The sequence below is a fragment of the Eubalaena glacialis genome, chromosome 3 (assembly GCF_028564815.1).
Source record: "Eubalaena glacialis isolate mEubGla1 chromosome 3, mEubGla1.1.hap2.+ XY, whole genome shotgun sequence".
NCBI classification, from domain to species: domain Eukaryota; kingdom Metazoa; phylum Chordata; class Mammalia; order Artiodactyla; family Balaenidae; genus Eubalaena; species Eubalaena glacialis.
The window spans coordinates 187,997,431-188,055,904 of record NC_083718.1 but is presented as its reverse complement, the minus strand read 5'-3'; the positions used below and the strand labels follow the sequence as shown (position 1 = coordinate 188,055,904).

The 58,474-nt window shown below is 52.2% G+C and overlaps 1 long non-coding RNA gene across 1 annotated transcript; it reads right to left on the bottom strand.

The window, feature by feature from the left end:
• Positions 1 to 24,199: 24,199 nt before the first annotated feature.
• Positions 24,200 to 32,452, bottom strand: LOC133088969 (uncharacterized). The gene is made up of 4 exons (XR_009700563.1): positions 32,314 to 32,452; positions 26,155 to 26,373; positions 25,331 to 25,631; positions 24,200 to 24,997 (listed from the first exon to the last, which is right to left on the bottom strand). It is a non-coding gene; the product is annotated as an uncharacterized LOC133088969 (long non-coding RNA).
• Positions 32,453 to 58,474: the final 26,022 nt, after the last annotated feature.

Sequence of the window (58,474 nt, the reverse complement as noted above, 5' to 3'; positions counted from 1 at the left end):
AGCATCCCCATGTCCAAAACAAATGAGGACCATTGACCTAGCTGGGTTACCTTGGTCTTCCTGGCCCAGTGCTGTTTCCAGCTTATTTTTATGAGCTGTTTAATCTGCACACTGTCTTCTGTTCTCAATAAACGGGGTTGTGCATTCCAGGATGGCCTCGAATGATAACACCAGCTGTCTAGACGGAGGCCAGCCCACTGACACTGTCATAAATAAAAATAGCTTTGTCTTCCAGCCTCTTGCCAGAGCCTGGGGAGGGGTGAGCAGACTCCCTGCGGGCTGGCTGGGATACAGCTCCCCATCGCCCTGCCTGCCTCTGTCCCTGCCTCCAAACCGCAGCCCCGCACCTGGGGGCCTGAGGAGTCCACACTGCCTGTAGGGGGGAGGAAGGAGGCCAGGCACCCCTGGAGGGGCCCACTGGGACCCCGGTACTCCCTTCTCCACGTGGCCTGTGGCAGCTGCTGGAGCAGTGGACACCCAGGTGGCCATTGGAGGCTTTAACTTCGGGCTCCAAGGCCAGTGCTCCACCCACTGGTCCCTGGGCCCAGGTCTGGGCTGGGAGAGGCTACAGACCCAAGCCCAGAAGCACCTGGGGTTAAACCAAAAGAAAGGGCGCTCCCTCCACCCAGCCCACACCCCCGAAGCCGAGCAGGGTCCAGAGCTCTGCTCAGTCCAGGAAGTCAAGGCACAAGGTCAGGATTTTCAGCCGCTTGCCCGCTCCTTTTGTCATCATTTGCCCCAACTGTCACTTGCCCCATCCTTCATTCATTCGTTCGCTTATTTGGTCTCTGCTTGTCCCTCAGACTCTGACTCAGGTCTGCTCTCGGGGAGCCCTGGGAGCAGCAGGCAGGTGGAGGAAACTCGGGGCATCCCCCAAGCTCAGCGGGGGATGGCACAGCTGTGTGTGTGTGTGTCAGGAGTGTGCAGGCACCTCTCTGAGGGTGTCCAGGCCATTGTGGGGCTCCCCACAAGCACAGGCCTGGATTCTCACACTTGCCCACATGGTCTCATATAGGTCAGTTTATATCTACACTGACAACTGTCCTCACAGGCCAGGTACCCTTGTGCAGTACACAACCTGAACATCTGTACAAGGCAGCCCTGTGAAAGCATCTCTGAAAACATCCCCATGTCCAAAACAAATGAGAACCATTGACCTAGCTGGGTTACCTTAGTCTTCCTGGCCCAGTGCTGTTCCCAGCTTATTTTTATGAGCTGTTATCTTATTTTTATGAGCTTCCTCTCTCTTGCCCCAGGCCCAGCCAGATTGAGTCTCTGTAACAGAAAATCTAGCTCCTCCATGGTCAGTGTGGCCTCTGGTGTGGCCTAGGGGAGTCCCGAGGGTCATTGGATGAGCAGAAGAAAGATTTACACAGAACCAAAAGGCAGATGCTTTGACACGGACCCTGGCCTCAGGGAGTTGTGACCTGTTCACAGCCAGGCCCATAGAGGCTGGGCTGCTGGTCCTCTGCTGTCCCTGCCACCCCAGCGTCTTCGATGAGTGCTTGTTGGGAGGCTCCATCCACACCGGGCAGGGCCTCTGGGATCCAAGTCAGAGGAAAATGGGGGCCGCAGGTAGAACGGGAGGGGTCAGTGCCATGAGACTCGTGCACCTGGGCCGTTCCCCAGCTCCCCAGAGAAATAGCCGGGCGGGTGCAGGGGTGTCTTCTGCGGGGGCTTTCTGGCCTATCGGAACTAAATGGCATCTTTAGGCCAGAATGTTCAGTGGGCAATTCCCCAAACCATGCCAAGCAGCTCCGCCATGAGTAGGGACCATCCCACTCGCCCCTCTGGCTGCAGACAGGTCTCTGCCAGGACCGCCTCAGACAAAGGGGCAGTCCTGGCAGAGGCCTTTTTCTCTTCGGGAAAGAGACCGCACACTCCTAAGAATTTTTTCTCTCCTCCCCTTCTCTCTCCCTTCACACCGATAGACAGCGTGCACAAAACAAGGGGATTTCTGGCCCGAGCATTCGGTAGTAACACCATGTTATAAGGGGAGAGTGAGTGAGACGCTTCCTGTTGCCCCAGATTACACCCGCCCCCAGTCATACAGACAGACTCCGACCACCAGGGCCAGAGTGCCCTCACCTTACTGGGGGACCAGCCCCCCCACCCCCCAGGCATCTTCCTTCCCTGGCTGCAAGGAAGGAGGTCCGGGGAAATTCTGGGGAGGGAAACAAAGAAGGGGAGACCGGCCACTCGTCCCCCCATTGGATGATTCTCACACCTCCAACCTGTTGATGCCGGGTAAGCAGAAGGGGGAGAGCAAACGAGGAGACCGAAGAACGAGCACGCAGAGGCCTCCGCTTTGTAAAACTGAAAGTGATTGAAAATCTGTGAGTCAAGGGCCAGGAAGGAGCGGTTTGACAGTGCACAGCTGGGAGGCAAGTGACGGGAGCAAAGTCCAGGCCAACCGCGCCAGGCTGTTTGATGAGCCAGCCGCGAAGCCTGCGGCTCAGAGATCCGGCCCCTGCAAGGCACTGGAACATTCTGCCTCACTTACAAGCTGCCGCACTTCCAGGAGCTTGGCTGCCTGTCCTTGTTTTACAGAGGAGGAAACTGAGGCCCAGGGGGGAAAGGCTGGCCCAAAGCGAGACTCGCAGCAGGGAGGAGGTGGGGGGGGGGCCTGGGTTCAGACAGAGGCGGCTCTGATTCCAGGCTGCCCGGCCCCTGCGCCTCCCCGTGTCCCCAGCCGCCTGGCACCGGGTCGGAATAAGACATGTTGCTTCAACGTCCGACCCGGAGAAAACAGAGCCGTCCCCGCCCCGCTCCCACACATCAGCCTCCCGACAAGCACTCATCGAAGACGCCGGGGTGGCAGGGACAGCAGAGGACCAGCAGCCCAACCTCTATGGGCCTGGCTGGGCACACGGTGAAGAGAAGGACATGGAGGGGACCAGAAACGCAGACCTCAGCTGCAGAGCACCAGCCCGTCACAGGCCTGGAGGTGGAACTCAGAGGTCGGGATCTCAGGCTCAGACAGCGACAGGGTGCTTGTGAATGTCCGCTGAGGCCCCCGGCAACCTTTTCTCATCCAAAGTGTCGTACTTAGTTGTCCCGACAAAGGCAGCAGGCCTCCTTTTTACAGCAAAGGAAACGGAGGCCCAGAGGGCAGAGGGGCCAACCCCAGGTCACACAGCGAGGATGTGGCAGACAGGGGTCCGACCTGCTCTCTCACTGCATCAGAGCCTTTGTGCGGCGCAGCTGGGGAGCTCTAGGGGCCCGCGGTGTCTGGAGCTGCAAGGGCAGACTGTGAAGAGGCAGCCCTGTCCCTCGGGAGGGTTTATGGTGTTGAAGTCCTGTCCACCTGCACGCAGCACCCGGGAGCTTGCACCTACCCCCGCCCCCAACAGACTGCCCACCTCCTGCTTCCCGGATCTCTGGCCAGGCAGGACCCCGGCACGAAGGAGGAAGAAGCCCCAGGCCCACGTCTGCCCGCCCCGCCCCCACTGCTGCAGGTGACTGATAAAACCTCCGCCCACCTACCTCACCAAGCTGGAGGACGCTGCACCTGACCTTTCCAGAAGTCTCCATGGTACCCTGACTTCCCCTCGGCAGGGGGAGGTGCCTGCCCGGCATGGGATCCAATCCACCACTGTCTTCCCTGGGACTCCTGCAGGCTCTGGTGGGAAAGCAACTCTCTGCTGAGAGGCTGAAGCTGGGAGGATGAGAGCCACCTTGGCCCTCCCCGGGCAGAGCTGCTGGAGGATGGAGCCAGCACAGGGGGACACAGAGCTGAGAGAGGGGAGGGAAACACACCTATTCCAGGCCATCATTTGCACACCTGAATCCAGAGGTGCCTCAGGCCAGGCCACCCCCGGGGCTTTTAAGGCACATGAGCCAGTAAATTCTCTTCTTGCCGAAGAGAGCTGGGCTTCTATCACCTGCAGCGACAAGAGTCTGGAGCAGTCCAGGTGGTCAGACCCCACTCTCCCTGCATCTCCACACCCCGAAGGACCCCTCTTGGAGGCAGAACTGGCTTTTTCTGGGACCCTGAGAGAAGGAGGGTACTGCCCGTGACTGTGAAGCCCAGAGAAGTCCTACAGCCCCGTACCTCAGCCACACGGCTTTGGGCAACTAATTTAGCCTCGTGGAGCCTGTTTCTTCTTTCAAGTGGGGATGATCCTAATTGTGGGGATGGGAGGAGACGGAGTAGGGGCTCAGTGCCCGTCATCGGCATCCCAGCAAGAAGCAGGTGGCTCCTTTGGGTCCTTCAGGGAGCGCTTATCACAAGCTGGGGAACCTCAAGGGAGAAAAGGAGAAGGTGGGAACCAGGGTTGGCACCAGGAGAGCCGTTACCACCTGAGGTCCAAGCAGACAATGATGAGAGAGAGGCGTGCAGGGCAGGGCACCTTAACGGGCAGTGACCTTCGGGCAGGGGACACAACCAGTCAAAGAGGGCTTATCCTCCAAAACTCATGTCCCACCGAACCTCAGAATGTGACCTGATTTGGAAGTAGGATCTTTGTGGCTGTAATCTGTTAAGGATCCCGAGATGAGATCACCCTGGATCTCGGGTGATCCTAAATCTCTACCTGGCGTCCTAATGAGAAGAGGAGAGGACACACAGAGGAGAGGCCATGTGGAGATGGAGGCAGAGATTGGATGATGCTGCCACAGCCAAGGAAGAGCTGGAGCCACCAGAAGCTGGGAGGGGCCAGGTTGGATTGTCCCCTAGAGCCCTGAGAGACCGTGGCCCGGAGGACACCTTGATTTCAAACATAATGACCTCCTGAACTGCGAGAGAATAAATGTCTGATGTTTTCAGCCACCCAGCCTGTGGTGCCCATAGTGACCATTCCAGGAAACTAACACAGGCCTTGAAGGGAGGGGCCCGGGAGAATGAACACCTTGTCTCCGCCTCCTCCCTCCCTCTAGCCTGCGGTGGGGCTCCCCAACCAGAAGGTGGAGGGCACAGACCCGCTGTGGTTCATACAGGCAGCCTCTGAGGCAGGAATGCTGAGGCCAGGATCTGGAGGGGCAAGTGGAAGATACTAGATAACAGTTATTATTACAGGACATCCCACCCCAATCCCAAAGGGAGAGCTGTGGTTCTTCTATCCCCAAGGAGGTGGAAACCAAAGCCCCAGGGACCTTGGTGGACCCTGGTCTGCCCGAGGGCGTGGGGAGTCCTGCCACCCGTGTCTGTGCTGATGACGATAATGTTGGTATCTGTGCACATCACTCTCTGCCTATTATCACCTGGGCATCCACGAGATTTGCCAGCGAGACACCATGTGCTTTCTTTCCCGTGCCCCAAGCCCAAGCCCTCGGTTCCAGATCATCATGGATTAAAACATCAGCAAAGAGGGCCTCCCTCGCCAGGAGGGGGTCCGGGAGGACTGAGGTGGGGGCCACCTGGGGAGGGGTAATTCTCTGTTTCCTTCCAGGCAATGCAGTGATGGGTGGGGACATCCAAGCAGGGAGCACTCAGGTTATCGCAGAAGCTCCCGAGTCAAACGGTCCAAGGAATAGGGCAATACTGCCTGATTACCCACGACAAGCACTGAAGTGGCCGCTGTTGGGATGAGGCAGGATGAGGTTGAGGAGGACTTCCTGCGCTGCGGCTGTGACTCCATCCCTTTCTCTCCCACCTGAGAAAACGGACCTCAATACAAATGGCAGGGGGTGACATCGTTATTGCAAGTGACAGAATCCCACCTCAAACTGGGTTAAGCCAGTGGGGGGCTCTAGTGGTTCACGTGTCAGCAAGTTCAGGATCGGGTTGCTCGGGGCTTGACCAGGAGGTCAGGAGGCACCTGGACCCCCTCTCAGTTCTGGGTCCCTGATTTCTTGCGTGGGCTCCATCTCGAGGAGACCCCTCCCCCTGCAATGGCCAATGGCCGCCAGCCCTCCCAGCTCCCGTTCATCCTCAGTGATTCTCCTCCACGGTTTCTGCAAAAGTCCCAGGACAGAGCCTTTTTGATTCAGGTCACCTGCCCTGGGGCCAGGGAGATGTGATGTTGTGATGTTTTCATTTTCTGGTCACCTGCTCCACTCAGGGGCTGGGGGCTGGGGTCAGTTCCACCCAACACAGGGAGGGAGTGACAGCAGGGGCGGGAGGTTCCCAGAAGAAGGTCCAGGAGCTGCCACCAGGGAATGGGGAAGGACGGCCAGACAGGGCAGGGCAGACCTCGATGGCCCCTGTGTTAATTTTCCGTGCTGTTACGACAAACTGCCACAAAATGACCTAAAGCAACACAAATGTATTATCTTACAGTCTGGAGGCCAGAAGTCCTAAAATCAAGGTGTCAGCAGGTCTGACTTCTGGGGCTCTAGGGAAGAACCCGTTTATTTGCCTTTTCCAATTTCTAGAGGCACCTGCATTCCTTGGTTCATGGCCTCTTCCTCCATCTCCTCTCTCCCTCTCTCCTTCTCTTTCTCTGTCTCTCTCTCTCTGCTCAGGCTGCCATATAAAATAGCACTGACTGAATAACTTAAATAATAGAATTTTATGTCTCACAGTTCTGAAGGCTTTGAAGTCCAAGACCAAGGTGCTGGCCAATTTAATTCCTAGTGAGAACTTTCCTCCTGGCTTGTAGACAGTCACCTTCTCACTTTGTCCTCACGTGGGCTTTCCTTAGTGTATGCACACGACGACGGTGGGGGGAGGGAAGAGAGAAGAAGAAGAAGAGGCTTCTCTGGTGGCACAGTGGTTAAGAATCCGCCTGCCAATGCAGGTGACACGGGTTGGAACCCTTGTCCAGGAAGATCCCACATGCCGCAGAACAACTAAGCCCATGCACCACAACTACTGAGCCTGCGCTCTAGAACCCATGAGCCACAACTACTGAGCTCTCATGCCACAGCTACTGAAGCCTTCGCACCTAAAGCCCGTGCTCTGCAACAAGAGAAGCCACTGCAATGAGAAGCCCGCGCAATGCAATGAAGAGTAGCCCCCGCTCGCTGCAACTAGAGAAAGCCCGCATGCAGCAACGAAGACCCAACACAGCCAAAAATAAATTAATCAAATAAATAAAATTTTAGAAAAAGCTTATAGAAAAAAGACTTAAAAAAAAAAGAAGAAGGAGAAGGGGAGAGGGGGAGGGAGAAGGGGAGGGGAAGCATGGGGGAGGGGGAGGGAGGGGAGAGAGTGCAACCTTTCCCATGTCTCATGAAGACACTAATCCTACCTGATCAGGGCCCCACCATTATGACCTCATTTAATCTCAGTTAGTTCCTTAGGTGCCCCATCTCCAAATATAGCCACACTGGAGTTGTTGGGGGTTGTTAGGCCTTCAACATGTGGATTTTGGGGAGACACAAACATTCAGTCCATAACTGTCTCTCTCTCTTTCTGACCCTCCTGCCTCTCCCCTGTAAGGACCCTTGTGATCACAGGGGGCCCACCTGGATAATCCAGGTTAATCTCCCATCTCTAGATCTTTAACTTAATCACAGCTGTAAATCTCTTTTGCCAGGAAGATGTCATAGTCAGTTCTGGGGATTCGGAAGCAGACATCTCTGGGCAGCTCTTATTCTACCACATCTCCTGCAAGGATTAGCCTCATATCCATCTTAATGTTCAAGCCCTAACTCTTACTAGTGACAAATTATTCAGTCTTGCCTCAGAGAACCATCCTGCCTGTTAGATCCTGCCCCGACTTTTGACCTATGCAAACGGGGCCCAGCACTCAGTCCAGTGGCAGACAGAGAACCTTCTCAAAAAACACCCCAGGGGTGGAGGAACAGAGACCCAATGCTGCTGAAAGCCAAGAGGACACGGTGCCTGGTGCATCACCGTCCCCCGCTCCCCAGGAAGTCACAGGAAGGTAAAGCCAGGGGAAGGACCCGCTGGAAGGAAGGAGGGAACCCAGCCGCTCCCTACACTTTCTCAGACCCACCTACGTGGACTCAGGTCAGAATTCCAGACTCAATAAAGAGATTTTTAAAAAGAAGAAAAAGTGAGTGATTTACAAGAGGAGAAGGGGGTGGATTCCGAAATGGTCACCCTTCCCTGAGCTGGCACGTCCAGGACAGACTTGCACACTCAGCAGGATCCTGGCGGCCTCTGCTCAGCCATTGGGCCCCAGCAGTGGTGTTTGTGGACAAGGGGCTGGGCCCTGCTGAAAGGTCCTGGTCTCAGCTAACCCCAGGAAGGGGAAGGAAGGGAAAGGGCTCCCAAGAGAGCATCCCGGCCATGGCTGCTGCCCTGCTGCCTTCTGCCACCCTCGGGGCCACTCTGTAAAAGCCCAGCACCACCCACCCCGGGTCCTGTCAAGCTGGACTCCAGGGGACTGAGGCCTCCACAGCTTAAGTCCCCAGGCTTGGGCTGGGCCCTGAGGTTTCTTTCCTGGGAAGGAATAGGTCCTGCGAGGCTGGGGGCTGGAGCTCTCCCAGACCCAGCAGGCTTATCCCCTGGGATGGACTCCAGAGCCCAGAATCCCCTGTTCAGCCCTCAGTGACCAGCAGCTGGAGAGATTTAAAAGGACTCTTCAATGAAATCAGTGAGGCCAAGCAGCGCCCTTGTTTAGGGTGGACAAGCCCGGGCACTGCAGCGGCTGCTCAGCTGGCACAGGGCCTCTGGCCAAGGCCAGCCGGCCACACCCTTGGACAAGCCAGGTTTTTCCTGAGTGGAAGCAGGGTTCGTATCCCATGTGCTCTGCAGGACCCAAGAGCCAGGCAGGCCATCCGGGTCCCATAGGAAAGGTGGGGAATTCTGGCCGGCAGCCGGGGAGGGGATGGGAGAGGATGCTGAGATGCTCCCAGGCTGCTTCTCCACCCTCTTGAGTCACACGGGACCATTTGAGACCAGGAGGCAGGTGGCTGGGGGCAGGGGGGAGGGGGTCAGCAGCCAGCGAGTGAAGCTGGAAAAAAGCTGGGAGGAGGGTCCAGCTGTAGCTTCAGCCTATTCACCCCTCCCTCCTTTCCAGGGACGTGGCCCACCAAAGACCTCATTCTCTGGATACACTGGCGGGCCCCACCCACAAGGACAGGGGACAAGCCTCCCCATCCCCAGTGGATCCCAGGGCGTCCTACAGCCTGGACTCACATCCCGCCGCTCTCTGCCACCCCCGTGGGCTGGTCCTCCTTCATTCTACCCCCAGCATCCAACACCAGGCCAGACAGGCAGTTGGGGGGCAATAAATGCCAGTGTCCTCTCCTCCTTAATATCATGACACAGAGTCTTTCCTGTGTCCACTTTGCCCCAGTAGGGTCACTCACAAATTAGAAAGGAAATAATCAGCCAGAGCTGGCTTGCGTGCCCTTGGAGGAGGTGACTGAGGAGCAGCCTGGGCGCCCCCCGCCCCGGCCCTGCCCCAGGGAGACGCTGGTGGAGCCCCTGCCTGGGCCTGTAACCGGAGTCGCCCTCAAGCCCCACTCCCTGGGAGGAGCCCGCTGTCACTCCGATCCGCAGGCTGCCTCTGGGCACCGTCCTTGTTTGCAATTTGGCGCTTCGAGCAAGCAGAGCCCTGTTTTGCCAGCTGCCGGACCGGCAGCTCAGCCCATCCTGCAGCTGGGGGCCCAAGCCGGGAGCCCGGACGAGCCCTTTGAAGTCCCTGTCTCGGCTGACAGCCCTTCCCTCTGGCCTCCCACTAGGGGATCCCACTGCCTCTGGTGTGGACAAACACCCCCAGAGCTCGGAAAAGAGCAGCCATCTTTCCAGAAAACATGCAGCCAGGCTGGGCCTGCTGGAAACCGCCGCATGCAGTTCTCGGGGCTGGGACCATGGGGGCCATGGCTCTCTGCAAACTGACGTGGGCTTTGGGGTGCAAAGGGGAACCACAAGACCTCAGGGTGTCGAGGCCAGCCCGTCCCAGCCACCTCTCGCACAGGCAGGGCTGAGGAGAACCTGGGGTGGCGGGGGGGGACGTTTAGTGCCAGCTGCTGCCTTGTACCCAGAACTAGAGGTCGGGCAGCTGGGATTAGTCAGAGATTCCGAGCTGGGTGCTCGGCCAGCCCAACCATGGGGATCTTCTCCAAGTGAAAACCTCGGCCCAGGCTTGGAAAGATGTTGGCTTATGAGCTGGAATCAGACCGGCCCACCTGGCTGGAGACACCGATGGCCCAGACCACGTGAGCCTCCGGGGGTCTGTAGGGAGAAGGAGTTTGGCTTTGAGATCTCTGGCCCCTGGAGGAGAGGGGTGGGCTCCTTCCTGCCAGGACCCAAGAGGGGTTTGGGGACCAGCAGCTAAGCCTCCAATTCAACCAGCCAACAAATGTCCCTGAATTCTGCTCTGTGCCAAGCCCTGTGGTTGGTTTTGAGATGTGGAAATACACAAAACCAGTCCCTAGCTTAGAGGAATTCCCTGGAGACAGGTAAAATAACGGCATCGCAGTATGTCTGCACAGGTGCACAGAAGCCCAGAGAAGCCTCCAGCGAACCACCTGAGAAGTGCCCCCGAGCTGGGCCCTGCACGACGGGCTGACTGGGTCAGCAGGAAAGGGTGAGGATGCTGGAGAGAGGGCTCTGCAGGGGTGAGGGGGCCCGGGGATCATTTGTTCAGCCATCCCTCCCTTCCCAGCGCCCACAGTTCAGGCCCTAGGAGGCGTGAGCCAGTGCGCAGGCCCCCGCCCTGGAGTCTCTGCCGTCCAGGAGGCCGCAGCTGCACCTGCCCGGCCGGCGGCCAGGGGAAGTGACTCGCCTCCCAGGCTCCTGCCGGCCGCATCCCGGGGGAGCCCACAGGAAAGAGTTTGCAAGTTTTACGGCCACTGAAGTCAGCTCGGGCCTGGGCCGGGCGCGGGCCAAGCCGGCCGGTTCTAATTAGGGGATTGGGCTCCTTGCAGCGGCCCTTGGGGCCGGGGGCCGCGCCAGGTTTGCAGAACGGCCAGCACTGTTTTGTACCGGTGTCTCCCAGCAACGGGGGGCACTCTGATGCAGGCTGGGGGCGGGGGGAGCGGCACCCCAGGAGCTGGTGAGAGCCGAGGCCAGCCTGCTGCACAGGCCTGTGAGCGGCCAGGCCTGGACACCCTGGGCTGGAGCTGGTACTCCCACTCTTGCGGCCCCCTTGAGGGCTGACCTTGGGGAGCAGAGGTCCCTGTTGGGCTGAGGGAAAACTGCTCTCCCTTGCCCAGGGCACCAGTGCCAGGACTCAAAGGGGTGGGGGCAGGGCCTGGTTCTGGGATTTACTTTATTGCCTTGGGTTGCCCTGAGCAAGCATTCTAGTACCATGCCTGGCACACACATTACAGTAGGTGTTCAAAAAAATGAAGGACAAATAGCTGGAACCTAGTATCCAGACAATGCCTAGCACACAGTAGGTGTCCAAGAAAGGTACACTGAAGAGCTAAATCCAGTGCTTAGAACTTAGCCTGGCACATAGTAGGGGCTCAATATAAATGTGTTCAACAAAGGAAAGAATGAGGTTTGTCTTCAGCAGGATGCAGTCGGCTAGAAGCAGGTACCCTGCTGTGCCCCCCGCCCAGGTTCCCACACCCAGAGTGCCCGAGCCTGGGCAGGATGGGCCCCAGCGAGGTTCCTGCCCCGCTGCTGGGGGTGGGGGTAGGGGAGACGTCGGCAGGCAGCTGGTCAGACAGTGTGAGTCTGGACTTCGAGTGCTATTCCCGGCAGTTCCTCTGATTCACAGCTGTCCCAGGAACAGTCATGGCTGTGTCAATAAATATTGGTGACTCTGAATGACCTCTCCATCTCGCAGGGCCGTTAGGGCCTTCCTGCCCCTCCAAAGATCAAGTCCAGGCCATTGTTATTCCAGCCAGCATGTCACTCTTCTTCTTGCTAGTGAGAGGGCCTTGGAGAATGAATGGCCCGGCGAGCTGATAATCCAGGAAGCGTGTGCCGCGTCCCAGCTTTGCATTTTCAAGTACCCAGAACTGCCCAGACCTTCTGGGAATTCATGAACCTGTGTGCAGAGGGGTGGGTGACACTGTGAGGCCCAGACTCAGAAAGACCCAGAAAGACGCTCAACTTTGACCCTGCCCTTCCCCCCACACCCTTGCCTGGGTGTCCCTTGCTTCCCTCTGTGCTCCAAAAGGACAATATCATGTCTCAGATGGACGCCACCCACCGGGCAGAGACAAGCTGCCCTTGCTGTTTTCAAGGTTCACACTTTCCATGGTTTAGACTGAGAGTTTGAATTCTCAGTATTTCCTCGACTGCTCTCCCTTTACAGGGTACAGATTTTATCATGAAAGGAAAGGATAGTTGTGAGCACACAGAAGTAACTGTCGTCTCCAGATTCAACTTCAAAAAATACTGATTGCCTGCTTTCTATATGCCAGGAACTCCGGGGAACACAATCAGACCCAAGACAGGCTCGGCCCTGCCCTCAGAGAGCGTGCAAAGCAGAGGGTTAAAGAAGCCGCTCCGTAGAGGAGGATTAGGGCTTCGGTGGGCAACCTCTGGCAGGTGCTGCCAGAGGGATCACGAAGATGAAAAGGACCTGCGACCAGACACCATGTGTAATTCTTGGTTGGATCCCGGATTGAAGCAAAATAAGGCCAGTCGCTAATTTTAGGGACTATCGGAGAATTAAATCACGGATCGTATATTAGATAATATTCCTGCATCAAAGTTAAATTCCTGGGCATGAAAATGGAATTTGGGTCATGCAGGAGACTGATCTTGATCTTAGAAGACACTTGTTTAAATATTCAGGAGTGAGGGTAATTGTGCCTGTGATCGGCTTGAATATCTAGGTGTTTTTTGAGGAGGCAGGCACCTGCAGGCTGAGAGGAATTAGCTGAGAAAAGCAGAGAGAAGGTGCCCAGGACAGAGGGCAGCCTGGCAGAGGCCAGCACTCAGGGGTGGCTGCACGGAGAACATCTTGGAGGCTGGGGATCTCAGGACGTGGCAGGCAGGATGCAGCAGGATGGAAGGACGGGGATGCTGGTGGTGGGTGTGGAGAGAAGCAGGGGCTATCTGGGACGTAGAATTGACAGGGCTTGGTGTTGGCTTGTATGTGGGGAGAGATAGGGTGTGGAAAGATCGAGAGACCTGGTTTCCGGCTTGAGATCCAGGATGATGAAGGTGCCACTGTCAGAGGCGGAGACCCGGGGAGAAGCAGATTCGGAGTGGGAGAAGGTCAGAGCTCGGTTCAGACCCGCCAAGTTTGGGGTTTGTAGGGCATCTCTGTTAGCGTTCCAGGAATTTGAAAATGCCTCTGGCCAAATACCCGGGAAACCAGAACTCTGACCTCCGGCGTGGGCCGTGGGATGCTGTGTCCTTTGGCAACACCAGCCGGGCGGGCTGGACACTGCAGAGCCGGGGCCTTATGAGGACGGACAGAGGGATGTCTAGAACAGAAACTGTGTGGCTGCCCATCCCACATCTGTTTTCCCAGGTTCCTCTTCATCTGCCGGGAGGGATGGGTTGGGCTGGGACCGTGCCATCCCTCATCCCCACAAGGCCCTCGACGGGAGCCAGGATTCTGAGATGCACCCAGAGGCCACCCACCTCCTGTCACGGGTCTGATTTCCCAGAACTCAGTGGAAACGAAGCCACACATTTCAGCCTGGATTTTCTACGTTCCCACGTGTCTTGTTTATTTATCACCAGGGCAATGCCGGGTGGCTTGGTCAGGTGGGGGCGGGCTGGGCCAGCCTCAGGGATCAGGCTGGGTGCCTGGGCCCTTCCCGGCTCCCTGGAGGCAAAGACCTTTCCCCCACTCTATAGTCACTCAGCGCGTAATTACTGAGCACCTACCGTGTTCCAGGCATCATTCTAGATGCTGGCAATAGAACAGTAGGCAAAGCAAGAGGCCAATCTACAGTAATAATCATTTTTTATTGTGGTAAATAATTAACATAATATAGATAATAAGGGGTCGGTGTATGGTCATGGCTACTATTTATTGAGAACTCAGTATACGCCAGACACTGTGCTCAGCGCCCTCCATCCCCGGTAACCTTCACGACCACCTATTGTGTAGTATTAGTATTCTCAGTTGACAGATGGGGCAACATGGGCTCAGAGAAGCTAGCTGCCAGCCCGCCCTTTGGCAGGTGGGAGTTAAGAAGTTTGAGACCAGATCCTGGTTCAGGTCCGGGTCCCCCCCAAGAGGTCCAGCCTGACACATCACTTCTCTGCGTCCTCCAGTTCCTGGGCTCCTCTTGGAGCCTGGATCCCCACCCAGAGGGATGGCTGGAGAAGACAACCCAGGGGCCTGTTCAGGTAGGTGCGGGTGGCACCGGGTCGCCAAACATTGCGAGGGATGTACTTAGACTAAAAAGTTATTTGTCGTGTATCTGAAATTCTAATTTAACTGGAAGTCTTCTTTTCACTTGCTAAATCTGGCACTCTTAGGGGCGGGACTGCAGAGCAACGTGGCAGTTCCCAGCAGGAGGGGGCAAGGGAAGGGGGTTTGGATGAAATATCCTGGGAAGATTCACCTTTGGGCCTGCTATTTATTTATTTATTTATTTATTTACTTATTTATCATTGAAGTCTAGTTGATTTACAATGTTGTGTTAGTTTCAGGTGTACAACAAATTGATTCAGTTATACATATATGTGTATATATATCTATATTCTTTTTTCAATTCTTTTCCATTATAGTTTATTACAAGGTATTGAATATAGTTCCCTGTGCTATACAGTTAAGCCTTGTCGTTTATCTATTTTATATACGGTAGTGTGCATCTGTTAATCCCATATTCCCAATTTATCCCTCCTCCCACCTTCAGGCCTTCACCAGCCCCCCGATGCCAGTCCTGCCAGGCAGGAGGTGCGTGATCTTAGTCGAGGACCCACTGCACCAATCATCCTCCCGGGTGGACGGGTCCTGCCACCAGGGATGTGCTTTTAGCTTGTGCTTGCTCAGGCGGGGGTCCTTGCAGACTTTGAACCTCCTGCCTGGCTTACCCTCCCAGAATGAGGCTCATGCAGATTCTCAGACATCTGAGAACCTTTCCTTCCTGCTGCCTAGAAGTTCAGGTGTCAGCTTCCTGTCTCCTGATGGTTTCGTTCAACCAACATTTCGCTTATGAGCTTTACTAGTAAAAGAGTGACATGTAAGCCTGGCTTAGAGCTTGCTGTTTACAGTGGTCACTGTGACCCTTCTTCCCCATCTAGCCCTGCACGTGCTGCCACTCGCCCATCCTCCACCAATTCCAGCCATGCTCTAGAGCTGCCGGGGCCTGTCCCTTCTGCCTGGAACACTGTCTCCCCAAGAGAAAGAAAGGTAAATGAGCTGGATGACTAGCACCCAGCCCAGAGCCGGCACAGACAGGATGTTTTTTGAATGGTGTTTGAATAAATGAATGACTCAGTGCAAAGGGCCTGGTGCCCAATATTTTGCCTGCTAGGCTGGACTCACCCTGAGTGTGCCCCTCGAGGTCACCCCCCCCAACCCCAAAGGTCACCTAGACCCACATCCTGCCCTTACCACCAGCTCAGCCCAGGTTCACCTGGGGTCTCTGGGCCATCTCCCAGGATGGGTGGGCACTGGACCCGTCCAAACCAGGAGGCCTTCACCTTGGGTTCTCAGACACCTCACCTGCGCCCAGGACACAGCCTGTGTGTGTGCCAGGAAGCCACAAGGATGCCCAGCCAAGGGGTCTTGATGGGCAGGGAGAGTGGACCCTGCAGGCCGTGGCTACAAGAACAAGTCCCCACCTCAGCTCAGACGCAGGTCCCCTTCCCACGGGGCTCCGGCTGCAGGGCCATCGGCTGAACTGACACTGCGGATGAAACACTGTCTCTGCGTTAAGAATTTTGACATCCACGCTCACGTTCCACACTGTGCTGATAAATGCTTAACAACCGGCTCTCTGGGGGGAGGTGTGCCCATAAATATATGTACATAAGTTTAGTATAAATTCCACTACAAATAAGTGCTTGATTACCATCCACCTCAGCAAAAGAAATCATTCACGTCATTGAACAGAGAGTGCTGTTCTGACCTGAAGGTTGATTAATATTTCCACTTATATTAATGCATGAGGAAGAGTGAAACAGTGAAGATATGCATTGGAACTTCACTTTTTTGCTGAATTGCATCACAGTGTTTGAACACAGGAAGAATACGTCCTTAATTTTTTGTGCTCTTCACGATGCAGTGACCCGAGACACAACTCACTTTCAAGTTTAACCTGCATTATTACCATTTTTTCCATCACTTTCTTAAACCTAGAAAATCAACAAAACAAGAAAGCAAGCCCTGACTAATAGTGTTTACCCACTTCCCTGGTGTAAAGCTTCCACCAAGGCTGATTCCAAGCCACCAAGGCGGTGTCACTGACCGTGGAGTTGAGAAGAGACACATAGCAGCCGCCGTTGTACAGTGTTTCCACCACGCAGATGCGACATATGTAAATAACCTTCAGAGCATAGACAATAGTAAAATGTAGTAAAATAATGAGGAAGTGATGAGTTTTGAGTATTTGCTTTGTTTTTAATATAATTTATTGAATTGTATGTTTGTAAAACTGAATTGTTCATGATGGCCATATTCAACCGCTGGCTCATGAAATTCCTGAAAACTGACCATTCCACCCTCATGAGCCGGTCCAAGCTGGCTCCAACCATCCAGTGAATGCACATCTCATCCCCCTACAACTCTGTAGGGTAGGATTTAGTATCCCTGTTTCACAAATCAGAAAGCTGGGGCTCAGAGGCCACAGGACAAAGGCTTGTGCCCAGGACGGTTTGACGCCATGGTGACATTAGACATGCACCCGTCGCTCAGTGGGGCTGACGTGAGCAGGGACTGAACAACAGGTGTGTCTGGGGAGTTGCTATTGTATCAGGAATCCATGAACACACTTCTCTCAGTCTGGTGTGGCCGGCAGACGTCAGAGCCCCAGCACGTAGAATCCACTAGAACAAAGTTAACAACAGGAGACTTTCAAAAGAAGATAACATGGTGGCAGATTTTTCCTTTCCATAACACAGTACAGGAGAGCTTTGCCCATCTAGTTCTAAAAAGAGGGGTCAAATCTCATAACCCAAATGCTGAAGCTCTTCAGCCAAAAATATTGAATAGTTCAAAAGCATGGAGTCAGGCCTCAGGGTTCCTCAAGCTCAGGACTACTGACATTTGGGGCTGGTCATTTCCTTGTTGTATTGAAGGGAGCTGTCCTGTGCATCAGAAGATGTTGAGAGGTATCCCTGGCCTCTACCCACCAGATGCCCTAGCACCCCTCCGCACCCAGAGTTATGACAACGACCAAAAGTGTCTCCAGACATTGCCAGGAGAGGAGGGAAGAACCACGCCCATGTTGAGAACTGTCGGGCTGGGGAAAGGAGGGGCAGGGAGAACCCAGCTCAGCGTGGACACTTTGAGGGCACAGACTGATGAAGGGGCTACATGTGCCCTGGGCCCCAGAGTCGGCCTTGGATGCTGGCTGAGCAACAGGAAGGCTTGGCAAGAGTGGGAGGACCCAGGGAGTGGGAAGAGCCAGCAAAACACACTCCGACATATCTGCCAGCCTTGAGTCTTGAAGTCTGAGCTTTTTCCAGCATGGCAGCCATAAGGATTTGTGTGAGAGCGAGGCCTGGAACAGTGGACTTCTTTCAGACTCACCCACTGTGTCTCTGATTAATTTAAGAGCTATAGAGTCCACCGGGTGCCTGACACTGCCAGGTGCTGGGGATAAACAGCTGAGAGGGGAAGAGACCCTGCCCTCTGTCCCCTGCTGGAACAAAAGCTCCACGGGGATAAGAATGTTGGGTTTTGCAGAACCCATAGGAGGTGTTCAATATATACCTGCTGAATGGAGGAATGAGAGATGGGAGTTTTCAGCCTGGCTGGGGGACGGATACATAAACAGATAGTTATACGGAGCCAAGGAAAACTTCGCGGACCCCTGAGCGGAATCAGGAAGCATCGGAAGAAGCCAGCCAGCTAAGAGTGCCAGGCAGAAGGCACAGCATGTGGGAAGACATGAAGGTGAGAGAGAGAGAGAGAGACAGAGAGAGCATTGCTGGCTGAGTGTATTAGTTTCCTACCGCTGCTGTAACAAATTACCACAAACTTAGGCGCTTAAAACAACATAAGTTTATTCTCTTGTGGTTCTGGAGGTCAGAAGTCTAAAATCAGTCTTGCTGAGTGTTATAGACTAAATTGTGTTCCTCCTCCCAAATTCATATATTGAAGCCCTAACCCCCAATGTGACTGTATTTGGACAGAGGGTCTTTCAGGAGATAATTAAGGTTAAATGAGGTCATAAGGGTGGGGGCCTAATCCGATAGGACTGATGTCCTTTTTTTTGGCCACGCTGCACAGCTTGCAGCATCTTAGTGCCCCGAGCAGGGATTGAACTCTGGCCCTTGGCAGTGAAAGCGCAGAGTCCTAACCACTGGACCACCAGGGAATTCCCAGGACTGGTGTCCTTATAGGAAAAGGAAGAGATACCAGAGGGCTCTCTCATTTTTTCTCTGTATGCACAGAGAAAAGGTCAGGTGAGGGCACAGCGAGAAGTCAGTCATCTCCAAGCCGGGAAGAGAGCCCTCACCAAAAATCAAATTTTCCGGCTCCTTGATCTTGGACTTCCAGCCACCAAAACTGTGAGAAAACAGATTTCTGCTGTTTAAACCACCTAGACTATGATATTTTGTTATGGCTTACCCAGGAGACCATACCCGGGGCTAAAAGCAAAGTGTCAGGGTTATGTTCCTTGTGGAGGCTCTAGGGGAGAATCCGTTGCCTGGCCTTTCCCAGCTTCTAGAGGCCACCTGCATTCCTTGGCTCATGGTCTCTTCTTCAATTCGCTCCAGCCTCTGTTCCTGTTGTCACCTCTCCTTCTCTGACCGTCCTGCTTCCCTCTGATAAGGATCCTTGAGATTACAGGGGCCCACCAGAATAATCCAGGATACTCTCCCCATCTCGAGGTCCTTAACTATAGTCTCATCTGCAAAATTCCTTTTGCCATGTGAGGGCACATAGTCATGGGTTCTGGGGACTGGGATGTGGACGTCTTTGGAGGACCCTTATTCTGCCTACCACACTGAGGTCAGCCAAAGAGAAGCTTTTGCAGTGTGTGTGCTAGGGGCTGGGGGTGCCGTGAGGACACAGAAAGGATCTGCGTCAAGACTTTGTGTACCAGGTCTAGTTGTTAAAAAAATCAACTTGAATCGGTTCCTCCTGAGGACCCAAGCCATATCCAGCAGAGTGGAGAAGCAATAAGCCCTGTGGTCTTCTCTCTTACTTAATAGTACCAGAAACCCAATTCATTCTAGCTTAAAGGGGGAAAAAACCTAGGAGCTTTGATCTGAAAACTTCACGATGGGCCAGCTTCAGCTTCAGGTACATCAAGATCTATGAGGTCAAATGATGTCATCAGGTCTCCATCCTTCTCTAAGATAAAGTCTCTCTAGGAGCAGATTGTGGGGGGTGGGGCGGGGGGGTCACCTGAAACCTAAAACTTGCCGTTTTTCCAATTCACCTGCCCTCACCAGCAGGAAGGAGAGCTCCTGCCCAGCAGAAAATTCCTGGGAGGGCTCTGATTGGCCAGCTTGGGGCATGTGCTTATGCCTAAGCCCATCACTGCAGTCAGAGGTGTGAATGGGTACCCTGATTGGCAGGCTCTGAGTCATGGGCCCACCCCTGAGGAGAGGAGGGCCGGGTCTTGGAAATGCTGGGAACAGCGTGATAGTGGGCTGTTGCTACCAGGGGGTGGGAGGGGTGCTGGTCCTGCAGAAACAGCAGTGCCCCCTGGTTGGGGTGGCCTTGCTGAGGCTCCTGCCAGCTTTAGCTGTGCAGTCATCCTTCCAGTGGACACCCCAGTCTCTGAGGACCTTTCCGTCCTTGAAACCAGAAGAGTCTGATCACAGCACATAGGGTGGTTCAGGCCTCCTTCCTCTGCCTTCTGGGTCACGACCTCGTCCTGGGTGAGCGGCCACCTTGTGGGTTCTGCCACTGATTCTGGGGCACCTTGGTGTCTGAGGCCCCCTCGTACCACCCACAAGGATGTTAGAAATACAATCTCAACCTAAAATAAATGTCTAATAGATTAAAGGGAATGTCGCTAAGAAGTTTTACTTAAATTCCAACACACCAGGCCTAGACAGGAGGCCAGGTCTACAGAGCATCACTCCATCCCCTGAAGGGCCTAAGACGTAAGAGACAGCATCGCTCCAAGTCTGGGCTAGAGGTGACCAGTGGGATGACAGAGGTTTCCTTTGAAAACAAACCACATATTCTGCACCCAGTAGGTGATTAGCAGATGTTTTCTGATGGATGTAGGCTGTTAGAGAATGGAACCAAAATAATTCCCATCACTGAAAAATAAAAATATGGCCATATCCTGTGCCACATCCCCTTGGGCCTTGGGGAAGAGCATCTATTCTACAGAAGTACTCTGAAGTTCCTCTGTGTGCCAGGCTCTGGAGGGCAGCGCAGAAGGCAGTTCTTGGGTGCTGTGTCCCTCCCTCCCATGCCTGCTCTGGTCCCTGGTCCCTGGTCCCGAGCCCAGGCTCCCCACCCTGTCCTCACCCTGACCCAGCAAGCAGGGCTTGGCTAGCCTGACCTGTTTTGCCTTCTAAGTGGAAACAGTCTGCTGAAAAAGAAAGTCAGCTCAGGGCAGAACCCGGTAACTCTTGATTCATGTTCACCTCTGACCAAGACAGAAACCCAGCTGTGGTTATCAGAGAGCAACTGAGAGGCTGGGAGTGGGGGTAGGGGGCAGAAGGAGGAGGAGGGGTACGGGGAGGGATGTTGTGGGGAATAGAGAGGTTCTGAATCACGGGATCTTATTCATGGGGCAGACGTGGCCACAGGATGGGATGGGGCGAGGGTAGGGGAGTCGGAGTCCTATGCCGAGGGCAGGCTGCACGGAGCAGGGCTTCTGCATCCCCTGCCTCCCTCCTGCCCCCCTCCGCAGAGTGCACGGCATTTCCTAGGAAGAGTGGAGGCAGCAACTCTCCCTGAGATCAAGGGCGTGGAGATGGTCCCAGGCCTGGGAGGAGTGAGCTGGCCTGGTCTATGGGGGTGAATGAGTCAACAGTCACCTGAATCTTGCTAGCAGATTACCAGGGGACCAGGGAGGTGGCCTTGGCAGAGCCCTGGAGCAAACGTCCCCACCTGAGCAGGACGAGGCCGGGCAAGGCCCAGCAGGCCCGGGCCCCACTGAACCCCCAGGGCCAAACCTGCCTGATGGGCCAAACCTGCCTGATTGGCCAACCCGTGGAACTGAGATGGAAACCCCCAGCCTGTGGCCAACAACTGCCAAAACCATTTGAAAGGGAAAGTCTCCCACTGGTTAGAAACTTCAGACTTTGCAAAAGTCAGGATTAATTAGCAAATCGGTTGCTTAGAGATCCTTAGAAAGGCAGTGGAGGGGGCAGGACCAGGACCTAGAGGCCAGAATGGAGAAGGTGGGCCTGTGGGCAGCCCGTCAGCAAGCTGGTTCCCGGGGGGCAGCTCTCAGGTTGGCAGTGGTGGCCTCACCCTGGCCCGAGACTCCACGCAGGGAACAGCTCTCGTCCCAGGAGCCTGAGCCAATGTCCTAACTCTTCCCATAGCCACAGGAAACTTCCAGGGAACCGGGACCTCCAAGCCCAGAGAGAACGCCTCCAAAATTCCTTGGGATTTTTCTTTTCTAGTCAACCGAGTGTCTATTTATAGATGTGGACATATGCATGGAGAAAGGACTGGAAGGAAATACGTAAAATGTTAACATGCTTGTTTTCTTCTTTTTGGTGCTGTTTTATAAATTTTAAAAAAGACTCTCAAGATAAGAAAAAAGATTTTTTTTAATAAAATTAATCTTGATATAAGTATTCATGCTTGTTATAGAAAAGTGGAAAGGAGAAATTAGAAATCACCCACGGCACAGTCAACCATTAACATCTCACTGTGTTTTCTTTCACTATTTCTCCTATGCAGACATGTCTGATGTAAGGTTGTTGTTTGTTTCACATAGCCGTGATCACCTTACATTATTACAAACCTTTTTCATGTGACCACAAAATCATCAAAGCATCTTTTAAAATGTCTATCTAATATTTATGCAGCAGATAATACCATTATTCCTGTAGCCATTCTCCCATGTTAGCATATATAGGTAGTTTCCAGTCTTCGCGGTTATAAATAACACTGCTGTGAACATCTTCACCTGGAAAAGTCTTTCATTTTTTGGAGATTATTGTCTTCAGATTCTCACATTTCCAGATGTGGGATTACAGTGTGAAAGGTGGCCACACATGAAGCAACAGGGTGAACTTGAACCAAGTTAGTCTCCCTCCCAACTCCCCAGCCTTTAATCCTAACAAAGGGTGTTGAAAGAAAAATAGGAATGAGGCTCCTCTGGGGACAGGGCAGGGGTGGGATCTCTCCTGCCTCCCCCATGCCCCCTCCCCAACCCCATCCGCCCAACACGTGTGGTTTTTATCGTTAGCAGTGGTGTCGGCTGTGAGCCCAGGCCTGCCACATTTGACAGGATGCTGCGGGGGGTGAAGAGGACTGAAAGACTCCCCACAGAGTTGGGGAGCTAAGGTCTTAAGAATGAGCAGCTTGGACCACGAGGGAGAAACCCCTTGTGCCACGAGTGGGAAAGCTTCTCACACATGACGCGCCAGCCACATCTTCCAAGGTGGGTAGGGTTCCTGCTGACAGAGCCGAGGAAAGCGCGCTCCCAGGGCTGGGGCCCCAGGGCCCCGGGTTGGCAGTTAGGGCTCATGCAGAGGAACCCAGGAGGTAAGAAAGCAGTGAGAGGCCAGGCTGACAGAGGGGCAAGCCAGTTCCAGGTGGGTACATACGGAACTTGTCCCCCAGTACATCCCCGGGGACGTGAGGCAAAGCCCCGCCCCCCTTCTTCAGTGTCTTGGAGCATTTCCGAAGTTTCTTCACCTTGCAAGCATCCCAGCCCCTGGTCTCCCCCACCCCACTCCAGGCCTATCTCCCACCCGACCCTCGCAGCCACTGCCTCCCTCAAGTCCCTCCCTGGTTCCCGCTGTTCTGTGGAGACCACAGCATCCTGTCCTGGCCCAGGAGGTCTGCTGCATATGCCGAGGGTGAGAGACTTCCCGTCCCAGCCAGACTCCCCGGGGGGTCCTGTCTCCCGGCTGGCCCAGCCCCAGAACAGAGGGCAGGCTCCCGCTCACCCACACACACTCACTCCCACCTTCACACACCCTCTCCACCCTCCCCGTGGCTCAGAACACCTTGCCCTGCTGCCCCACAAGAGGAGAAGGGTCCTGGTCAACGGGACCCGCTGGCTGGTGGCCACTGCCCCCAGCAGCTGCAGCCCCCGCCTCGGCTCCTGCCCCCTCCATGGACACAGGGGGACACGCCCAGAGGAAGGACCCAGGTCCCAACCCCGGTCCCACCACTTGGTAAGAGACTGGGCTCAGAGCCTGTTTCCCTGCCTGCAGGAGGCTTGGGCAACTAAAGGACATAATGTGTGCTAAGGGCTGGGCATGGTGAGAGCTATGTGAGTCACACGGATTGTAAGTGGCAGGGTTAAATATCACCACCATTAGAAGACCTCCCACGTTAGGTGCCAGGCTGGCGCCAGGGCCCCGGGGCTGAGCGCCCTGCCGCTGCTCTCTGTGTCCCACGCTGAAGCCCAAACCCTGCAGCCTGGGCCCTGCCCAGCTTCCTGCCAGCCAGACAAACCCAGACAGCACTCATTCCCAAACTGGGGCAGCTCTGCCCTCGATCTGAGGACCCCTCGGCCCCTCCCGCCCAAGGGCCTTGATCAATAAGCATTTTATAACTTTTTTTTTTTAATTAATTAATTTATTTATTTTTGGCTGCGTTGGGTCTTCGTTGCTGCACGTGGGCTTTCTCTAGTTGTGGCGAGCAGGGGCTACTCTTCATTGCGGTGTGTGGGCTTCTCATTGTGGTGGCTTCTCTTGTTGCAGAGCACGGGCTCTAGGTGCACGGGCTTCAGTAGTTGCGGCGGGCGGGCTCAGTAGTTGTGGCTCGCGGGCTCTAGAGCGCAGGCTCGGTAGTTGTGGCGCACGGGCTTAGTTGCTCCGCGGCATGTGGGATCTTCCCGGACCAGGGCTCGAACCCGTGTCCCCTGCACTGGCAGGTGGACTCCCAGCCACTGTGCCACCAGGGAAGTCCTATAACTATTTTATAACTCCCCTCGGCTCTTCCTCTTTGCTCTGATCACCGTGGTGTTTTTTTTTCCCTCCAGCCCTGGGGTGCCTGCTGCCCCCTCCCCCTTTTCTGGCCTCAGAGCCCCTTTCTGCTCCATCTTTCCCTGTCCTCTCTGTCCACATCCCACCCCGAACCGCCTCGCCACTTCACACCCATCCCCTCCTCCCTCTCCCCTCCTCCCCCTTCCTCCACACCTGTAGCCTCTTCCCATGACCTCCTCCCCCTCCCCTCTAATGGCTGACCATCCTCACCACCTAATCAGACCAAGCTAGCTCCCTGGAACCCGGCCAAAATTTCAGCCCAAGAGAGTCCTCTCCTTGGAGGACAGCCCAAGCAGTCTCTCCGCAGATGAGGGCTGCGGTGGGGAGCGAGGTGATTCCAATGGGAGCGTCAGGAGACCAGAACCGGGCGTGATCAGTGTGAACTGGGCACAAGGGCCACACCTGTGTCCATCCTGCCGGGAGCCGCAGATGGCTGGGTAACTCTCGTTGGCTCTGCCCTCCCTCTCTCCGGGGCCAGGCGGTCATCCGAGAGGCGCATGTTGGGGCAGACCAGGCTGAGGCCTCCTGCCTGTCCTGGAATAGCGCTCCTGCCACACTTGGAGAGATGCCCACAGCCAGGGACAGCACAAGCACCCAGCCACTCCTGCAGAGCCGTGAGCCCATCCCAGGCTGATCTGGCCCATGGCAGCTGGGAGGTCCGGCTCTGCCCCCAGCAATCTCCCCAGGACCTTCCTGTGGGCTGCAGGTGGGGATCCGTACCTCGGCTGGGAAAATTCTACCCTGGCCATGGTGCCCAGGGCACACTCACACTGGTGGCAGGCCTTTGAAATTCATCTGCCCAGGATGGTTCACCTCGTGTGGCGCTGCTTATCATGAATTCGGTGCCACCAGTTGAGAAACACAAATGCGGTTCACTCTGCTTTGCACTCCGTGCAGCATGGAAGCCAGGTTTGGGACCAGACAGACGTGAGTTTGAGGCCCAGCAATGCCTCTTAGCTGTGTGACCCCAGCAAGTTACTTAACCTCTCCGAGCATCAGCTTCCTCATCTGTAAAATGGCGATTGTCAGAGAACGTACCTCTAGGATTTGGAAAGTGAAATCAGCTCGTGCTTCTAAAGCCAGGCACAGGGTGCGCACTCAAATGTCTCCTCGGAAAGAAGTAGCAGTAGCTGCTGTCATTGATATTATTTCTCAGCTTGGAGTATAGGAAATGAGGCGTTGTCACAGACGCCCAGGTGGGGACAGCAGCCTCAGAGCCCCAAGCCAGGACCGAATGGTGGGATTTGAGCCCGAGGCCTGACCCAGGCTTTCCCCGTCTTTGCAACCTGGAGCCCACCCTCTCCCACACCCCAGAGATAGAAAGGGAGAATAAGTCCATACCGGGTTTGTTTCCACTCGCTCTCAGAGGAACAGCAGGCCAAGCTCTGCTGGGCTGCCCATTTGCTTTTGTCAGCATTGCTGCTCTATAAGGCTGTTGTCACTGGATGAAGGATCGCGGTAACCCTGTTGGTTTCCAGGGCTTGCGGGGGAGATAACACCCAACTTCCGCTCTGCTTCTCCTGCTTCCAAGCGGGCTGTTTCCTTCCGTCCTTCCTTCATCCTTTTCTTCTCCAAGAGGTCCCAGGTGGTAAACGGGTGGGTGGATAGACATCACAGTACAGGTGGAAGCAGGAACCGGTTGCTGTGAGAGAGAGAACCGTGCTTCTAGTTTCACCTTCTTTCCTATCTGAGCCTTCGCCCGGCAGAATTAGGTATGAGAAAACTACTCCCACCCACCACACACATGCACCCCAATTTTTAAAAATTTTTTAACATCTTAATTGAGATATAATTTACTTACAATAAGCTGTACCCACTTAAAGTGTACAATTTAATGAGTTTTAGCAGATGAATACGCCTGTGAAACTACCACCACAATCAAGATAAAAACCGAATCTATTTAATTGGCTATGGGTGGCCCATTTGTATTATTCACGGCATTTTTATTGGCAGATGGCAGGAACTCAACTCACACTACCTAGGCAAAGAAAGGGGAATGCTGATTTGTGTAACTGGAACATTCAGGGATATATCAGCTTCAGGTATGACTGGATTCAGGAGTTCAAGTGACATCATGAGTGTCCCTTTGCTCACTCGCTTTCTCTCTAAGAAATTCTGTCCCTGTGGCTGATGGGATGACTGCTGAAAGCCCCAGAATAACATACTATCTCTTTATCAGTGCCAAGGGAAAGACATGGTCTTCTCTGATAGCCCTAAGAACTCTGATGCAGCCCCTCTGGGTCGCGTGCCCATCCCCGGATGGGGCAGAATCAGCACCGCTGATATGCTGTGAAGGTTCAGTGATGACATGTCTGTAGCTTGAAACTGGCCATGGTGGGAGCACAGGCAGACCTCAGAGATACTGCGGGTTCGGTTCCAGACCACTGCAATAAAGCAAATATCACACTAAAGCGGGTCACGTGACTTTTTGGTTTCCCAGTGCATATAAAAATTATGTTTACACATAATTTTTATATAATTATGTAGTCTATTATAGACTACATAATTATGTAGTCTATTATAGACTACATAATTATGTAGTCTATTACGTGTGCAATAGCATTATGTCTTTAAAAACAATGTACAAAGCTTAATTTCAAAATATTTTATTCCCAAAAAATGTTAACCATCTTCTGACAACGCCAGGTTGCCACAAAACTTCAATTTGTAAAAAACACAGTATCCGTGGAGCGCAATAAAGCAAAGCACGATAAAACGAGGTGCGCCTGTATTTACACCATGGAAATTGGCAAACGCTAGAAATCAAGGCTTCCCCACTCCACCCCCCAGAGCCGGCGGTTGAACCCAAACACACCACGGAGTCGGCCTACCTAAACCAATGAAACAGGTTCTCCTGAGGAAAGACACGTTCTGTTACCGAAAGAGGGGAAGTAGAGGGGGGACAGACAGAAAGAACAGAAAAACTCCACTTTGTTCCTGCAGAGCTGCCTAGAGCAGATTTCAGAAAGGAATCTTCCAGGGTGTCCTCCCACTCAAAACCCTCATGAGAACACTGACCGGGCCAAGGCTGGACCCGCCACAGAAACAGTCCAGCCAACGTGCAGGAGAAGTGTCCAGGCTCTGTTCCCCAGCCTCCACCTCCCCCCACCACTGCCAGTCACGGAAAATTCAGGAACTTTCTGAGCCCACCACTTTCTGCAAAGCCATACCGGCAACCAGACCCATGATTTTCAGCTTGTTCAGCTATTTTAAAACAACTCTTTCAAAGCAGCCCAGAAATGGGGGCTGTGGCTTGATTTGAGGTTAAACAAATAAGTGCCATTTATCCACCGACACTCTAGGAATGACAGATTTCTTAAGGCAAATTCCCCAGCTATGTGCTCCAGAAAAACTGCCGCCCCAAATTGCTGGGTTCTAGTCTACTGTTCTCCATTTCTGAAGATATTTGGGTTGCTTTCGGCTGCGCTCTGCACAGAGCATTTGGACTGAGGGGTGGGGTTGGCAGCCTGGCACACCACCTCTAGGCTGTGTCAGCCTCCCACCCGGTGCCCACAGGACCCTGGAGCTCCGGGGTATTTCTTGGCCCGCTGGCAGATGGCTCCCCTCCAGCCAAGGGAGCCAGGCCAGACTGCTGGCTATTTGAAGCAGACTGCTTTTCTTCCCATGTTTTGAGGGTAGGCAAGAATGAGAAAAAGGAAGAAGAGAAAAAAAAAAAACCAACAACCACATTCTCAAACAAATAAAACTCAGCTCCACCAGGCAGGAAAGCTGAGCTTCTCAGCACATAGGGTTGCAGGAGCAACTCAACAGAGAAATTTTCCTTTTCTCTCTGAGAGATATCAGTCTTTGGGCCCCTGCTGGACATCTGGGCCAAGAGTTTTCAGCTCTCCCTACTCTACGCACGAAGTACCTGGCAGCAGAAACAATGGTGCTCCCCAAGTATGCCATTTGCTCCCCTGCCTTTCCCAGCTGTGCCGTGTGACTAGTTTTGGCCAATGAAATTGAGCAGAAAGGATGCATGTCATTGCAGGCTGAAACAGCAGAAAGCCCAGGCCGTGATCGCTAGTCTCTCTTTCCTGGCCACTCTGACCACGGAAGCCAAGTGTTCCAGATAGTGCGGCTAGAAGGTGATGGAGCTTCCGCCCGCCTGGGTCCCTGAGTGAGTCTGTGAAGCAGAGCTGCCTGCTGATCTGCTGGGATGTACAGCGTGGGCAAAACCCTTGCTGTGTTCAGCCACTGAGACCCGGGGTTGGCTTGTTACTGCAGCATTACCTGGCAGGCCCGGACTGATTCAAGCTCTGGTGTCCTTTGCCATGTTGTCACTGGGAGAGCCCAGCATGCAAGAGGTGGAAAACCATACTTCCTCCCTTTCTGGCCAACAGCCTTCACCCAAAGGATCGCTTATATTCAGGGGCCCACGGTTCCCCTGTCTCACCAAAGATTTAAGGAACTTCTCTGAGGCTTGGGCCTGGGTCTGTGCCTTCCTTTGAATTTCTTTACAGCACTTGGTTGAACGCAAGCATAGAAATGGTCATCTCTCACATTCTCTCACTGAACAGGAAATGAAGCACTGTCACTGGTGATCCCCCATGAGGAGGGTGGGACTGCCTTAATTCCTGTGTTAAAGATGAGAATATTGAAGCTCAGGGGGCGTTAATGTCCTCCTGAGGTCGCACAGCTAATTAAGGAACTTGAACCTGACCGTGCCTGTCATCACAACACCAGTATTTCTCAAAATGTAGCTCACAGACTCCGAGGTGGGGCCTGGGAATACGCATTCTCAGAGCCCAGCGTGCTAACCATTCCACCATGGAACTGCACAGGAATCTGCATTTTCAAAGCTCCTCGGGCAATAATGATGCTCGCTAAGTCTGAGAACCTTTACACCACCTGCTTCCGTCAGACAAAGCCACCACCAGAGCGGTGGGGTTTGAGGGGCGCAGCAAAGGACCACCTCTCCAACTAAAACAACATCATGTCTCCCCTGCCAGACAGCTCGTTGAAATTCTCCCCAAAGAGCCCTTTCTTTGGGTTCAAATACAAGTTGTCCTAGAAACACTTGAGGCTTTCTCGTGAATTAACTCAGATTATCCCCAGCTAGGAACAACCATCTGTAAGACGTCACTCTGCAAGGGAAGTTTCTGCAGGGAAACAAGACCTTGCTCTGAAAGCATGCATCCAGCTGGAGGCTGCAGACGGGGATGTCCTGGACTGCAGGAAGAGGCTGAGCCTCATGGGGTTGGGGGGTGGGAGGAGGACTCCAAGGAGAAGAAAAAAATGCAACTGCAGGAGGTGGTTAAACCCTCACACATGAGAAAGAATCAGAAAGAACTGGAGTAAAGTCTCAGCCTTACTATTTACTATCTGGGTGAACTTGCAAAAGTTACTTCATCTCTCTGAGCTTCAGTTTTCTCATCTGTGAAATGGAACTACTCACAGAACCTACCCGTAGTTAGGCTGCTGTAAGAATCAAATGCATTTGCACATTCATAACAGTTATCATTTATCCATCCCTTACCATCCGCCAGCAGCCATCCTAAGTGATTCACATATATTAACTCACTTAAACATCACAACTACCCCATGATGTGGTTATTGCTTTACCCATTTTATAAATGAGGCAACAGAGGCACAGAGAGGTGAAATAACTTGCCCAAGGCTGCAGAGCTCATAAGTGTCAGAGTCAACATCTGAACCTAGTTGGTCAGACTTCAGAAGCAATGACCCTGGGGACTTCCCTGGTGGTTCAGTGGTTAAGACTCTGCACTTTCAATGCAGGGGGCAAGGGGTCAATCCCTGGTCGGGGAACTAAGATCCCAAATGCTGTGCGGTGCAGCCAAAAAAAACCCAAAGAGGCAATGACCCTAATGGCAACATTCAGGGTGTAAGTGAGAGCCTTATCTCAAAGGGAAGGATGCCGCTGGAGGAGGGCTGGAGTGGAGTCTGTTGAAGGCTGGAGTCCCTGTTGCCCACGTCCAAATGCAGTCTGAATGGCAGCCATAATTATCGACACAAATACCAGCACTCTTGCTCTGCCTCCAAACCAGGCAGTGTCCTGGGAACAATGTTTTGGTTGTTGTTTTATCTCTTTTGCCTTTTTTAGTGCATCCCCTTAAATAAACTGCAGCGTGGCAAGTAGACAAGGGAACCAGCATCTCTTCAGCAGTTACTACAGGCAAGACTCCGTATCAGGCAAATCCATGTGTCTCATTGGGCCTCACAATTTCATGAAACAGATATTATTGTCTCCATTTTACAGATGAGGAAAGTGGGCCTAGAGAGGTTAAATGACTTGCAGCAAATCAGTAGCACGGTGCTGCTTCAAACCCTTGTCTGTTGAATCCAGAGCCACTTATGAGAAGTGATGGCAAGCCAGGGCTTTTAGATCCAACCCCCGAAGATGAAGTTCCCTGTTCCTCATCCATTCCTCCACGTGCTGAGTGCTTTTGAATGGCTGCTCTATGCCAGGCACCGGCTTAGTGACCGTGGCAACCCGGCTTCGGCTTCATTCTATTCAGCAGGGATGCAGGTCTATCTTAATAGTATATGTGGAGAGATTTCTATTGTCCCCGGGATCTGTGAGGGCCGACCATCAGCCCAGGGGCTGCTTCGCGGGGCTAGGGGGGACTCAGCCTCCTCCTGGGAGAATCCAGGCTCTGGGTGTTTCAGGAAATGTCTGACCTGCCAGGTTTCCGTGTGACTGATCAGTTAGAGCTGAGGAAGGGGGGTTGGCGGCCGGGAGGGGAGGTTTCCCGTCAGCCCAGCTTTTGTCTCTCACATGAGCCCGAGACAGACAAACCACAACCACAGACTCAACCAGCTGTGGAAGCATCGAACAGGAAACCCAGACCATCTGGTGCTCCACTTCCTCTGAAGGCTGTGCAAGTCTGGGTGTGTGTGTGTGCGTCTGTGTGTGTGTCCCTGCCTATGTGCACGTCTGTTTTCTATCCCTCTGTTGTTTAGTGGGACGGGGATGCAGACAGGGTTGGAAACCACAGGCCTTGTGGTGACAAGGACGCCTGACACCCACTCCCCAACCCTTAAGGTGCCTCGTCCCTCCTCAGACAGTGACCCAGGATCTGACCCACCCTCACAGGCCACCCTCCAACACCTAGCTTCACATCACCACGCACTTCAAGAAAAGGGTCTTTTTTCCTTTTGGATTTGGGTGGTTTTAGTGGAACTTGTTTGGGGATGAGGTGGGAGGGCTCTGCTTAAATCTAACTTGGCCTCAGCACACAGACTCACAAAAAGCAGCATCTGGATGAAGGCTGTTTTTAAAACAATTCGAGGAGAATCTGTGGATGACCTCTGAGGCTGTGTGCTGGTCAGGGGGCTGTTTTCCCACTAGTCGTGTTGTCCTCTGTGTAAGGCCTGAGAAAGACAGGCACTGAGAAGGGAAGAAATGTAAGGAAGTGGAAAGAATACCCCCCCACCCCCCTAACCACGGCACGAAGTTTAACTCTCACGTCTGTCATCTTTAGGAGGTAGGATTATGCTCATTTTTACAAATCATGAAATTGAGGTGCAGATGGAGTTCATAACTCACCCAAGATCATTCAGCAAGTAAGGAGCAGGGCCAAACATCAAGATCAGACCTGACTCCTGGCTGCACCGTATCTCCTAGATCTCACTTCATTCTTTCAATGAACAGTAATCATGCCCCGCACACAACTGGTGTTCAATGAATGTTTCTTGAATGAATCAATGAAATGAGCTGTCACGGATGGCAGGGGCTGGCCTCATCACTGTGTCCCCAGGGCTCAGCACCAGTGGGTGCTTCCTAAGTTCCAGAACAGTGACACTTCATTTACCTGGAGGTCATTTACTTAGCCAGGTCGACTGCTTGGATCCTGGCTACAAGTCTGAAAGAAGGTAGAAGGAACCACAAGCTGTCCACAGAAGTCGCAATCCTTAAAAGTTCAAATACTTGGCTCGGAGACCTTCTCAGGCCCTCAGTCGGAGTCTGGTTACCCTTACTTTACAACTCGTGCTAAAAAGTTTGCTTGCTGACCTTACAAGCGTTAGCTGAAAAGCTTCCTGCTAGAGGAAGCTTGCTGGCAACACAATCTGGGAATTCAACTAGCATTTTCAGACTAGTGGGTGGCATTATGGATGGAACAACGCACCGGGAGAGGTAACAGGAGAGACAAACTGCCCGATTCTCGGATATCTGCTAGCTTTGAGAAAGCCAGTTGGAACTATAGCATCTCTGACGATTCCTCTGGCCAAAATTAAAGGAACAGCAGCGAGAGCACGCAGACCTCAACTGTGCTCGCTCACGACTTGGTGTTTAAGAGCTACACATGCGCCAGCCTGAGATGACACACGCGCAGTGTCCGAGGCCGTGCTCGTTTTCATACCTGCTGGTCGGCAGAGCCCACTTCTGAGCCGGGGCTGACGTCATGCAAGCGCCGCGGGTGCGTGACGTCATCCGAGTGCGCCTCCCACGGTGCCGAAGCCCCCGGGCTCCTACTAAGGTGTTGCTGTGGAGACGGGGCGTCAAGCCCCACCCCCGAGACGGGATTGGAGGAGAGCTGGTCATCTGACGTTGGTGAGGTTTCGAAAGCGCGCGGGAGGCGCTGTGGGGCGCTCTCTGCGCGGGTTCTCCTGGCAAGTCAGATACCTTCCCGAAGTTCAGCCCGGCAATTTCCGGGAACGCCCCCCCCTCCCCAAGTTAGAGTCAGAGCCCAAAATTCAATTTGAGGGGCTTCTTGACTTACGGTAGTAAATTTCGGATGTACCTCTTGTCCAAGTAAAGTACAAATTCAAACTGCCCTAGACCCTATGCTGCGTGGGGCAGGAGACCCCGTTAAGGCTTAAGTTTATCACTTAAACAGCGTAGGGATGGGAAGGAGTCTGGACCAGAAGACTTAGTCCTAGGGGTAACCTAACCCTTTTTTTAAAATAAATTTATTTATTTATTTACTTATTTTGGGCTGCGTTGGGTCTTTGTTGCTGCACGTGGGCTTTCTCTAGTTGCGACGAGCGTGGGCTACTCATTGCGGTGGCTTCTCTTGTTGTGGAGCACGGGCTCTAGGTGCGCGGGCTTCAGTAGTTGTGGCTCACAGGCTCAGTAGTTGTGGTGCGTGGGCTCAGTAGTTGTGGCTCGCGGGCTCTAGAGCACAGGCTCAGTAATTGTGGCGCACGAGCTTAGTTGCTCTGCGGCATGTGGGATCTTCCCGGACCAGGGCTCGAACCCGTGTGCCCTGCATTGGCAGGCGGATTCTTAACCACTGCACCACCAGGGAAGTCCCAACCTAAACTGTTTGAGTCTCAATTTCTTCTCCGTGAGATCTTTCCCATAAGCATATAAATGTGTTATTTCTTACTTCCTAAGAAATCCTTTCCTTGACTCCATTTCTCCCTCCAGCTCACACCTCATCTCTCTCTCCTTTCTCTGAATATCAGAGCTCCTTGAAAGAGCGCCTATAGTCACAGTCTCCAGCTCTCCCCAGTCTTTATCAAACCCTCTTCCTGCATACTCAGTTTCTTCCCCATCTTCTTCTCACCTGCTCTGTCCGCAACGTTTGAAACAGTTTATCACCTCTCCTCTGAGAAACACTTTCTTCACTTGCCTTGCAGGACTGCACACTCTTGGTTTTCTTCCTTGTACTTCTCAGTCTCAATTTCTGGTTCCTCCTCATTCCCCTGACCTTTCAAGGTAACAGTACCCCCCAGGACTGGCTCCTTGGATTTCTCTGTCTTTTCACTTAATATATCTTGGTGACCTCATGTAGTTTCATGACTTTAAAGACCATCTATATGCTGATGAGAGCCGCTCCCCTGAATCTCAATACCTGCGTTTACAACTACCTATTTGGCATCAAAACTTGGATGCCTAGTCAGCTGCTCAAACTCATCATGTCCGAACGGAATTCCTGAGCTTCTCCGCCAAAAGATGCTTCACCCGTGCTCTTCCTTATCTCAGAGAATGGAACCTCTGTCCTTCTAGCTTCTCAGGCTCCAAACCTTGTGTTCTTCATCCCGCATCCAATCTGTCAGCAAATCCTATTGGCTTTTTCTTTAAAATATACCCAGAATCCTACCTCCACTGACACCACCTTAGACCCAGCCCCTCATCTCTCACGGATTATTGTAAATGGGTTGTTGTAATTGCCTCCAAATGGTTCTCCCAGATTCTACCTTTACCCCTCTCTTCCTCAGTCAATGTTCACATAATGACAGCCTGAGTAATTCTGTTAAAAGTCATATCATGTGGCTCCTTTTGAGCAAAACCTTCCAAAGACTCCCCTCTCACTCAAGTAGAAGGCAAAGTTCAATCATGGCCAGAAATGTCCTCCACCACCCGGCTCCTGGAAGATTGCTGAGCCACCTCTCCTAACTTCAACTCCCTCACTGCCTTTACCGCAGCCACGTAGGTCATTTTGCCAGGCTTCCTTATGCCTCCAGGACACTGGACTTGCTTTTACCTCTGCATGGAGCTTGTCCTCAAATAGCCCCAAGGCTCCCTCTCTCAATGTAGACTCGGACTTTCTTTGCTCAGAAAGGCCTTCTCTAACCTCTGATTTTAAGTTACACATCTGACTCCGTAATCCCACATTCCCATTGGGCTTCATGGCATTTATCACCTCCTAATATACCATTGAAACTTACTTCTGTATCTTATGCAACATCCCTCTCCACATGAAGGCAATGATTTTGTATTGTCATGGCTGCATCCCAGGTCCCTAGACAGAGGCCAGCAGGTGATAGGTGCTTAAGAAGCATCTGCTGGGTGAATGGATGCATTTCAAGATCAGAGGGTTCAGTACTGGTTTCAAGCCAGAGCTTTAGGGGCTTGTGTTCCAGTCCTCCTTTGCCACTAAGCTGCTTTGAGGCCTTTAGGAAGTTTAACTGAATCTCAATTTCCTCATTTTTTAAAATTAATTAATTTATTTGTTTGTTTGTTTGTTTATTTATTTTTGGCTGCATTGGGTCTTCGGTGCTGCGTGCGGGCTTTTCTCTAGTTGCAGAGAACGGGGGTTACTCTTTGTTGAGGTGTGTGGGCTCTTCTCACTGTGGTGGCTTCTCTTGTTGCAGAGCACGGGCTCTAGGCTCACTGGCTTCAGTAGTTGTGGCACATGGGCTCAGTAGTTGTGGCTCGCGGGCTCTAGAGCGCAGGCTCAGTAGTTGTGGCGCACGGGCTTAGTTGCTCCGTGGCATGTGGGATCTTCCCGGACCAGAGCTTGAACCCGTGTCCCCTGCATTGGCAGGCGGATTCTTAACCACTGTGCCACCAGGGAAGTACTCAATTTCCTCATTTTTAATGTCAGTGAAATAATACTTCTTTCATTCAACAATATGGAACCCTCCCCCCCCCCCCCACCATGTGACCAGCAAGCACTGTGCTAGTTGCTGGAGACTCTACAGAGAACCTAAATGCACATTTCCTCACTGCTCTGGAGTCTAGAGCCTGAGGAGGGGATACAGACAATATCCCTGTAGTCCTCCAAATAAGTGACTATTTGCAAACTGTGATAAGTGTGACAGAGGAAAAGCAATATAGGGCTGAAGGGGGAGGGGTGAGGAGGATCTCTCTGGGGGAGTGACTTCTTAACTGTATTAGTCAGCTTGGGCTGCCACAACAAATACCACAGGCCAGGTGGCTTAAAAACAACAGACATTTATTTTCTCACAGTTCTGGAGGCTGGAAGTCCAAGATCAAGGTGCTGGCAGGGTTGGTTCCTCCTGAGGCCTCTCTCCTTGGCTTGCAGGAGGCTGCCTTCTCCCTGCGTCCTCACATGGTCTTTCCTCTGTGCACTTGCAACGCTGGTGTCTCTTCAGATGGTTCTAATCTCTTCTTATAAAGACTCCAGCCAGATCGGCTTTGGGCCCGCACTAATGGCCTCATTTTAACATACTTACCTCATTAGAGGCTCTGTCTCCAAATGCAGTAACATTCTGAGGTCCTGGAGTTAGAACATCAACATATCATGGGGCGGGGGCCACCGTTCAGCTCATGGCATTAATTAAGATCCAAAGGATGTTGGGCTTCCCTGGTGGCAGAGTGGTTAAGAATCCTCCTGCCAACACAGAGGACACGGCTTCAAGCCCTGGTCCAGGAAGATCCCACATGCCATGGAAAAACTAAGCCTGTGTGCCACAACTACTGAGCCTGCACTCTAGAACCCGAGAGCCACAACTACTGAAGCCCGTGCACCTAGAGCCCGTGCTCCGCAACAAGAGAAGCCACCACAATGAGAAGCCCGTGCACTGCAAAGAAGAGCAGCCCCCACTCACCGCAACTAGAGAAAGCCCGCGTGCAGCAACGAAGACCCAACGCAGCCAAAAATAAAATGAATAAATTAAAAAAAAAAAAAAAGGATGCATAGGAAGGAGAGATGGGACAAGGGGAACCCCAGGGAGAAGGAAGAATATGCACAGAAATCCCATGGCTGGAAGGAGTGTGACAGCTTGGAAGAAATGACAGGCCCATGTGGCTTGAGCTTGGGGTGAGGGGTCTTGGTAGGAGATACGCTGGGGTTTGGGGGGAGCAGCCCACACAGGGCCCTGGAGGCCACCTAGGCCTATGGTTGGTGATGTGATAGGTGTCGTCTTACGAAAAGATTCCTCTGACCACGGTGGGTGGAGGGAGGCTGTCCCCAGCTCCAGGGCTGTGGTGTGCTGAGGACTACCTGATAGATTACACGGTGAGTGTCTCACTCAAGGGCTCAATAAAGGGTTAACTGTGAGTGTTTTTAATAATGCCCCCCCGACACAGTTGATGGGGAGACTGATGAAAAAGAGACCAGGCAGGGCCTTAATAAACTGAAGTGATAAACACACAAGCACAGTAAGGAGAAGCATCCAAAAGGACGGAATCTCCACATTTGGGGGCTCTGGATATAATACAGCTTAGACAGATGTGATTTATGATTAAAACTGAGAGTTTTAGATGAAACTAACACAAAAGAGAAAAGGTGTAGATAGAGCAGTTGAATGCTTACCCCCTATGTCTGTCTCCTGGAAGCCAAAATACAGTGGAAATGATTTGGTGAGAAGGGGTGCTCGTCTTTTTTTTTTTTCAGGCCCAGCTAAAATCTTCCCTTAGGTTTTACCTTGGGGGAATGGATACACAGCAGGTAGTCCTAAAAGACCTAGAGGGAAGAAGGGGTGGTCATCTCCCATAGGCTCTCAGTAATGATGGGGGAGTGGGCAGTGTTCTCATTTCATTCCTAGAATTCGTATCAGGAAGTGAAACCCAGTGTCACTTCCCTCCCACCTTCAACTTGAGTGGTGAGTCTGCCCTCTGATGACTTAAGGCAGCAAAGACTCATTGTCTCTTTGCATTGGAGGGAACCAAGATGAGCATTTCATCCCAGTGGCGAAAGAGCAATAACTATCCACTTTGATACTCCGGACAGAAGGCCATCTGCCAGTGATTGGGAATCTACAGGGCAGCCCATCCTAATTTGGGGCAGAATGAACTGTTAGAATCTGCTTTGTAATATTAGGCCACATCTATGTCTTGTAAGTCTTGGCCTGGCCTTGAGGAGCTACACAGACCATGATCCCTCCTCTTTATAGTGTCAAGTATTTGACAATAGCTGTATGGTCCCCTTCTGAGGCCTCCAAGACTTCTGTCCCCAAACCGAACACCCTCCCTCCCCGCAAAAGTGTTCTTCTCTTAACAGTAATTTTATGAATATCCTCGTACATAAATCTTAACATAACTGTCTTTGGATACATTTCTATAAGCTTAACTACTGGGACAAATGGTACGTTTTATAGTTTTTGCTCTGTGTTTCCAGATTACCCTCCAGAAAGGGTGATTTTGTTTGTACGCCCACAATCAGTTTACAAAAGAGCCTGTTTCCCCACACCCTCGCCACCAAACTGGGGAATTTTCATCCTTTTAATCATTGCCAATCTGATAGGGGAGAGTGATTATCTCATGGTTGCTTTAATTTGCATTTCTTTGACTACGGGTGAAGTTGGACATGTTTTCCAATCACATCCTATACTTTTGCAATCAAGTTTTGGAGCTAGACGCAGGAGCTTACATGTAGTCCAGTTAAATTTTATCTTGCTGGATTCCACCAATCATTCCTTCCTGCTGAGATAATTTGGATCCTGATTCTGTGATTCCAACATATTGGCCTTCCCACACAGCCTTGTGTTATTTGCACGGTTGATAAGCAGTTATCTTTGGCTTCATCCAAGTTGTTGATAGAATGTTAAAGAGTTTAGGGCCAAGGATAGAACGGCTTGGCAGGTCACTGGAGAAAGCCTTGGGAGGACACTGCCCCATGTGCTGTTAGGATTCTACCTGACCACGCCCAGGAGCCATGGCCTGTGGGTGGAGCCTTCACCTGGGACAGGGGCCTTCACCTGGGACAGGGGCCAGGCACAGACTCCAGCCCGGACACTAATCGGCTGTGTGGTCTTGAGCAAGTGGTGTCACCTTAAAGGGAGATGTGACACATGATTATCTATTTTCTCTTCAGGCTCTGGCGGCCTTTTTGTCACTATTTTGTCCATAAAGATTTCATGAGAACCTTTCAAACTATTGTCAAAAGTCATCACTCTGGGACTTCCCTGGAGGTCCAGTGGTTAAGACTCCATGCTTTCACTGCAGGGGGCACAGGTTCGATCCCTGGTCAGGGAACTAAGATCCTGCATGCTGCACGGTGCAGCCAAAAAAAAAAAAAAAAAAGGATATATAGATATAGATAGATATATAGAAATAGATATAGATATAAAGTCATCACTCTATGGCAAAACGCTCACCAGATTTACTAATCTAATGAAAGACATTCCTTCGATTATCATTATTGACCCTTATGCTCGCCCTTTCTAAATGCTGGTCAACCATTCATGTGGTTATCTGCTTTAGAATTTTGCCCAGGATCAACACTAAGCTCACTGGCCTTCCATTTATCCAATTCGTAATTTTTTCAAATTTGGGACATTTGCCTCCATTCTGCATGATTCGTGAAAGTACTCTGAGCATCGGAAGTGTTCTCCCTGCGGAGACAGGTCGGTTCTGCCACCCTGGTTCAGTTTTCTTTCATATCATGAAGGAGCAAGTCACTGGGGTTGTCTCCTCTGCTCCCAGCATGGACAGAGGGTCCAGGGAATCCGAGGAGGGTTAATAAATAACTTGGACAGTATTGACAAGGAAACAGGTAGAATGGCCCAGTTTGAGGGGAAAGAGGGTCTTTGTGAGGCTGAGGTTTGCCAACTGTTCTCGTCATTGGCTGAAGAAACAGCTCCAGTGGGCCTGGGAGAGGGGCCTCTGGTTATCCAGCTGCGGGCGTAATGAAGAAAACAGGCATCAACAGAATCGTCTTGATGACACATGATGGCACTTTTCTTTGAGTGGCTTCCATATCAAAAATCAGACAAGACTATTCTAAGGAAGGAACAGTAAACACCCCCATGTAACAGATAAAGAAACTAAAAGAGAAATTAGGTCACTGATTTAAGTGACATAATGAGTCAGTCCTAACTCTGGCCATCTGACTTCCTGTAGCCATGTCTGCGAGGTAGTTGTTGATTTTCACCTTGTAAATTTACCACTGACGGACGTAAAAATGGTCATTCCTTGCCGTGTGTTCTTGCTCAGACTAATAATAACCACAAGAATGATAATAAAGACCGATACTTAGCTCTCCTGTATGTGTGCCAAGCACTGTCCTAAGTGCTGCACATGAGTTAACCCTCTAATCCTGACAGCACCCCTGAAGGGTCAGTGCTGTTTTCACTTGGTTTTTTCACAGATTATGAGATGGAGGCATAGCTGCGACCTGCCTGAGGTCACACATCCCTGAAGGGGCACAGGTGGGGTTGGGACTCAGGCAGCCCGGCTCCCCAGGTCAGGAGAGATAAGTAAATGAGGACGAAAATGGAATAGCTAGTGGAAGTTATTTCTCCCCCAAATTATGAATGTCTTGCCAACAGTGGTCTCAACTGCTGTGGAGGAACAAACCGACTCTTTCACCCCCTGAACGAGCTGCGTGAAAAGGAAGGAGGAGCCATGTGGAAACAGGAGCTCAGGATGTGAATAACCTGTCGGGTGGGCGCACAGGCTCTGTGGAATCCTGAGGGGACGGCATAAACCGACGGTGAGTGTGACCATGACGTGGGACACACAAACACCAGGACCCAGGATTACAACCAAGCCGGATCCGTGAGACGGGGCCTCGCTCCACGCGCCCCCCGCCTTCCAGCAACAGGACTGCGAGCGCAGTGACCACTGGCACAGGGGAAGGGAGGGCTGCAGACCCGGCCAGGCCTGGGCTCTGATCGGCAGAGTCCCAGTATTGTCTTCCAGTTGCTAGACTACGCTGCTTTCCAGTACATGATTAGGGATATAAAAACTAAAATGTAAGGAAAGCATTTTCATACAAATAATTTCAACCGCAACGAGGCAAACTGGCTTCTGATGAAGTTGGCAAGGGCAGGTAATGAACTCACTCCAGTTGACATATTGAGAGTTGCTCTCTCCAGATCCAATTGGCAGCTTCATAATTATGGAAACGTCCGTGTTGTTTCCACTTATCCAGGGTTAGGCCTGCTGGTATCTGATTCAGTGTTTACTTCATGAATGAGGTCAGTTCCCAGCACAGCTGGGGTTTCAGCAAAGGAACCAGAGCCGCTGGTCAGCAGACAGCGTTCCCAATCACCTCTGACCGTGGATGTCAGGGCCGCCTTCTCACAGCTCACCCACGCTAGCCACTCTCTCTGGCATTTTCCGGGGCTTGGCTCTCCTCCCTGCTCTGCTGACACTTCCCTGTAGCAGCAGACGGAACCCAAGCTGCAGCCTGAATGTGATGAGATCACGTCCAAGTTTCCCACAGCCCAGCGGTTCACTCTTCAACCTGCCCCCCGGTATTGCGACATCTCGCCCCTTCTGAGTTTCAGAACTGCCAGGAAACCGGGTCGGTTTTTAAAATTATTTATTCCAGGATGGTTCCACTTGTGTGGCGTGAGAGTGACTCAGAATACCTTGGAAGCCACCTCCAGAGGTAACTATGTCCCACAGGCCAGAGCATTCTCTGGGCCAACTCCCCACACTGGTGAAAACAAGAACAAAAGCTCACAAGGGCTCAAAACACTCGTTTACGGAGTGACATCCCCAAAGTTCACGGAGGTGACAGGGAAACCTGCTGAGGGCAGAGAGGAGAGGCGACGCTCCACGGCAGGGCTCAGCTCCAGATGACTGCAGAAGCAGCAGGGGTCTTCAATGTCATCGATCCGCTCCCCTGCGTCCTGAGCTGCAGCCTTGGGATGGCAGCAGCGACAAAGCGTGAGGTCCAAGTCTGAAGCGGCTCTTTCTCAGCTCTGGCGGGGATGTCTTTATCTCAGTGAGAGAAGGTCGTAGGAAGCTTAGGACAGCAATTTGGTTTGGATTCCACAATGATCATGGGAATCATATGCTGAGACAGTTTCACTCAAAATCTGTGGGCTGTGGGGGGAATCTGGAGTAGGAGGTGGTTTAGGAGCAGGAGGCAAAGGCAGATTCAACAAGGAAGCTTCCTCTTTCTCAACATCAACAAGGCAGGGTATGTGCCACGACCCACGTTCTCACCGCCTAACAGACCAGTGGCTGCTAACACAGATGCGAGAGAACAGCATGGAGGAACCACAGTCCCAGATGTGAAGAGGTGAGCTGTCTCTTCCATTGACCTCAGCAGAGGGCGTTTTAGGATGAAAACTTCACTCTCTCTCTCATCCCAAGTGTTGGTCCAGCGGCCACAGGAGACGTCAGAACGTCTCTGCCCACCGGAGGGTCTAAAGAGCCTGTTCAACTCGAGTCAGATTCAGATCACTTCCCTGACGTGCTCCCTCAGGAGCCCAACCTGTCTCAGCCCCAAGATGCTCCGTCCACCCATTCCTGCGGCCCAGACCCCCGTTACTTGCTGTCGATTCTGTTGGCCGTTGTATCCACCGTTGTCATGTCAACTTCTAATCTAAATGATCTTTTCCCTTGACTATGCTTCTGGAAGTTTTGGAAGATGAGGCCCTAAACAAAGTTCATTCCTTCACCCTCTCTGGCCTCATCACCTTGGCTCTCTGTGCACTTGGCTGCAGCTGCTGACACTTGAACGTACCAGACACACACACACCTCAGGGCCTTGGCACGCGCTGCGTCCTCCGCCTGGAATACTCTCTCTGGGTTGTCCACGTGGCTCCCTCAATCCCTTCCTTTAGGTCTTCATCCAGATGCCTGCTGGCCAGTGAGACCTTCCCAACCACTCTCCTCCCCAGACCCTCCCATGTGTGTCCTCCTTCCATACATGTTTGTTCCCGGAGCTTTTAACCCCATCTCAAACAGCACCCACTACCTGTCTGTTCTCCACCTACCTCCCCCATTGGAACGCCCTCTCCACGCCGGCAGGGATTTTTGACTCTTTTGTCCACTGTCACAGACTCATACCTGTAACAGTGCTTGGCGTATCCACCCTGAAATATTTACTGAGTGTTCCCTGCACACCAGGCACCAGTCTAGACACTGGATGTTTTTGCAAAAGTTTGTCCAGTGATTGAGGCATTGACTCTACTTTAAGGAGCTCAGTAGGTCCTATAAGCTGAAAGAAGCTGTGTGTCTCCTGATTCCTCGCAGAGATCTGAGGAGTTGGATAAATAAATACTTTGCCTCTCTCCCTCTCCTTCGCTGCCCCCTTGATTCTGTATGTTCTGCTTTCCCAACAGACACAGGAAAGGGGGCTCATTCCAGAGGAAAGGCAGAACCTTCTATGATTTAGGAACACAGGTGTTCACTCTGCCGGGGCCAACCGAGCCTGCTTTTTATGAGCTTCTGAGGAGGAAATGCATCTGACGTGTTGTCACCTCCCGGTTGTAAACAGAGAGCCCTGGGACTGGTCGAGCTGTGGGCGAGGCAGCCACATGCAGGCGGCCGGGCCATTACACAAGCTTTCCAGAGAGATGGGGGGGGGGAGGTGAGGTTGGGGGGGGTGAGCTGATGCCTCAGCCACAGCAGAGGGACAGAGGCTGCAGCCTGCAGCCAGCAGCCTGGCTGGAAAGTCTGCATAAAGGACACCTAGAGGAAGAGCGGCCTCCGTCCCTCTCCGCCCCGCTGTAACCCTGCCTTTCTCACCCACTCCCCACCCCAGAGATTTGCAACCCAGGAGGCTCACTGCATCTTGATCATGTAAAAGCTCACTGGTTTCTCCCAACAAATCAGAACTTCTTTTCTTTGCTCCCTTTTGAAAAGCCTTTTGTGAGATTGGGAGTGACCCAAAAGTAACCTCTCTGTTCCTGTCTGAAGGGAAAATATTTCCAGAGCAGATAGAGCAGTCTGCAGTGCCAAGCCCGGGCATATATGAATACTCGATTATGCCTCCTAAGCCCCCAGCCGGTCACAGTTTCAGAAACGAACCATAAGCAGAGCAAAGAAATTGCGAATCAAGAGGTTTATTATTTTCCCCTATGAAGTATTTTGAAACCGAAGTTTCCACATTTTTAAGGGTTTGATGTCATAACATTCCCATGTATGACTGCATTTTGAAAAATGGAGTCATTGTGTGTGTGTCGGAATGTGAGAGGTTTAGCATATAACTTAGAACCAGGAATCTGAGATGCACAGACAGGACAGGCCACTGGGCATTTGCTGTCATGAGTTCATGTGATGGTAAGACTGTTCCGGAACCGTCTGGAAGTTAGGTGTCAGTCTTCTGAAAAGAACTGGGACCTCTGAGTGCCAGCTGTTGTTATGACAAGTGCAGCGTAAGCAGGTTTCTATTTAAAACGTTCACAGCTGGTACTTGACCATTTCTTGTTTTCCAAAGGGTACCCTCTCTCCCTCGGATTTTTTTCCATGCTAGTCTGGTTTAACCCAACCTACTGGGTTTAACCCAACCCAAAGGCATGAAGAGAAGGACATTTATAAAAGGAGCTGGGAAGTTGTGGTCTTGTGCTGCCGGAACCAGGCTCAGATGAAGACAAGACAGCCCTGGAGACAGTGCTGGCGGGTGAGGGGTGGAGAGTGGCCCGAGATGGTGAGGAAGGAGTGTTTCCCTGGCTTTGTGTGAAAGAGGAGGCGAAGGCAGACACCCAGGACTTATCCCTTCACAGCCTGTCTAGTAAGGCCCTTGGGTGCCCCCTGGGATCCAGGACGCCTAATCTAAATAAACTCCAGATCTGTCGACAACAGTTGCCTGTGGGGGGCAGGGGACACTCCAGAGAGGAAGAAGGAGAATTTAGAAGTGGGGTGAGTGGGGCTGGGAACGGGGAAATGGAGGGATCTGCAGCACGAGCAGTCGAAAGCAGAGACCAAGGATGAGCTGGGTGTCAGGACGGGAGCCCAGAGCCTTTATTATCATTTAGGTCCCCAATCTTCCTCGCCTTAATTACGGAATGAAAAGTGGTGAGGCTCGGATACTCAAGGCCCGGGGGTTTAAGGCTGTGGATTTTGTTCCTATATTTCCCCAGTTGTGTAAGACTTCTCCCTTCTGATCTTCAGAGGGTCCTCCCCTCTGTCCTCCCACCTCCATCCTCCCTCTTCCCTCCTCCCTCCTCCTGCATCAGCCCTCCTCCCTCCTCCCCTCCCTCCTCCATCCTCCCTCCTCCCCCCACCTCCTCCCTCCTCCTCCTCCTCTTCCTCCTCCTCCTCTTCCTCCTCCTCCTCTTCTCCCTCCTCCCTCCTTTTCTCCATCCTCCCTCCTCCCCATCTCCTCCCTCCTCCTCCTCCTCCTCCTCTTCCTCCTCCTCCTCTTCTCCCTCCTCCCTCCTTTTCTCCATCCTCCCTCCTCCCCATCTCCTCCCTCCTCCTCCTCCTCCTCCTCTTCCTCCTCCTCCTCTTCCTCCTCCTCCTCTTCTCCCTCCTCCCTCCTTTTCTCCATCCTCCTTCTTCCCTCCTCCTCCTCCTCTCCCTCCTCTTCCTCCTGGGCACAGCCAGTCTCAAAGGGGCAGGAGCAGCTCAGAGTGACACCAGTGGAGACAGAGGTGTGCTGGAGCTGGGCCTGCAGCAGTCAGCCGTGGAACAAGGCAGCACTTGTGTATATAGAAGCTTTTCAAGGCGGTTTCACAGATACAGGGACGTTGGAGCGAGAGGAACAGAGAAATTCCAGAGATTTTTCACGTGCAAGCGGATATTTCCTTTGAGAGTTCGTAGACTAAATACTACTCCTTGTGTCTGAGGGACGGTGTATACTGCTGACCTGGCAATGTTCTCTGCGCGGAGCAGGCACCAGGAGCCCCACGGCGGCCTGGAGGGAGACGGAGGCAGAGGAAGGTGAGGCCGCCTGAATAAATGTCTTTATGGAAGAACATCGGGGGTGCTCTCCCCCCGCCGGACAAGACATCCATTTCAAATATGGAGGAAGAACTTGTTGGCGGATCTTGGGAATGAAATGGGCTGGACTTCTCAGGATAAATATACCCAGGCCTCTCTATTAACCATTTTCACATTATGTACATATATTTTAGTCGACTTTATTTTTTAGAGCAGTTTTAGATCTACAGCCAAATTGAGTGGAAAGCACAGAGAGTGCCCATGTACCCCCTGTCCCCACATGCGCAGCCCCTCACTATCAACGTCCCCACCAGAGCGGCACATTCGTCACGCTCAACAAACCTACACTGACATCACTGTCACCCAAAGTCCATCCCTCACGTTAGGGTTCACTCCGTGTTTTGTACGTTCTACAGATTTTGACAAATGCATAATGACATGGTAGTGTCACATGGCCTAAAACCCCTCTGTGCTCCCCGTATTCATCCCTCCCCGGCCTCCAACCCCTGGCAAACACGGATCTTTTCACTGTCCCCATAGTTTTACCTTTTCCAGAAAGTTCTACAGTTGGAATCATGCAGCCTTTTCGGATTGGCCTCTGGCACTCAGTAATGCATTTAAGGTTCCTCCATGCCTTTCGTGGCTTGATGGCTCCTTTCTCTTTCGTGCTGAATAATATGCCATTGTCTGGATGTAGCCATTTTCATATATATTTAAGCAGCCAGATTTTTTAATGGGGTGACATAAGTTACTAATAACTACTATTAGAATAAAATCTACGGTAAGATAAAGGCAACACTTGGCTTAAATGGAACAACCTCTATATCAACCCTATTAATATGAGGGCTATTATCATCCTTCTGGTTGTAATAAGTAAACTGAGGCACAGAGAGGACCTGACAGTTAAGTTAGTGTGGGGAGATCCATAAAAAGAACAGAAGAGTCTAGAATCCCGGCTGTTTGCTCTAGCTCAGATCAGAGCGTAATAATACGTTAGTAGTGTGTTTTTTTAAATATAAATTTATTTATTTATTTTTGGCTGCGTTGGGTGTTCGTTGCTGCGCGTGGGCTTTTCTCTAGTTGCGGCGAGCGGGGGCTACTCTTCGTTGCGGTGCGCAGGCTTCTCATTGCGGTGGCTTCTGTTGTTACGGAGCACGGGCTCCAGGCGCGTGGGCTTCAGTAGTTGTGGCTCCCGGGCTCTAGAGCGCAGGCTCAGTAGTTGCGGCGCACGGGCTTAGCTGCTCCGCGGCATGTGGGATCTTCCCGGACCAGGGCTCGAACCCGTGTCCCCTACATTGGCAGGCGGATTCTTAACCACTGAGCCACCAGGGAAGCCCGTTAGTAGTGTTTTAAGTTGATAAATGTGGGGAGGGGGACGGACCCTTACCCTCAGCTCTTCAGGTTGCCGGGCAAAGGGAATTCCTTAGAGTAACACTCCTTGCCTCTCCCCCTCCCCGTACCACTTCCTCCTTTCACCCCAGGGGAGAAGGAGCCACTTTCCCAGTTGGGCAGATGGGGAAGAACTGGGCATGCTCAGAGTATCCCCCAGCTCCTCTCTGGGATAGCCTGGCTGTGGAGCACGCACGGGTCAGCTGGTCAGCTCTCAGCCAGCCTGCGTAAATCAGCAGGTCCAATTCAAGAAGGCGACATCAGCAAGCCCACTGGCCCACACACCCAAGCCATGTCCTACAAACAGGTTCATAAAAATAATGACACTAGCATCCCAGTCTCACTTTCTCTGACTCCTACCTCTGACTGGTTGTCCTGATTTAAGTGGGGAGGACACCCACTTCCAAACCTGTAATGTCATCATGAGTGGCTCTGACAGGCTCTCAGCACCTTATCAGCCAGATTCTTACTGGTGCCAAAGTGTCTCCACCATCACTGAATCCGGTAACTCTGAAGCTATTTTAGGCCCAAGGGACAAGTTTTAGTGAACTGAAGTAGTAAATTACATTAAAAGCACTGAACTAGCCTGGAAGCACAGCCAGCCTACTTTCAGGTAATCATTTGATCCCTTAGAGAAATCCAACTGAAAAACTAATTTTAGACCAGAAATTTAACTACTTACAGCCTATACAACAAGTCTATCTGGAAAGGTCTACATAGAACCAGTTGCAAACTAAAATTTCCATGAAAGAAAACAGATATTAAGGCTACATCCAAATTTTTATCAGGAGTTGCAGAAAACTTCCCTCTTCTGTCCTAATGGGTTTTTTTCCCCTAAATGATGTTTTATTTATTTATTTATTTATTTATTTATTTATTTATTTATTTATTTAGATGCGTTGGGTCTTCGTTGCTGCGCGTGGACTTTCTCCAGTTGCGGCAAGTGGGGGCTACTCCTTGTTGCGGTGCGTGGGCTTCTCATTGCAGTGGCTTCTCATGTTGCGGAGCACGGGCTCTAGGCACACGGGCTTCAGTAGTTGTGGCACACAGGCTCAGCAGCTGTGGCTCTCAGGCTCCAGAGCGCAGACCCAGTAGTTGGGGCACACGGGCCTAATTGCTCCACGGCGTGTGGGATCTTCCCAAACCAAGGCTCAAACCCGTGTCTCCTGCATTGGCAGGTGGACTCCCAACCACTGCGCCACCAGGGAAGTCCCCATCCTAATGGTTTGATACACATTTTCATGCCTTGAGTCCATCCCAGTACATCCAGGTCATTTGGTAACATCTGAGTTTTCTTGAGCCAAGGTTGAAATACCACCTTGGCTTATTAACATCGACAGCGACAGTAAAAAGTGTAATGTTTCTGTATCTGCCTACGTAGGGACTACACAAGAACCACGATGAGCCCCTTGAGAACAAAACCTAATTTACATATATGTCGTGTGTCTTGTCCACACAGCATCATTCGTGAGAGCCCATTAATATTTGACAATTAGGAGAAGGAGGATGGCGATGATGATGGAAAAGGTTTTCCCGAGCTCAGTTACCATCTTGGCTGAGGTGGGCTGCTCAATGAGACAGACACTGACTCACTGTGACTAACAAGTTACCGTTCCCAGCCCCCTCCTTGTCTACCTCAACTCAGGCTGCAAGAGCCAAATGCACCTGGCCCAGTTCTACCAAAGGACATAGGCATGGATGTCTTCTGGAGGCCCTCTGCAAGAGGTTTTACTTTTCTTCTATGAGATGGATAGAACTGGTGATGCCCCTTCCCCTTCTCCCTGCCTTGACAGTGGGCATGATTCCTGGAGCTGCAGCAGCCAATCATGACCATGAGGTGACCAACCAACTCTCTAAAGCCACTAGTAGCCTAGTGCACAAAAGCTACTCTACCTGCCAACCTTCTCTTCCCTTGATGTAACTATGGCCATCACAGGACATCAGAAATGCCTGGAACATCATTAATCCAAAGAAGACAAGCTGCACTATTAAAATTAACTGCTGGCCTACTACCCTCAGCTAATACGAATGGAACAAGATGTTAAAAAATGATTCTGTTTCAACTCTGGCGAAGGTCCTGAGGCAGTACCAGTAGGTCCCAACTACTCTCATGTTCCAAGGAGGCACTAGACCAATTCTGCATGGCCTGCAAAGAGCTGTGACCACCCACGGGTTGGAGGTGGCAAGGCCTAGAAGGAGAGATTGGAAATTAGATGATTTCTTTAAAGAGAGTTGTTGGATGCTGTGGCCCCAACTGTGGACGAGAAGAGGGGGCCTAGTATGGAGGACTTTGAGGAGGCCGTTCACAGGGCTGACATACGTACCCAGTAGCTTGGGGAACCAGACAACTGGTGTCTGTCACGTACCCGAGAAATCTTAACAGCAAGAAGCCCTAAAGTCGGGACTTCCTTGGTGGTCCAATGGTTAAGAATCTGCCTTCTAGCGCAGGGGACTCAGGTTCGATCCCTGGACGGGGAACTAAGATCCCACATGCCTCGGGGCAACTAAGCCCGCGCGCCGCAACTACTGAGCCAGCGCGCCGCAACTACTGAGCCCGTGTGCTCAGGAGCCCGAGTGCCGCAACTAGAGAGAAGCCCACGCGCCACAACAAAGATCCCGCGTGCCACAACTAAGACCCGACACAGCCAAAGAAAGAAAGAAAGAAGAAAGAGGCCCTACAGTCATTACAAGGAGAGGTGGCTGCACAATTAGGGACAGAGTCCCACCCCTGGTTTTCCCACGGAGCAGAGCTGGCCCCAGAGGGCTTCCGGCAGAAAGGGGCTGAGCCACCAGCTGAGCGAGTCTCCATCCCCCTCGAGGGAACCATATGTGTGCCAATCCCCCAGCTCATGGGGAGTCTCCAAGAAACCCCAAAGCCCCTCACAGCTTTGAGTGGCCAAAGGATGCAATGGCTGATTACATGGGGGCCCCAATCACTTCACCCTGGAGGGGCCCAGTGAGTGGGAGGGAGGAGAGTAGACAGAAAATGTGGAGAAACGAAGTGTGAGGGTTCATTTTATATGTCAATTTGACTAGGCCACGGGGGACCTAAATACTGGGCCAAACATTATTTCTGGGTGTGTCTGTGAAGGTGTTTGTGGACGAGATTAGCATCTGAGTCCGTAGACTGACTGAAGCCGATCGCCCTCCCTGCAACCCGTGAGTGGGCCTCATCCTATCCATTGAAGGCCTGAGTAAGAAAGAAGGTTCCCTCTCTGCCCGACTGTCTTCAAGCTGGGGCATCATCTGCTCCTGCCTTTGGACTCACGCTCACACTGGGACTCATGGCTTCAGCTCTCCCCAGTCTCCAGCTTGCTGTCTGCAGATCTTGGACGGCTCCACCTGCATGATCCGTGACGGTCAGTTCTTTAGGGTAAATATATATCTCTGTCTCCTATCCGTTCTCTGGAGACCCCAGCCTAAAACACAGGGGGAGCTTTGAGAAGGGCACCTCTGCCATCTCCCACCGCAGGCTGCTGGCAGGGTGCGGAGTTCTGGAGCTGAGTGGGAAGAAATTTAACCTCTATGCATCCATGTTGCACAGAGACCCCGTAGACTTGAAATGACCAGATGACTTTCTGCCATCCATCGGCTGCTGGAAGGTCACAGAGCTGCAGAGATTGCCCTGGGGAGGGGGGTGGCGGTGGCTAGAGAGAAACCAGCCCCCCAGGTAGCGTGGGATGGGCCCTGGAAACTAAAGAAGAGAGTTTCACTCTGCTGCACCCACAAACCCCGTCAGCGCCGCACCTCGTTTTCACAAACATGGTGTGTGATGCCTGCAGATGATTTGTGTTTTTAGGCAGAACCCAAACATTTCCCAGGTCCCTTCTCCCAGACACTAAACTCCTTTCTCCCTCCTTGGCAATCTGTGCAGGTTTTAGAGCACAATAACGTGTGGAATTGAGACCTTTGGTTTATTAAAAGTAAAAAGTAGCTTCAAGGAGCATAGAATTACACAGTTCTGTTTTAAATGTGCTTGAAAAGCAACTCCTTTCAAAGCCGTATCATTTCCCATCCTGCAAGCATCCCGCTGGCATTGGAAGGGTGGCCTCAAATCGAGTTCCAAGCTGTGTCTCAGCCGGTGAGAGACACGGCAGACAGTGTGTTGAAAACCACCAGACCAGGAGTAGCCGATGTTTATCTGTCTCTGTCGAATTCCCAGGGATACTACGGGGCTTTCCAAGCCCATGTGGGAAGCATCGTCAGCCTGTGCCCAGAGGTGCAAAAAGCATGAGATTGGGCAATTTCTGCGTCTTCGCCCCCGCTGCCCTCATCTCGCTTGGTGCTGGCTCTCTCCGAGTCCTCTGGGCCCCTGGGCCAAGGCAGGCTAGATCCAGCTGGATATTTATAGCGCTGCTGCATGAGGGCAGCTAGTGGGAGCAGGTGGTTTCTGATATGGGGAAAGGAAGCTATTTATAGCGGGAGTTGGATGAAAATCAGCCAGAGGGCAGGCTGCAGCCATAGTTGGTGTTCCTTGTCCTCCCAACGCTGGGGAAAGTTCTCGGGATCCTCAGGTGAAAATATCTCTCAGCCTCGCTGCCTAGACAGTTCAGTTCAGCAGGTGCTGGTGGAGGACCAGCTGCCGGGCGGGCACTGAGATGAGTAAGGAGACCCCTCTCCTCGTTATAGTCCGGGAGGGGAGACCTTGTGAAAGTAAATCGCGATGATGCGGTCCATCTCTGCCCGCTGAGAGCGCCACGGGAACACAGACGCCAACGTGATGGAGGCTGCTGGGCCTTGGGGAATGGAGATGGGGTGGGGAGAGGGGAAGGAGGGGTCAGGGAGGACCACAAGGCCATGGCTGCTCACCTGGCTTGGTGGGATGGACAGGAAAGGTCCAGGGAGGGAGGAACAGAATTCAGGGTGTGGAGGTTTTGCAGCCTGACCTGGTGCATTCTGGGAACATCCAGAAATCAGACGTGACCTGAGGGGAGAGGGGCTTCCTGAGGGATGTCGGAGGAGAAGGCTGAACAGGTGAGCAGGGCTGGGCCGAAAAGGGTCATTGCCCATGCCCAGGGATGCGCACTAATGCCAACTTCGCCTTCGGGCAGGAGGAGCTGGCAAAGCTTTCTAAGCAAGGAAGCGATCGTTATTCCAAGGAGCAGTGGAAACTGCGGATCTGTGAGCAAGTTCCTCCCGTGTCCCTGGCGGCACCACGCCTGGCACAGCCGGTACAGCACAAATGCTTGTTGAAAGAGCAGACTCGCCAATCTACACCCCTGTCCGGAGGTAATGTGTGCAGACCATCCATGAGATGAGTCCAGGCAGACGTGCTGGGTGCCGGGTGGCGGCTGCAGGCACCGTCCCCTCCAGCCCCTTAGGCAGGTCCAAGCCTCCCCAAGATTTCTTCCCATCACACTTCTCTGCCCCGCAATCCAGCTCTGTCCTGCCCCCGCTCTGATTCTGCCTGTTGCTTTATCTCCACCTTGGCATCCACCCTGGCACGGGTGTGGCCTCAGGCCTTCTATTTGAAACCCAAGTAATAATCATAACAACAACAAAAGACACTTCTGTGTGCTCTGGCTGAAGGTCTGGGGAGTTGAGGCAAGTTTACAAACGCTAACAACTTAAAACGGAGTATTAGCCTTCTGCTTGTAAGCCATTTCTGCCTTCACCCCACTTCTTGCTTCTTCCTCTCCCTCCAGGCTTCTCCCCTTCTCTCTCTTCCCAGATGCCTGTTCTTTGATTATGCGGGATAGTTTAAGGTGTTTGGGGTTTGGTCTGGTTTCTTGGTCTCCTTTCCTGCGAACTCTGACCGGTTCACCTTTCACCCTTTAGTGGTGTACTTTCGTAAACAAAGACCTTTTGTTCCCTAAGAAGAATGCTGGTCCCATAAGGTAAGAAAGTCATTTTTCCCATATCACAGCATGTTGGAGCAGCTGTGTGATTTAGTTTATACCTGGCACCATAGGGGACGAGAAAAATAAGAACTGTCCTTGGGGCAAATGTTGGAAAAGGACAGATTCTTTGCTTGACCAAATTTTTTCAGACTCCTGAAACTCCTAGGCCCGTCTGTGCTCTTCCTTGTAAAATCCAGTTTTAGCAAGAACCCCGCTAAGTCAGTTCAGCAAGAGCCCCCCAACCCTTGATATCTGATCAGTTTCTTATCCCCCACTAGCCCCCGGGGCTGTCCGCCCACCCTGGCCTGTTTTCGGGCAAGAATCCTCTGAGGTCGGTTTAGCCAGAACTCCCCTTCCCCCTGATGTTTCCTCTTAGGAATTTTCCACCCACCGACCCCACCCCTGCTCCTTGGCTATAAATCCCCACCTGCCTGCGCTGTGTTCAGAGCTGAGACCAATCTCTCTCCCACTGCAGGGGTCCCTGCACCCGTCGCCATGGCCCCCCTTTGAATAAAGTCTGCTTTCCCGTCTTCAACAACTGTCATTGAATAATTTTTTCTTTAGCAGGAAAAAAGACTTAACCTAGAGCACTTCGACTTGGTATTTAATCACATGCCTCATGGGTGGCCACACTGTATAAAGTGTAGAAAGCAGAGGTGAAACATGCCCGTGGTGCTGGGAGCAGACAGCACAGGAAAAGAGCTCTTCCCCATGACCTTGTATGGGAAGGATAAACACTCCAGGGCAGCTAATTGGGTTTCAGAGTTGGAGCTGATGGAGGGAAGAGGAGGGGCTCGCTGGGTCAGCTCTGGGGATGAGGAAGAGTGGAGAAGGGCGATGACGAAATGGGGAAGGTGGAAAGAGAGGCCGTTTGGAGGAAGGAGAAAATATAAGTTTTAAGTGTATGAAGTAGGAGGAGACAGAAGCCGAGAGGCAGCCACCCGAGCTGTGAACAAGAAGTGCCCGGCAGCACCAAGGCCAGGGCTGGAGAATGCTCTGGACCAGCAGGTGTGGGCCGTGCTCAGCAGAGAACATCTCCAAGGGCAGCACCTGGTCCTCAGCCCCCAGGGGGTGTCAAATTCTCGGTGTGCCTTCCTTGTCTTTCTAGAGGGACTGGGAATTGCTGAAAGTTCTGGTATGTTCCCGACCCTTCAATGTTGACTCAAACTCTTGGTTTCTTCTCGGAATGCTTCAAAGTTTTTCAATGCAAATCCAGACTTTCCCCCCCTCACTTATATATTTCTGTCCCATGTCCATTTGGCTTGGTCAGGGCTTAGCAGAGGAAGCGAGGAAACACACGAGCTGGGTGCCACCGGTCCAGCCACTCTGAGCAGCGCCCCCACCCACCATGATTCAAGGCAATGAGGCCACTTTGGAGGAGCCTTAGAGATATGCACTAGGACAAGCACGCAGAGACGTGCAAAAGGCTACAATGCAAGTAAGTGTCTTTGTGATAAAGCAATGCCAATCCCACCAGAGGCAGACACAGGACCCAAGGTAGAAGAGGAAGGTAAGAGAGAGGCCCCAGGTCTGCAGGGGCCTGAGGACAGGTCACAGATGAGCAGGGAAACCCAAAAACACCAGGGCAAAGGTGGCAAGTGTTTCATAAAGCAAACTATATTTCATTTAAAGGCCATCTGGGGACTTCCCTGGCAGTCCAGTGGTTAAGACGCCATGCTTCCACTGCAGGGGGCACGGGTTCGATCCCTGGTCCGGGAACTAAGATCCCACATGCCATGTGGTGCAGCCAAAAAAAAAAAAGACCATCCGTTGGTCATTCGTTCTAAGAGTAAACAATTCCTTGGGAAGAGCTTTCTTTTTCAAAAATGATCAGCTCAACATCACTAATCATTAGAGAAATGCAAATCAAAACCACAATGAGGTATCACCTCACATCGGGCACAATGACCATCATCAAAAAACCTAGAAACAATAAATGCTGGAGAGGGTGTGGAGAAAAGGGAACCCTCCTGCCCTGTTCGTGGGAATGTAAATTGATACAGCCACTATGGAGAACAGTACGGAGGTTCCTTAATAAACTAAAAATAGAACTACCATATGACCCAGCAATCCCACTACTGGGCATATACTCAGAGAAAACCATAATTCAAAATGATACATGCACCCCAATGTCCATCGCAGCACTATTTACAATAGCCAGGACACGGAAGCAACCTAAATGTCCATCGACAGATGAATGGATAAAGAAGATGTGGCACATATATACAATGGAATATTACTCAGCCATAAAAAGGAACGAAACTGAGTTATTTGTAACGAGGTGGATGGACCTAGAGTCTGTCATACAGAGTGAAGTAAGTCAGAAAGAGAAAACAAATACCGCGTGCTAACGCATATATATGGAATCTAAAAAAACGGTACTGATGAACCTAGTGGCAGGGCAGGAATAAAGACACAGACACAGAGAGCGGACTTGAGGACACAGGGGGTGGGGAGGGGAAGCTGGGGCGAAGTGAGAGAGTGGCATTGACATATATACACTACCAAATGTAAAATGGATGGCTAGTGGGAAGCAGCTGCATAGCACAGGGAGATCAGCTTGATGCTTTGGGACCACCTAGAGGGGTGGGATAGGGAGGCGGGGAGGGAAGCTCAAGAGGGAGGGGATATGGGGACATGTGTATGCATATGGCTGATTCACTTTGTTGTACAGCAGAAACTAACACACCATTGTAAAGCAATTATACTCCAATAAAGATGAAAAAATATTTTTTTAAATGATCAGAATAGGGACGTCCCTGGCGGTCCGGCGGTTAGGACTCCTCGCTCTCACAGCCGAGGGCACGGGTTCAATCCCTGGTCGGGGAACTAACATCCCCGCAAGCGGCGCAATGCAGCCAAATTAAAAAAAAAAAAAAAACAGTATGTGTCTGTTGCCCTTAAAGTTCTTACTTGGCAGAGCAAGAAGTCGGAAACATTAAGTCCTTCCAATTAAAAAGGAAAACAATGGCTCTGGGAGGCCGTGAACTTGAGGGCACCTCTCCATCGCCCAGCTTGGCACCGGCATCGAGGCCCTCTGCAGGGAGAGCTCCAGAAGGAAGGCCTGCGGGGAGAAACAAGTTTTTCTGACTTCTTTCTGAGAACGAGACGGAGCTTCCTTTTCTCTCCACGCCCACAGCCCCGCAACAATCACCACATGAAAGCTCTGTTGTAATAATGTCCCTGGGCAAAAACTTGCTCAATCTAGGCTCAGGGACATGGCGTGTGTGCACAGAGGCCGGTCCCATCCGGGCCGGTGGTGGCCAGAACACAGATCCCAGGGGACCAAGGGCCAAGCTGACCTGTAGAGGCCCTGTTTGAAACCAGAGCTGCTTTTCCCATCCAGGGCCCCCAGCCATCCCAGGGGTGGCCTGGGGGCTCTGCAATTAAAGTATTAGATTGTGACGCCTCCCGGGCCGTCCTCCCCAGCGTTCCGGGCTCCCTGGAGCAGGTGGGCGGGGACCAGGTGGGAAAGCCACCTGTATTATCAGCGACATGGAGCCCAGTGAGGCCAGAAACACCCATGGGTGGAAGAGGCACAGTGAGACTGGCCACCTGGGGAAATAGAAACAACACAGACCCCCAGGCCAAGAACGCTGACTGCTCTAGGGCCTGGCTTCTGCGGCCCGAATACAAACTGCACCGACGGGCAGAATGGGGGGGGGGGGAGGGACCACCCCGGATTGCATCCTTGTGACTTTTACACACACAGGCGCTCACGCAGGTGCACACACACCGTTTTGTGGTACGACCCCCTCCCTTCGCTCACCTGGTGGGAGAGTTGAGATCCCTCTCCAAGGGCTCCTGGGCTGGGCTCCCCCAAATAGTATTCTGAGCAGCTTCCACTCATGGGGCCCATCACAAGGAGCACTGTGACAAGGGAGAGTCTGTCCTTGGACACCCTCCCCTGGCACCCCTGGCAGAGGACTGTGGCCCACCCCCTGTGTGGCTGAGCGCTTCCGTCCTGGTCTCCTTAGAACGACCAACAGCACCAAGAAGGAAAATGTCTTGGTGTAGTTTCTCGGCGTAGCAGCTGCATCCAAGATTAACAGGTCTGTAAACAGGCTCTTTTTAGAGAAAGGCTCCATTTTTTCAGATGTACTTTTTTCAGATCTCTTTACCACTGAAGATCCCAAATGGGGTTGATGCTATCCTTGGAAAAGGGGGAAATTATTTTTGAGTCATTAAATGGAATGGAAACGAAGAAGGAAACTCTGTTTGCAGTCTGTTGTTCAGTACAGAAGTTGGTTATTTGATCTAAGAGCCCTTGTCAGGTCCGCTGAGTTTTCTCTCATAAAACCATCAGGCTCCCCAAGAGGCAACCTTGATGCCGGTGAGTAGTTTGCAACATGGTGATTGTGAGAATCTGGAAGGCACGCCCACCCACTTTCCTGAGCCTCTGAAATCTGGAAGCGAGACCAGGCGAGCAGTAAAGGAGTGTGGCGCCCTCTGGCGAGAGCGGCTCAAAACATCCCTCCCGAGGCCCCAGAGTGGGCGTCCGTGGACTCGGGCCTCCGTCTCCAGACGCCCAACATCTTCCCACCTTTGTGCAAAACCCAAGATGACTAGTTTTGCATGTGGCCTTTGGAGTCTGCATCCTCGGGAAGTGTGGAGCTGACGCGGTTCAATCTTGGAAGACCTAATTGAGATTTTGGCCAAGTGGGGAGGGAAGTGTTTATCCCAGGGGAGATACACAGACCATGGAGGGGCTGAGATCATGGAAAGCCAGATGGCTGAGGGGTCCAGGCCTCGTGGTCCCAAACGCTGACCACAAGACTCAGGCAAGGAAGCCATAACTGGCCAGCTGTCACTACTGGAGCCCCAGGGTTTTCCTCCAAGATAAGGAAGGACCGGGCAGACACCAGGAAGCCTCCAAGTTGAACCAAGCATCTCTGTCCATCTGGGATCAGAGCACTTGTCAGATATGATTACAGAAATTCCCAGGGAAGATTCAAAACAAAAGCCACATGCTTGTTAAAGGGACTGTTCTCGGAACAACCCAACACCAGGACTCGTCTTCTGGGTCAAGTGGAAAAGTTTGCGAAAGGCCAAAGAAGGTGGATTCTGTGCATTCCAGGCCCCAGTTAAAGCCTAGAGGAAGTTATAGGGAGTGAGCTCTGGACGCAGCCCTGACGCTGCAAGAGTCTCTCCAGGCTCAGATTTACACGCCTGACGTTTCCAGGTCCCTGACCGAGATTCCATTCAGGGGCGGATGATTTGATTCCTGTAAATAACATATGTGGCTGCGCAGCGTTGATCAGGGGATCTGGGCGTGAACCGCGAGTCACCGGGGATCCAACAGGAATTTCTCTCTCCGCCATATGTGTTATTTGGAAGCTGAGCTCCTTCCAAGCATTCTGATATTCCTTGGAGGGATTGGCCACAGACTCAGAGCCAGGCAAGAGGGGCTTCAGTGGACCCTGACACGTGGAGGAGGCCGGAGCCCACCGCCTGCAGAGGGTTTGAAGGTCCTTGAGGCTGGGCTCTAGGAAGGCCCAGAAGGGACCCTGAGAAAGAAACTCAGAAGATTCCTTCACAATGTTATGGGCCCCACTAGAGACAGTCTGAAGCTTGCATGTACTCTCTGGCCTTAACATGCCAGATTTTAGATAGTTTTTTTTTCTGGAAGTACAAGAACACCAATAAGTAAACTTGAAAACATCCTGTACTTTCAGTGGAGCAGGAAAGCAAAAGCTTTCTCAGATTCAGAGCCTTGGTGTTGGTGCTGGGGGGTAGTCTGCCCTCCAAGGAGGGACTTGGGCTTGGCGGGTAGAGGCCGCCACACTCCCTTCCTCCCTCTGATGTGTCCATCCATTCTTTTTTTTTTTTTTTTTTTTGAGCCGTGTGGCATGTGGGATATCTTAGCTCCCCAACCAGGGATGGAACCCGTGACCCCTGCATTGGGAGCACAGAGTCTTAACCAGTGGACCACCAGGGAAGTCCCAATCCATTCTTCATCTTTGTGATGTCTACAGCTCTCACCCCTATTCACTTTTTTCTTATTCTTACTTTTGTGACATATACATTTTTTATTGAGATATAATTCACACACAATACAATTCACCCTTTTAAAGTTATACAATGCAGTGGTTT